Source organism: Salvia splendens, chromosome 2 (genome assembly GCF_004379255.2).
Source record: "Salvia splendens isolate huo1 chromosome 2, SspV2, whole genome shotgun sequence".
Classification (NCBI taxonomy): domain Eukaryota; kingdom Viridiplantae; phylum Streptophyta; class Magnoliopsida; order Lamiales; family Lamiaceae; genus Salvia; species Salvia splendens.
This window is the reverse complement of record NC_056033.1, coordinates 3112455-3183389: the sequence shown is the minus strand read 5'-3', so window position 1 is coordinate 3183389 and position 70935 is coordinate 3112455. Positions and strand designations below refer to the sequence as shown.

Here is a 70935-nt window from a genome sequence, read left to right as displayed (position 1 = left end):
TATCCTCGGGCAATTGTCCTTGATCCAGATACTGCAAGATTGGCGTCATCCAGTTCGGCGAGCTGGACACTGAATGTACCTCGGCTTCATCAATGCTTCGATGCATTAATTCTTCCGCCTTTGAGCTCGGATCTGAGGCCAACTTACTTAAGGTATCTGCTCGGCTATTTTCCGCTCTGGGAACGCGGATTATCCGAAAATAGGAGAAACTTCGGCTGATGCTTTGCGCTTTGTCCAAATACTTCTTCATTCTCTCGTCACGAGCTTCACTTGTACCCAACATGTGATTTACTATGACTTGTGAATCACAATGGACTTTGAGAGATTTGACGAGCAGACTTTGCGCTAACTGGAGTCCGGCCAGGAGGGCTTCGTACTCAGCTTCATTATTAGTAGTGGAGAATAGGAACCGAAGTGAGTAGGTTACCTCGTGTCCGTCGGGAGCGACGAGTAAAATACCAGCTCCACTTCCCATCTTGTTTGAAGCTCCATCTACGAATCCGCTCCAGCAGTCTGGCGGCTCTACTTCGGATTCCAAGGGCTGTGCTAGTTCGGCATTGGCAGACTTTTTCTGTTCGGCAATGACAGGGATTGCTTGATCGAACTTGGCTTCTGTAAGAAAATCTGCCAAGGCTTGTCCCTTGATGGCTTTCCGAGGTAGGTACTCGATTGAGTGTTCTCCCAGCTCTATGGCCCATTTGGCGATTCTGCCTGATGCTTCTGGCTTGGTCAAAACTTGCCGAAGAGGCAGATCGGTTAAGACGCATACCTTGTGAGCATAGAAGTATGGCCGCAGTCTCCTTGCTGCATTTACTAACGCCAGAGCAATTTTTTCTAGAGGTTGATACCTTGTTTCTGGACCTCTTAATGCTCGGCTTGTAAAGTAGATGGGAAATTGCTTTAGGCCTTCTTCTCGTACAAGCACCGCGCTGATGGTTTGATCTGATGCCGCTAAGTATAAGAATATTACTTCGGCTTCGGTTGGAGCAGAGAGAATAGGAAGCTCGGCTAGATAACTTTTGAGCTCGTCAAAGGCCTTTTTCTGCTCGGCTCCCCACTCGAACTTGGGTGCCTTTTTCAACACCTTGAAGAACGGCAGTTGCTTTTCGGCTGCTTGGGAAAGGAATCGATTCAGTGCGGCTAGACATCCAGTTAGCCTTTGCACGTCATGCATGGACTTCGGCATTGCCATGTTCTGAACGACTTGAACTTTTGAGGGGTTTGCCTTGAGTCCGTCCTTTGAAACCAAACAACCTAGAAACTTTCCCGAATCTACCAAAAAGGTACATTTTTGGGGGTTGAGTTTGAGGTTGGCTTTTCGGAGCACGTTGAGAGTGGATTTGAGGTTGTCTTCGTACTCCGAAGTGCTTTTGCTTTTGACAACTATGTCGTCGACATACACTTCAACCTGTTTTCCGATTAGGTGCCGAAAAAGCTTGTCTACCATCCTTTGATAAGTTGCTCCGGCATTCTTTAAACCGAATGGCATCTTTTTATAAGCGAAAATGCCGAAATCGGTAATGAAAGCTGTTTTCGGAGCGTCACTCTCATCCATCAATACTTGGTGATATCCTTTGTATAAATCAAGAAAACAGAAAATTTCGAAGCCGATCAAAGCTTCTACTTTTTTATCTATACTCGGAAGGGGATAGCAATCTTTAGGACAGTGCTTGTTTAGATCGGTGAAATCTATGCACATCCGCCATCCTCCTTCCTTTTTCATGATCATAACAGGATTGGCCACCCACGAAGGATACTTCACTTCGAATAACACATCCGCCTTTAATAATTGACGGACTTCGTCATGGATGACTTGACTTCGTTCTGCCGCAAAGAGTCTTTGCTTCTGTTTTATCGGCCGGACCGAAGGATCAATATTTAACCGATGAGTGATTACCTCGGGGGGCACTCCGGTCATGTCCAACGGAGACCATGCAAAGACGTCTTTATACTCCTTGAGGAGCTGGATGGTTTTTTCCCGAAGTAGGGGCGTTCCCGCGAAGCCGATCTTAACCGTTCTGGATGGATCGTCTTCGTACAGCTGAACTGTCATCGAGTTCGGCTCCGGTATGGCTTTGGTCATCGCCTCTGACTCCGGCTGCTGTGATTGCTATGCTTGATGGTGCCGATCTGACTGCTCGGCACTTCTAAGCTCAATTTGTAGACATTCCTTTGCTCTCTTTTGGTCACCTCGGATGACCGCTATCCCTCCTTTAGTAGGGATCTTGATGGTGAGGTGATAAGTAGAGCAAACGGCCCGAACTGTGTTGAGCCAGTCTCTCCCCAGGATGATGTTGTACGGGGACCGAGCTTTCACCACAAAGAACTCGATCATCGTATTGGAGCTTGTAGGCGCTTTTCCCACCGTGATCGGAAGGCTGATAATACCTTCAGGGCGGGTGTCCTCCTGGGCGAAACTTTTCAGAGGAAGTGGAGCCGGACTGAGCCGAGCTGGATCCACTTCCATTTTATCGAAACATTCTTTAAAAAGAATGCTGACTGACGCTCCTGTATCCACAAATACTCTGTGGATCAATTTGTTTGCCACTCCGGCTTGAATGACAATAGCGTCTTGGTGAGGAGAGATGGCTGGGACGGGATCGGCATCTGAAAATGTAATCACTTCGTCTTTCTTCAGCCTTTTATGTGTTGGCTCCTCTTGATTGGAAACTCTGCGTTCTGCTTTTAGGGACGACTTAGTCTTCCCGGCAGGGAGAGCATCAATAGTCAGGATTACTCCATCGTATTGCGGCTCGTCGTCGTCTTCGGGATCCTCATGCCTTTTCGGATCCTGAGGATTGCAGTTCGCACCTCTCTGCCTTTTGTTCTTTTTCGGCTGCTTGCTTTGGTATTTTTTTAACGTTCCTGTTTTCACAAGAACATCAATACCTGCAGCCAAATCTCGGCACTCCTCGGTATCGTGACCGTGGGTTTGATGGAAGGAGCAAAATTGATCCTGAGGTCGGCGCGCGGCCGATTTCGTCATCCGCCTTGGTTTTTCGAACATATCGGAATGTAGTTCGAAAATTTCCGCTCTTGACTTGTTTAAGGGTACGAACTGAGCGGGCGGCTTCTCAGGATTGAGACGTGGTCCCAATCTGCCTTGTACCGGTGCCCTTTGAATTCTTTCAAAAGGAGTTCGGCGAGGAAACCTCTGATCGCTATGATCGGGCTTCTTTTCGTCTCCTCGGGATGAGCTGTCTAAAGACCGTTTTCGACGGTCTGCCTCATCCGCACGGGAAAACTGGTCCGCAATGTCCCACATTTCTTGAGCTGTTTGCGGACCGCACTCCACGAGCTTTCTGTAGAGAGCTCCGGGCAGGATTCCATTTTGGAATGCCGAAATGACAAGTAGATCATTGAGATTATCTACTTGTAGGCATTCCTTATGGAATCTCGTCAGGAAATCGCTGATCTTTTCGTCGCGACCTTGACGTATAGAAAGCAGCTGAGCCGAAGTGATCCGGGCTTCTGCTTTCTGAAAGAACCTCCTGTGGAAAGCATCCATTAGATCCCGGTAGGATCTAATGCTGCCTTGAGGAAGGCTGTCGAACCACCTTCTGGCGTTCCCGATGAGCAGCTCGGGGAACAGCTTGCACATATGGACCTCATTGAGACCCTGGTTCGCCATATTATATTGATAGCGTCCCAAGAAGTCATGAGGATCCTCTAGCCCGTCATAAGTCATTGACGGTGTCCGGTAGTTCCGCGGCAAAGGAGTTCGGGTGATGTCGTCCGAGAACGGAGTCTTTAATGCTCCGTACATGGCGAACCCGACATCTCTTCGGTACGGAGGAGATGGAGTTCTCCTGTGGTTCCGGTACCGAGGAGGAACTGGAACATGTCGGGATTGAGGATTCTTTCTCCTGGAAGACACGTCACTACTGCGGTAGTGACTTTCATGTCTGGATGAGGAGGGAGAATCCGCCGTTGTCTTCTCCGGCTGTTGGCTCTTCTGCAGGAAGGTTAAGAACTCCTCCTGCTTCTCGGCCAAGAACAGCTTGACAGCTTCATTTAAATCGGGCTGCTGGGAAGACTCGGTGCGATGACTCCTGGAGTGGCTTGTTCCTCCTTCGTGAGAACCGGAGGTAGATGTCTCCCGAGGCCGTTTTTCAGACCTGCGAGCTGGACTAGCTTCCTCACGGTTATCGCGAACGGTATTACGGGTGGTATGTGATCTGGTATGCATTTTTTTTTTTTTTTTGGGGTGGAAAAAGGGTCAAAAATTCGCTTTATCACAAATTTGGTTCTCTGCTTCCCACAGACGGCGCCAGTGATGAATCGGCGAATTTTTGATGGTGATGAATGCACGTAAAAATAAAGGAAGATCAACCCACAGAGATTTACGTGGTTCGATTTACTGAGGTAAATCTACGTCCACGGGAAGAAAAGAGGGCAGAGTTGTATTGCTTGATCTGTTTTTTACAGCTAACAATACAGACTTGCTATTTGCTATTTTCTCTCTAGAGAGCTTAACAGAAGTTAACAGAAGCCCTTATCTATCTGACCTAGGTTCTATTTATACAGTGAACCAAGATCGTGGCATGCAGCATTTATTAGGTAGTGGATGTCGTGGAGATCGTGGCGACCTTGCATGGGTCCACTATCCTGCATGAGTTAATGACTGCTTGACACCACTAAATAGATCGTCGGTGTAGTGGAGGTGGAAATCTTGCATGAGTCCACTATCTCCTAGTTCGGTCGAATACTGAGACCGAACTGCTGAATTATTGCCGAGCAGCTTTTGCCGATCTGAGAGTAGAGCTTGATGCCGACCTGAGAGCAAAGCTGGATGAGTTGGCTTTCACCGAGCTGTAGGCTGGGGCCGAACTCTTTGGTTGTGCCGAACTGAACTCTTTAGTCACGCCGGACTGATACTCTGTCTTGGGCTTTACTGCTGTTGGGCTTGTTTAATACGTACTCCATCACATATTAATACATCCCTACACACGCATACTCAAACATTCAAGGATAAGATAATTCGACTTAACACTCATACTCAAACATTCAAGGATAAGATCATTCGACTTAATTCATATAATTCGACTTAATTCGTTTAACTTTCAATTATCCATCTTATAAGTTGAGTTTATCTAAAGAATTTTGTAAGAAAACAATCATACTATTACTACTATAAATCCTAAATTATTGCGATGGAGAAGATTGGCCAACTCTCTGGAGGTGTGTGGGACCCGCACCCATATCTATTTTCTATTGTTAACTAAATACATTAGTTAGGTAATTATATACACAACGGAACATGTCACTTTAATAAATCCGCTTGCCATTATTTATGATACTGTTTCAGCCACGTCGGATTTGTCGGGCCCACCCAGGTAATGGGCCCACCATTGCTTTTAATTTTGTCGCTTGTGAACTTTTTATCATCTCAAAATCACCCGCGATACGACACGTGTCCAACAGCATTGACGTCGTCTCCTCCAACGTGGCACCTCCTACAACCGCGTGTGGGTGCATGCATTTGCAAATAAAAATCAAAGTTAAACTTTTCCTTCAAACTACAACAAAATTGATTCATTTTTTTATTTAGCAATATATTGTACTCAATAGGAAATTTTCTTTTCTAAATTAGAACTTTGGAGGTGACGAATTTTTTTCTAGTATTGCTAATTTAGTACATTACATAACTCTTATAAGATGGTTCTATATAGATATATATGAAACATGTAAACAAATCGTATAAGCGAATCAAGATTTGAAACTTATATATATATATATATATAGGGATCTATTTATTTCCGTATCTTTTGTTCTTTGTTTTTTTAATCTTAGTCCCACTATTTTGTCATCCGACGGTTAGATTGGTGCCACGTGTCATTTAATAATGCAGATTTTTCAGTTGAATAATGCACACAGACTAATAATGCAACATTATAGTGTAATAATGCAGATTTTAAATTGAATAATGCGCACCGACTAATAATGCACCATTATAGTGTAATAATGTAAATCATCTGGACCGTTGATGAATGAGATCTAACGGCCCATATTAAGAAGAATAAAGGATCTAAGGGATGAATAGGAGAATAACGCTCCTCTATATATATATATTCCTCCGTCTTATGTTACTTGAGACGTTTCTTTTCGGCACGAGATTTAAGAAAGTTATGTTTAGTTAGTTAAATAAAGTAGATGAGAAAATAAAGTAAGAGAAAGAAGAGAGAGTAAAGTAGGTGAGATTAGATATTTTTTTTAGCCAAAAATAGAAATGACTCAACTAATTTAGGACAACTCAAAAAAGAATATGACTCACATGACTTCAGACGTAACTTGAAACGGATGAAGTAGTATTTATCAATAAAAAATTATTTGGAATAATGCAGACCCTTTACTTAAAAAGTGATGGTTAATTTACTTAATAAACTAATGCAATTTGTCTTGAGTATATCGAAGAGTATGTGGGGTTCTTTGGCAATCTTTTGCTTTAGCTATTTAAAGAATGTATCTTGAAATGATAAATTACTTTATTCATGAGAGGGAGTAATATAATATGATTAATACGATTTCCTTTTTAATTAGTGGAAGTGGAAATGATGCCCCCTTTTTACATGTAGCAGTATTAAACATGGCTGGCAAGCAAAGCTTACGTGGGAGTTGGACTTTATATTATTTTAATTCTACCATTTATTCACTCTCATAATCTTGATTAATATTTTAATAGGATGTTTGTTTGCATCAACACGCACAATAGGTCATCCTCGAATTAGTTACATTTTATTAGTAGTTTCATCATGGATGAATTTATTAGATAAAATAAAATCAAATTCAGAAAAAAATATGAGAAGGTTGACCTTTAACTATTTTTTGTTAATGGGTATGACCCATTAGAGATAAAAGAGGGCAATGCCAAATTGAGTATCATACATAATCCATCCAATCAATTTATACCTTTTCTAGAACTGGGTTTTCTATACAAGAGAATCAATCTTATTTAGTATGTTGACTTGTTAATCTTATTTATACTATTTCATAAGACATGTCAATGATTGAGGCTTACTATTTCATTATATTTTGATATATTAAGAAATTCCAATTTTCTCATATGAGACTATGAGAGTATTGATGATATAAATGGGTATGGGTTTAAATGGATCAGATTCTCAAGGATCACATTTAATTCTTCCAATAAGAGACCGTTAATAAGTGAATCAAATGCTAAGATTTATTTATCTCATAATGATAATAAAGCAATAGTATTTGGTTGTAGGTATAGTTACAATCTTATAGATTAAATAATCAAACATGTAGGGAATGTATTATTAGGCCCAAATACCTTCTTATTTTTTTGTTTGTGTTGACAATTTCGCATTCTCTATAACAATACTATTTGATTATTCACTGAGAAATAATTGATTTAATTGATTAACAATACTGTCGCTGAACTAATTTAACAATGCACAAAAAATAGAATTAAGTAGTAGTAATATAATTATAAATTAAATATATAAATAAAATGGACATGAAGTGCGACAAGCGTGGCATGCGATAACACCAAGCTTCACTATTTTAATCTAAATTAAGTTTAAATATTTCGGTATTTATCCAATGTATTAAAAATTGGGCACTAGCCTTAGACTGATCTAGGTCCCATCTCCACTTCCATCTGGGAATGCATAAATTGATTATTTATTTGATTAAAATATACGTATCATTTAAATATTATTGTACTATCTGCTTTTTATTTTATTTTATAGATTGTGTTGAAATCTGTGGCCATTTTGATCTTACTTATTTTAAACAGTAGCAGTTTAGAATATTATTACTCCACTTTGATAATGGAACCAGACAATCTGGCTATATTATTATAAAAAATTAGGCGGGATAAAGAGACATTAATTAATTAATTAATTATGTATATTTTAGTCATAAGATCCCAAACTTATAAGGTTGTAGACAAAATAACAATAAAATATTTATGGTTTCTTTTTTGATTAATCGGATGGATTAAAAAAATACTGTACTTTAATAAGTAGCTATTCTAGGTTTCTCCTAATAATGGGCTTTTTATTGGTAGACATCAGCCTATTCTTATTTTTACAGACGATTATTTTATGAAATTGAAAATTTGGAAAAAGAACATGGACTTAATTCTGTACATTTACTAAATGTGAATTTGTTTACGTCACTATAATTTGAGAATTATTAAATCACCTAATAAATATCACAGGATTTATGGGGAATTGATGTGAGGATGCATGTTTATTTGGAATCTCTATTTTCTGTTGATCCGATTATTAATTAATTTTACACCGGATAAATTACACCATATACGAATTTACATTACAACATTTTATGATTAGATATGAGTCTTTATTATTGATTTGGATGCACACCCACTAACCCACAAATATACATGCTCACACAATCACACATGTGAGCACCGCCGCTCACAAGCAACACTCTTGTTTAATACTCCCTCCGTCCCACGTAGATGCTTTTTTTCGGTACGAGATTTAAGAAATTATGTTAAAAGTAAGTTAAATGAAGAGAGAATAAAGTAGAAAAGTAAAAAATAGAGAGATGAAAAGAGAATAACATAAGATAAAAGAAAAGTAGGTGTTTTTTGCCAAAATAATAAATGACTCAGCTACAGTGAGACAACCAAAAAATGAATACGACTCAGCTACAGAGGGACAGAGAGAGTATTTGATTTAGCGTATATTTATTTTACATTATACATTTTGTTTGGTTATAATATACTACTCATTAAAATTTGTTACCAATAATAATTTAAGTCTGTAATTTTTGGAAAAATTAAAGTCCAATTTTTTTTATAGAAACTTTAAATAAATAAATAAAATGGCGCGTAACATTAAATATTTAAAACATCGATAATATTATAACAATAAATCGAGTTCAGTATGTATTATTACAATAAGTCTATATTATGGTAAGTGAAAAAAAAAATAGAAAAAGTTATACAGTACAATATAATATTAAGTATTTTAGAATTATCAACTGTCATTGAAAATGACAAATGACATTAAAGTTTTTAACTATCACAAATTCACAATATTAACATTGATTCGAATTCATTTGAAACAATGCGTATACGTCATCTCAACACTATTCCTAAATTTACCATTAATACTTAAATTTGACATCTTGCTTACATTTCGGCAAAATATTCCATTTTCGATTTACCAAAGGCCCAGTTAAATTACGACCTTAATAAAAGTAGCAAGGCCCAATAACTAAATATATTTTTTCGTTTTTTGTAAAGAACTTTCAATTATGCATCTATATTTTCTAAAAATATGACTCAGTTAAATGAATACTACTACTATCATTTAAAAATAAAGGTATATAGTTTTAAAAAAATAAAACACCCGAGGAAATACAAAACAATACGAATAAAAACAACCACTATTAGCTGAGCAGAGTAGTCAATATTTTTTTTCTAAATAAATAGTTATAGCTTAAAATGAAAAAGAGTTACAACTACAAATTGTAGAATGCTGTATCTTTGAATTTTCGTCTGAGGAAAAGTGCTAAAGGAAAGAGCGCATTAGCCGATGGATTATTCTTGACTAGTGTGCTTCCCAATTAAATATATTTACTTTATCTTATTTATTCTTTTCAAGAATTTTATTAGTCCACGTTTTATTAGTGTTGGCCTGTAGAATCATCAAATTACAACGTTCTTCCACTCTAAATATAAAATTAAATAAATAAAATAAAATCAATGTATGTTACTATGTGCCAGTACACATTATTGGTTATTGTTTTTATATTTATAAAGACTAAAGTAGTTAAATGTTCGCTGTGAATAGGGCCGGGGAAAAATATCGAAAAAATAATATATCGCTCGTATCGTATTGAAAAATATCAAAAAATTATCGAATTTTCGATATATTGTAATTTTCGATATATCGTAATTTTCGATACGATACGATATCATATCGTAAGTTTTCGATACAATAACGATATGAATTTCCTTATATCGCGATATATCGTTTTATATCGAATATACGATATATATCGATATTTTCGATATATCGTTTTATATCGAATATACGATATATATCGTATATATCGAAACATATTGAAATTCAATACATATTAAAATTTAAAATTATAAATATATATAAATCCATTTAATTGTACTTGGTTGTGTTGTATTTTGATTATGGAGATAAGAACAATATTAATTTTATTGTGTTGAAGTTTTATTAATTTTTGTGTGAATTTTAAGTTTTGAAATTATAATTTTCGATATACAGGCATTCGATACGATATCGATATTGATATTATCCATATCGAAAGTTCGATATATCGAAACTTTCGATACGATAACGATATAACGTTTTCGATACGATATCTCGTATATACGATAGCTCGTATCGACCCACCCCTAGCTGTGAACACAAATAACCTATATTATAAATGTTAATATAAAGATATTTGTATGTCAATTAAGTTTTGTTGGCATATAAATATTTTCTTGTTAATATCTACTAACATATGATGTTGACATAGTTAGCCGTTAATAATTTAAAAAACCTAGCAACCTCACAGGTCTCTACGAATATATTATATAATATCATAAATTTTGTATAATACAAATTTCTCAATCCAAGGGACTGGCCAAAAATATGTTGAGTTAGATTTTTGACCAAGCACTTAATATTCCAAACGTTGGCTTGTTTTGGACCCAACAATTAATATCCTACTCAATCGCACTTGGGCAGTATTGACTGCGAGTATTTTTCTGGAAAGTAGTAGTGTGTTTATATATATATAGGGAGATGATCAAAATAAAAATGCATTTAAATCCAGAAATACAATCCAAATTTTGGCCCTAGGATTAGATGATCTAATGATCAATAATTAACCAAAAACACGGAAGGTTATAATTAAGTAATTTTAGGTCATATTATAATATTTGAGTTTAATGTCATGCTAAGATCATTTTAGGCCATGCTTTGTTAGCATGACCTAAAAATTAACTAACTATGACCTAAAAGTGTCCTACGTATGATATTGTTCTGCATTTCTGTATTTAACAAACGCGCGCGCTTGTTATAACTAGCATACCCAAAAATTTAAAATTACAAAATTTTAGATTTAATGTCGCAGTTATCACTTTAAAAGTGTAAAAACAAAATTTAATTGAATATCACCAGTCAAGATCAATCATCATCGGAAATTAGTCATGTTCTTGAAGTTTTTGGGCATACGAGGGTGACGTGCACCAGATACAAATACTTAAGAAAATGGACCATTATTTTTATTGTTTATTATGTTATGATTCCAATTTGGGTTTGTATTTAATAGTAGTTTAATTCGGCCGATACAATTGGATTTCGAATTGCGTATACGAAAAATAATTAAACGAGATGGAAGAGATTAAACTGATAGCGATAAGATTTAACACGATTTATTGGAAATTGAAATAAAAATAAATACATATCTCATATAAGCATAAAGAGGTACCTAAAATCATTGGAGTATATTAGAATGAGTTACTGTTTATAGCCATATTTAACTGACCTAACAATATATTTTAACTGAAATTGGAAAATGACTTAACATCTACAAAACTAATTTCTTAGTATTTTCAACATCCTAAATGGGTTAAAACTCTTGGAAAATTCTCAAACTTTATGATATGTAGCTATATACGAAGTCCTCAAATAAGTGATTACGTATCCTTAATTCGAAATTTTCTTTTGCCTTATGATTTTTCACAATTTAGAAGCACCCATAAAATGTTGGATTGACCATTTGCATAAAAAATGTCAAATTTGAGTTCGATTGTAGTTTGTGCACTTCCCTCATTCACACTTAACACTGACCGATGCCAATCTATTCCAAAACTATTAGTTGGCTGAAAAAAGTGTTGGCTGAAAATAACTTCTTATTTATATTTGATTATGAGACATACTGTTAGATGTCTTTTTGTTTCATTTTCAATAATATTAGTCCAAATTCCAAAATGATCCAGTGTTTGTTTGTTTGTTTGAAGTTATAAAAATATCATAACTTCTAAGAAATAAAAGAGTTGTAAATAAAAAAAAAGGTAGTGAGAATATGAGATATGAAACCATCTTTTATATTCTCTATTAATTTTCATAGTTAAAGTTGAATCAAATGAAGAAAAAGCTATATATAATTATCAAATAGTGTTAATGTAAGTCTCAATTATTTAAGTGTTTACTGATATTCTCAGTTAGTCAACTGAAGTATTAAAATTTTACATCTCTTTTTGTGTAAATAAGTCAATGAAGTAGGAGTATTAAAATTTTACATCCATTTCTAAATGCTCATGTATATCCACTGATAAGAATATAGACTACTGTATTTCTTCTGGCAGTGTACAGCTTTCAAATTTAATTAATTGTGTGCTCAAAAGAATACTGTTTGTATATACAACTACTACCAAAAAAAAAAGAAAAGGAATTGACGTGCACATATATATTATCATATACAATATTCATATCTATGCTTATAAATATATCATGATTTCATGTTTGAATAACTGAATATTTGGTCACATGTCCACACATGTTGAAGATTCCACAGCTAATATCCTAACAAAATTACTAACACATGTCGCACCAACGTCTGCCTTCGTATCAATAAATCAAATTTTTGAATTTAAAATGGTGAAAACTTTGACTAATCGAATCATTTAATTTTAATTTAGTCTACCACTGGATTTATTTCTTGAATTCTTAATCTCCGCTGACGTGACAGTAACGACTTTAGGTGTATATATATTTGAACACTTAATATTATACTCCATGCATATCTACTGGTAAATTACTCGTATACGTACATAAATACATACAAACTATACAATAGTACTCATAAAAAGAACATTCCTAGTGATTTTATATGAAATTGGTAACATAAATAGATTAATATACCTTTTTACTCCCTTATTTATATGAGTATTTCAGAAACTGAGACTAATTATTTCATTTTATCTTTATTTAGTAAATTTGTACGCATTTATTATATATATTATATTCTCACTTAAGAAGTTGTGTGGACACTTATAGAAACGGTGGAAATATGTTATAAAGCGTAACTCCGCACAATTTATCACCAAAAAACGGTTAATTCTAGTCATATTAATTTGTGTTCATCCAATCTTTTAAATAAATAAAATTTGGTATCTAGACTAAGGCCATCTGCAATGGGCGGACGATGGCACTTCCGATGGCGCGCATCGTCCGCCCCCACTGTGGGTGTGTGGCATAGGCCGCGGACGATAGTCACGGCCTATGCTTCGGGCGCGACTTAAACCGCGGACGATGGCCATCGTCCGCCCATTGCAGACGATGGTCGCGGACGATGGTCGCGGACGATGACCATCGTCCGCGACATCGTCCGCCACATTGTGAAGGCCGCGGACGATAGCACGCGGTTTGGTTTTTTTATAAATGACGTTCATTTGTAACATTTCATTTCACACGATTTCATCTTCGAAACTTACATTTACATAATTACTACGAAATGGATTCAAGCCCCAATAGCCCTACGTTTAGCGGAGAGGCGCATTGGCCGGGTACAGAACCCGGTGATTATCGTTCGTTCGGCGACAACACCCATTACGATCCCGATTTCCATACGGAATCGTATGGGTTGTCTGATATAGAGCCGTTGCCGCACCGCCCAACCGCATCGGCCGATCCCGCCCCCGCAGCGACCGGTGCCGCCAAGGGGAAGGCGAAGCGGAACCGGCAGCGGGCGCAGAAGTTGCCGCCTCCCGGTGACTGCGATGAGTACGCCCCCGGCCGTACGAACTACACCGACGACGAAACTCTCACTTTGGCCCGGTGTTGGGTAGATATATCGGAAGATCCGATATTCGCCAACAACCAGAGACAGACCGCGTACTGGGAGCGCATCGCGGACCTCTACAATTCGGTCAAGCCGCCGACTGCGTACAAGCGCAAGAGTGAGTAACTCCGCAAGCACTGAGATCAAATCAAGAAGCAAGTGAACTTGTACTCGGCGGATTTCGAGAAGTGCGCGCGGTCACAGGGGAGCGGCGAGAGCGTGCACGACGTGCGCTCTAAAGCGATGTTGTCGTACCGGTCTATGTTCGGCGAGTTCAAGCACGAGGCCATCTGGGCGCTCTTGAGGGAGAAGCAGAAGTTCCAAGGTGGAATTCTGCACACTGGTGCGCCGAAGAGAACGAAGGTCACCGAAGCTGGTGACTACACGAGCAGCGGCAGCGGCAGCGGCACTAACCCGGTTGACCTCAACCGGACGTACGTGGATGAAGGGAGTTCCGGCACACCGGTGTCCTCCCGGCGTCCTCCCGGCATCAAGGCTGCGAAGGCCAAGGGAAAGGCGACCGCGACGTCATCGTCGACCGCTGCCGCCCCTGTTCCGGACCCGGATGAGCTCCCGACGCAGACGGCCACCGCGTTTGCGTCGTTAGCTACAACGTCGATGGCAAGGACGATGTTGCAGACGCACAAGGCCCTCAAGAAGTGCACCGACCCCGAACAAGCCGAGTATCTCCGTGCATTACTCGATGAGTTGCGTAGGAAGTTGGGAATTGACCCGACTTAGTTTTTTTCTTTTTTTAGTTGAATGGTGTAATTTTTTTTATTAAAACTTCGCCGCTTGTTATTTAGTCGTTTTTTTATTAGTTACGTGTTCTTTGAAAACAGTTAAATTAATTAAACAAAACAATAAAATGATGATGTGGCGCGTCATAGAGCGCGCCTTAGGGCGCCCCACTGCAGGTGGAGAAGGAGGAGGATAAAAATGCTGACGTGGCGCGCCATAGGGCGCGCCTTAGGGCGCCCCATTGCTGATGGTCTAAAGTAAGCAACCGCAATGGATAAGATTTACTGAGAATGCATAAAGATTACATAAAGAGAATTATGAGATATATGTCGACAATTTATTTTTTCGAAATTAATGCAAAACCATTACTAAAAGCTTACTAAAAGTCAAATGTATGGCGCAATTAAAGAAATAAAGTAAAAGTAAAAAATCTCACTAAAAGTCAAATGTTTGGCGCAATACCTTTGAGAAGCGGGCTAACTCTACACCTATGTTGCATGAGTGTGGGTGCGGGTATGGGGCGCCATGACACGGATATATTCTTTTAAAAAAATCAAGTAAAATAAAAATCTAATCTAATAAATTAAAATTGGAAATATCAGTTAAAATGAAAGATTCAATTAAAGTAATTAGATAACATGAGTAATTTAGGGTACAAAAGAATTCCTAAAAAATGAAAGAGTGCACTACAAAAATGGTACCTGGACTAGGGGTTTATCTCGCCCATAGTCCATGGACTTTAAAAATATCGCCAAACATCGCTGGACTAAGGGTTTATCTCGAAATTGATCATTTTGCCATTTTTTATACGAAAATACACTTTTGAGGGTTTGAGCAATATGGTCTTTTTACACTTTTAACATTTTAAATCTGATATTATTTCAATGATATACTAAATCTGATATTAATTCAAAATTATTTTTTTCCATTTTGTCATCCTTTCACTTTGTTTCTTTATTTCAATATAAGATTTAATTTTATAAATTAAATTTTAAATTTAGATTTTTAAATATCAACAATTTTTTTAATTATTAAATTTCTTAAATAACAAAAATTAATAGTTTTAATCAATATTTGATAGCGTCTAATATTTAATCAATAAGGTATGCCGACGCCAACTTAGTTTTAATCAATATTTAATAGTTTTAATCATAAATAAATCACATAACACGATTATTCTGAAATAAATATGCATATAATGTCAGACCAATATAGTTTTCGTTTATTTATTTGAAAACAATCAGAATTAACTTGAAAATTTAAACAAAAGTCTATATAAAATTTTTAGTAGTACCAAATTTTTAGTCAACTTCATAACATATAATCACAAGCAATTATAAAAACCGAACGAAGGCCAAGTAGAATAGCTCTTATTTTTCCATCATGATTAATATTATTTTTTTGTGCTTCTTCGATTCAACTGAATATTATATTAAATAACAAAAATTAATAGTTTTAATCAATATTTATAGTGTCCATGAATTAATAATTTTAATTGATAAAAAATTATTGATATTTAAAAATCTAAATTTAAAATTAAATTTTATAAAATTAAATTTAATATTGAAATAAAGAAACAAAGTGAAGGATGACAAAAGGGAAGAAGAATGATAATTTTGAAATAATATCAGATTTAATACATCATTGAAATAATATCAGATTTAAAATGTTAAAAGTGTAAAAATACCAAATTGCCCAAACCCTCAAAAGGGTATTTTCGTATCAAAAAATGGCAAAAGGACCAATTTCGAGATAAACCCTTAGTCCATGGATGTCTAACTATATTTTTAAAGTACAGGGACTATAAGCGATATAAACCCATAGTCCATGGACCATTTTTGTAGTTCACTCTAGAATGAAAATAACTCTAAATGCACCTTAAAAAAGAAAAGAAAAATTCTTAAATGCACCTTAAAGAAAGGGGGAAAAAATGAAATATGATTAAAAAGGAAAAAGAAAACTTAAATACACCATGCATACTCCGGGTTGGTGAGGTTGAAACACACAATATATTTAAATGGCGTATCTGTTCTTATATCTTATGAATTGCTCCCGCACTCTACACTTATCCAATACAGTACAATATTTTAAAGAGAATTCAAACATTATGATGATACACATATTAATGACGTAAAAGTCAAAAACCACACAATTGAACTTTTGGATAAACGGAAAATTTATGAATAAATATCACCTCCACTGGATATTGTTTCTTAAATGTATGTGAAGTTACACACAAACACTTACATAAATAACATTATTGCCATTTACCAATACTCCGATACAATTTGATTTTTCGACGACATAGCAATGTTTCAGCAATATTTTTTTAGCATACTGCAACTGAATTGATGATTTAATGGGCGATATTAATTAATAGGATAAAACATTATGAATCCATGATAAAAATGATATGTTCTCTAAAATGTATTAGTTGGTCTTCAACAACACCTTATATTCCATATTCTTATTCAAAAGCAATAAACGCACAAACCTAATACACACGTGTCATGACACCATTGGTTTTCCCCCCATCTTACCCCACACCCCATTCTCACTCCTCTATATATATTTCATTCATTGTGTTGCATTTGCACATTAGTAGTCCTATAGTTTTCATCAATCACAATTCACAACTCTTTCTTGTCTACTATCCTTCTTTTTCCTACCTCAAATTTGAGGATTTTCTCAAGAGTTATTATAATATAGATATATAAAGAGAATAGATCAAACTTCGGCTACGAAACATGGCCGGAGGCGGATTTGCAGCCTCGGGTGGAGGCACGGAGTTCGAGGCAAAGATCACACCTATAGTCATCATTTCTTGCATAATGGCCGCCACTGGCGGCCTGATGTTTGGCTACGATGTTGGTGTCTCAGGTTAGTTTTATTCATTCATTAAATCATTCATTCATTAAATCATTAAATCATTTCATTTAATTCTATGTGCATTAATTTAGATACTTAAAAAATGTCCTTTTTTAGTAATCTTCATTATCCATAGAAAATAATCCTATTATATACTTGGAAAATATTATTCTCTTCCAAAAAAGTTGAATCCCTTCTTTTTTTCAAAGTGTAAAAACGAAATAACTTAATATTCTTGGGAGGGGAGGCAGTATTTATTTGTAATGGAAACATTAATTAATTATATATCTATGATTGAACGAAATCATGTTCAAGATCTTGATAGCCTTTTGGCAAATATAAATTGTAACACTCGTGATCTTCTGCTTCATGACTATTCTAAATTGACAACTATTTGTTTTATTATTATAAAAATTGCATTGTTTCACGATCCATCCTAACCTTTACAGCTACTTTTTAAATTTTGTTAAGATTGAAAGTAATAATTTTATAATTAATGAACAGGTGGTGTGACGTCAATGACACCTTTCTTGGAAAAATTCTTTCCTGAGGTTGCTAAGAGAACAAAAGACCCAAAATTAAACAGTAATTACTGCAAATATGATAATCAAGGGCTGCAACTATTCACATCATCACTCTATTTGGCTGGTTTAACTGCAACCTTCTTTGCTTCTTACACAACAAGAAAGCTTGGGAGAAAATTGACCATGTTGATTGCTGGTGTTTTCTTTATTGTTGGAGTTGTTCTCAATGCTGCAGCCCAAGATCTTGCCATGCTCATCATTGGCAGGATCTTGCTCGGTTGCGGTGTTGGTTTCGCCAACCAGGTACGAGACATGTTTGTTTCATGTTGTGAGATACTCGAGACAAGGCGTTTATTTTGAATGATAGGATAAATCGAGAAAAAATATTCTCCTAGTAGTAGTTGTTATTGTTGGTAGTTTAGTAGTTTTGGACTTTAGAAGTGCTATCTACTAGTAGTGGTCATATTCTCTACTTAAGTTATTGAGTCTTTAAAAGTCATTTTTGGGGAATTTTGAATATGTTGTTTCAATACCTTACAAACTTGATTTTCTTTCACTTTTATGATTCTACTATATTTCATAAGGTCTCAACATAGGAAATAAGATTAATAGGGATTTGAGGAAGGGTACATGTTACAAGTTACAACTACAGAGATTTAATAATTTATGGGGTCTAATCCTTTGCGCGTGATATTATTTCACATGTACTAGTAGATAGTGCAATTAATTCAAGGGAGATTTTAAACTAAAGTTGCAAGATTTGTGCACATTTTGTTTTGTTATGGACGTCTTTCTTTACTTTTTGAGATAGTTGTTAAATTACATAATTTGTTTTGTTTCATCCTAGAAATGTTATTTTCATCAATTTTTCACAAGAAAAAGATACGTGTCGGCATCTAACTAGATTTTGATTCTACGTATAACTTACATACGTATGCAAGTGCACGAAAAAATAACGAATGACTTAAATTTTCACATTTAAAAATATTTGGACATCGACTAAATTGTACTATATAGATGGGGATTGTGACACTTTGTCACGCAGTTTGTAATGAAATAAAAGTATCTAACTTTTTAGCATGGTGGAGTACGGAAAAACCCATTTTTTCTAACTTTATTCATCAAATGTCTTACCCATCAATCATTTTTATTTTCCAACTTTCTTTTTGTGTGGAATTTTTTGTGTCCCTTTTTCAACAAGTCTATTATTTACAGCCACTTGAATATTCTTCACATTAAATCTTATCTTAAAGATTTTTTCCTTCAAAATTACAATTCAACCAATTTCCATGTGACACAATTCAATCATCCTGTCATGTGCATTATATTTTCCTTTAGTATTTTATTTATTTTAATATCTTGGGACTTTGTTATTGGAAATAACAGCAATAAAATTTTATGAATATTATTTCAGGCTGTCCCACTATTTCTATCAGAAATTGCACCTACCAGAATACGTGGAGGACTCAACATTTTGTTCCAACTTAATGTTACGATTGGAATTCTTTTTGCCAATCTCGTCAACTATGGAACTGCCAAGTAAGTTCCATTTCTTCAATAATAATTAATGTTTTTAGACTAATTATTCATGTTCCACTTGTTTATTAAGTTCTCGATGGAATAATCAGTTCAATTAATAAAATTATGTAATCTTATAGAAAGAAAAAGAAAAAGAAATCCCACAACGTGGATGGTGAACTATTGGTCAATAAAGACTATAATTCATGATCGAAGATGGAGTAACAATTTTCTAAGTTTGAAAATCTGATTTTCCCCTTTTTCAAAGGAACTGCTCAAATCATTGACTAGTTTCAATATTAAGAATATTAGATTTAAAAAGCTATGTTGTTAGGGTATCCACTATAAAGCGGACACGCCCAATAACCCCACCCCAGTTTTTGTCCATAGCCCCAATTTTGTTGTCCACAGCCTCAAAATTCTATTTCCGCCACTATAGTGGACACCTCCAATAGCCCCCAAATTCCAAATACAAAATTCTACATTTTCACAGCCGCGTCCTCGCCCCGAACGCGGCTATCCCGCGTCCGCCGCCCCAATAGCCCCCAAAAGTTGTCCGCCCACCTTCCCCACTATAGCAGCCCGCCCACCGCCCCCAGACGCGGCTATAGCCGCGTCCTACCCATAGTGGATGCTTAGACCATCTACCCTCTTGAAATTTTCTTGAAATTCTGTTGGCATTGAAATTATATAGTTTCTAAGATATATCATATAGGAGTATGTAGCTAACTTTTTTGTGGGTTGTAAACTTTATTTTCCCAATATGCCTTAGTTCTGATGACTGATACTACTAAAGAATGTAAGAAACTTGAGTGCACTTTGTAATAAGTAGGTATAACTTTAGTGTTGCAATTTCAAAATTTGGCAATTGTATATGTAACAGAATCAAAGGAGGATGGGGGTGGAGAGTGTCACTGGGGCTGGCGGGCGTCCCTGCGGCCCTCCTCACCATAGGCGCGTTGATGGTAGTCGACACTCCCAACAGTTTAATAGAACGCGATCGTTTAGATGAAGGTAAGGCCGTGCTCAAGAGGATCCGTGGCACTGATAATGTAGAGCCCGAGTTCTTGGAGCTCGTTGAGGCCAGCCGCGTAGCCAAGCTCGTTAAGCACCCTTTCCGGAACCTTCTCATGAGGAGGAACAGACCTCAGTTGGTCATAGCTGTTGCTTTGCAGGTTTGCTCAACACTGTTTCTTTGATTTGTTTAAAGAAATTTGTTGGATTTGTTTATGTTTTTGTTGTTGTGTTTGTTTGATTGGTTTAAGGAAATATGTTGGATTTTTGTGTGCAGGTTTTCCAGCAGTTCACAGGAATCAATGCAATAATGTTTTATGCGCCTGTCCTGTTTGACACTGTTGGATTTGGGAATGATGCAGCCCTGTACTCGGCCGTGATCACGGGCGCGGTCAACGTGCTGTCCACGGTCGTCTCAATCTACTCCGTGGACAGAGTGGGGCGGCGCGTGCTGCTGCTGCAGGCCGGGGTGCAGATGTTCCTATCGCAGGTGGTGATCGCCGTGTTGCTGGGGATAAAGGTGAAGGACCACTCCGAGGATCTGAGCCGTGGATATGCTATCTTCGTGGTGATCTTGATATGCACTTTCGTGTCCGCCTTCGCGTGGTCTTGGGGCCCGCTCGGGTGGCTCATCCCGAGTGAGACCTTCCCCTTGGAGACTAGGTCGGCCGGGCAGAGTGTGACCGTGTGCGTCAACCTCCTCTTCACGTTCGTGATAGCGCAAGCCTTCCTCTCGATGCTCTGCCACTTCAAGTTCGGGATCTTCTTCTTCTTCTCCGGATGGGTGCTCGTGATGTCGTTCTTCGTGCTGTTCTTGGTGCCAGAGACGAAGAACGTGCCCATCGAGGAGATGACGGAGAGGGTGTGGAAGCAGCATAGGGTGTGGAAGAGGTTCATGGATGATGATGATGATAATGAGAAAAATGGAATTGATAAAGGGTTTGATCCTCATTCTCAGTTGTGAAGATATTTTGTCTTTGTTCTCAAACTTTGAGGGGTTTTTTTACATGAATATTCTATAGATAGATGTTATGAAATATAAGAGTTGGTTTTTATTTCATTGTAATCAATCCATTGTGGAAATCTTCGGAGTATAGGGCTAAAATTGAATAGCATTGGAGTGTTGTTTATGTGTCCTATTTTGTTATATAATTTGCTTCCTATAACTTTAGTGCTTTGTTATAATTCTTCATTTTGTGGTTTTGATTTTCTTTTTCCGGCCTTTTGTGGTTATCAAATCCTTCTTCAAATTTGTGCCTAAATGAGATAGGCGGACATATTATTTATTGTTGTGTGTTTTGCTGTTTCGTAGCTAGATTTTGTACTATATTGTTGCTACAAGAAAACAAAATAAATGAATTAGTAGAGATTAATAAGAAAGGACGTCAACACAACTCAGTATCATGATTCAATCATTCTTTGCTTTCAAGTATTTCAAGACTTTGTTTTAGTGACTGACTACTCCTTCCACTCAGTTTTAGTTTCAATATTAATAAATCAGATTCATGTCATCACGGCCACATAAATAAATAAATAAATAAATAAATAAATAAATAAATAAAGAATAGTTGTGGTGTCATATCATATTCTATATGTGTGCACTTATAGCCAAGTTAAGAGTATCTCCAATGGCGGACGTCCGGTCGGACATCCACGACGGGCGACCGGGACGTCCGCCATTGTAACGAAGCAACTCGGATACGGACGTCCCGTAAGGACGTCGGATGTCCGCCATTGTGGCGTGGGTCGGACGTCCGCCATTGTGGCGTGGGTCGGACGTCCGCCATTGTGGCGTGGGTCGGACGTCCGGTATTAAATTTTTTTTTAAACTCTATATATACGGCTCGTTGAACTTCATTTCGTCCGTGTTGAAATTTTATTTCTATAAACGTAAATTGCTTTATTTGTGAATTTGTGATTTTTTTAATTGCGGGAAGTCCTAGTGGGAAGGGCGATGGAAAGGGCGGATTGTGCATGGGAAGTCCTAGTGACGTGGCAGTGGGATGTGAAGTCCTAGTGACGTGGCAGAAGGTGTTTTTGAGAAATCCTAGTGGATGTCCGAGTGGGACATCCGTGCATTGGAGATGCTCTAAAGACAGTATGATCAAAATTAATTAATAAAGAAAAGGGGCTAGTAAGCATTTTCTTGCAGTAAGTGTAAAATAAATTTATACAGTATGCTTTAGCTGATGCCTAATGCTTGCCTACCCTAGACATCTAAACAAATTCGAAGTTGAGTCTTTGGCAAAACTGATCATTGTAATAATATAAACTCAATTATGTAATACTCCTACTATATGTTAATTACGTTTTAAAATTGAGTGTACAAAAAGCTAACCAATTTCATGAGCTGACCAAATCAATTTCATTAATGAATGTTTTTGACCGAACTTGGACTCATCATGTTCAAACATAACTTCCATTTTCATTGAAGAGTGAAGATATCTGTTTTAGTGGCCATTAATTGTATGCATTTTTCATAATCAGGTGTATTCACCATTAGTCACAATGCCTAATAATTTTGATGATTGGTGGTCATACTAATTCAATAGGGTATTATTACTGTTGTAGATAAGTATTCTGAAATTCCTATTCTAACTTATCGCATAATTTTATTTTATAATAATACTTTATGTAGTATAAGATACTTTGACGGATACCCAAATAAAACTATTAATTTACTATTTTTAATTAAAATTTATAAAAACCGAGTCGTATATTTGTTTGTTTTATCAGTTATTCTAATTGCTAAATGGTCTCATTTATTTACCTGCTCAGTACCACCTACCTAGAAACCCAAATATTAAAGCCCAATTAGAGTTTGTGGAATTAATTGATTTCTAAGAAACCCATTCCCTCAATCAAATTACAATCCGATAATCTGAATTGGACTTATTTAATTTGTTCCAACTTCCACCAAAGAATTAATTGCTCAACTGCATATGTATTCAAGATTATTTATTACGGTAGAAGTGGAGTATACTAAAAGCTAGTAATTATTAAGATGGAGAGCTAACCAACAGCCACTTTTGCTCTAAATTAGTTTATAATAAAACTATACTTTTCCATTATCCGCCATTTCTATCACATAAAAAGTAAAGAATTTAATAGTAGTATATGACCCAAACACTGCTGTCATCAACAATATCATCACTCATCACCATCAAAAGACCCCATTTTGAAAGCTCCCAAAATTCCAAAATATCATATCCTACTTTGAAACAAAGTGTTAGAGAAAGAGAGAGAGGATGGCATTGAGAATGGCAGTGTGTTTGATAGCAGTATTAGGTTGGTTTGAAGTAAGAAAAGGAGCAGTTTATAAGGTGGGAGATTCAGCAGGCTGGACTACCATTGGCAATGTTGATTACAAGCTCTGGTCTTCCACTAAAACATTTCAACTTGGAGATGTTATTGGTAATTTTATATATGAATAAAGAATAAAATAGTTACTACCATTTTTTTATACTTATTCAATGTTTTCAGACCAAATTTGTTTCGTTCAGCACTAAACAATTTATTGTGATTTTAATGAATAGTCATGCTGCCGATTTTAAGATTGATGGGTTTTTATTTTATTTTATTTTGGTTCATCGTTAACCGGTTTACAAATACAGTAACATTTTGAAAATATTTTTTTTCTCCTTATTATTACAAGAAACGTAGGACGACGACGACATTATGATTAAAAATGGTATCATAGTCACCCCGCGTGCACATTAGAGTCCTCCAACATATCATTATTGATCACTTTCACACGTTCTTATTTGCAAGTCCCTAATTTTCAAGAAGATATGCACGACTGATCGTATCAAACTGAGTAAACAATTGATCGTATCAAACTGAGTAAACAATTTAAATGTTTATTTGTTTATATTCGTGATTACTTGGGCATTTATTTCATACGAGGTTGTTTAATTTCAGTATTCGAGTACAACCCTCAATTCCACAACGTGATGCAAGTGATCCACTTGGAGTACAAGGCGTGCAACGCATCATCCCCCATCTCCACCCACACCACGGGCAACGACTCCATCACCATCAACACTCACGGCCACCACTTCTTCGTCTGCGGTGTCCCCGGCCACTGCCAATCTGGCCAGAAAGTCGACATCAACGTGCTTCGTTCGCCTTCTGTTAAGGACCTAAATCCTTAACGTCGATTTCCACACAAAATCAAGAAACGAGATGTCGTCGTTGTCGAGCGCCTAACGTTGGGTCGTGACTTGGACGGCAAAAAAGGGGCGGTTGAGCGCGAGATCAGCCTCGTCGGCAACCTTAGGAGATGTTTCTTGTTTGCAACTCAATTGAGCCAAAAGAACGATAATTTCATATATTGATTGAATGAATAAAACGATAACAACGTAGCCCTATTTATAATACTAGAATACTAGCTTAGGGAACAAGAAAACAAGATACGAAAAGATACTATGAATCAAAAGATAACTAAACAAAAGATACGGAAGATAAAATATATCTAAACTAAAGGACTCGTATCAACTTCCCCACGGTTAAAATCCACCTTGTCCTCAAGGTGGGAACCACGAAGCAACAGAGAGAGTTGAAAGCAGAAGCTTTGGCGAGGCATCTCCTCCTGGATCAAACGCACACCGAACAGTTGAACGTCCCCCTTCATCACAGCCATAAAAAATCAACGAAGGTAGACTAATGTGGTCGTCCAAATTCAACGCTAAAATGGAAAGTTCTGCCACACAGTCATGAATGCTCAAACACGGCGTGTTATTTCGCAGAGGAATCAACCTTGGATCGGCGTCGAGCGATGTTGATCGTTGATTCAGACTTGTAACATCACCACCATTCAAATCCTTATAGACACAAGCACTTTCGTGGAAAACAGTGTAATCACCAATAGAACCATCCTCCTCTTTATCTTCTAGCAATGTCTCCTCCTTTTCACCAATCTTCTCATCATAGACCCCAACGAGCACTTGCAGTGACTTGTTGTCGTTCATGACAATCCCTTTGTTCTTGACGAACTCTCCAGGGGACTCGTTGTTTGGAACATCAAGAGGAGCGCCATCATTGTGAACATCGGTAATGTCATTGGGAACATCATCACTGAATCCTATCGTGGGAGTATTATTAGTTTTCTCTTCGGCTAAATTCTCATCTTGAACGTTCTCCTCAAACTCCTCCTCATCATCCGCATAACAGAGAATGCGTTGTTTACACACATGTCCCATCACCCATTTCTCGGGACAGTGCCAGCACAGACCCAACCTGGACCGTTCTAACTTCTCCGCCTGGGAGACCCGTATTAGCAGTAGGCGTGGCTGCTCCGGAGTTTGACTGGTCACACGTGCGGGCTGACTGTACAGGTCCCGCGTTGGCTTTTCGGTGAAGTAGCGGGGCTGGACTCGCGCTCTTACCTCCTCCCGAGGGCGAGGTCGGTCCTAGCACGTCTCCGAGCGTCGGGCCCGGTCAACGGTCGGGTAGCCGTGGTCCTGCTGTTGCGCTGGTGGGTCCCAGCACGTTGGGTGGTGCCGCTGAGTTGCGGTTGTCGGGTAGCGATCAAACCCTAATTGGGTCTGATGATCTTCGTGATCAGATAGGTGGCCACCCCCCCCGACGTAGCCACCGCGGTGTCGGGGCCAAGCGTCTTGCGCGCGATCGCGGCACCTGATGGCCTGGTATCTCGGTCGTGGGCGACGATCAGGTGGATCCAAGTGGTGCGAGACGTAGGGTGATTCTGGATCAGGCCACGACGGCGGGCGGAGTACTTCCACCCGGCTGCTCGGAGGGTCCCAACTGGTTACACGGCGAGGTTGGGCCGGCTGGTAGGGACGGAATGGCTGTGTGGCCTGAGGGAAGTCGTATTGACGACGGCGATAGCCGGCGTAGTCGTATGACATGTTGACGGACTGAATCGTGGTTGCGGTAGAAATGGTGGTGATTTATTTGGGGATATGGATGAACGCAGACGGAGGATGCTGAGCTCTGGATGAAAGCACCAGTTGTTAAGGACCTAAATCCTTAACGTCGATTTCCACACAAAATCAAGAAATGAGATGTCGTCGTTGTCGAGCGCCTAACGTTGGGTCGTGACTTGGACGGCAAAAAAGGGGCGGTTGAGCGCGAGATCAGCCTCGTCGGCAACCTTAGGAGATGTTTCTTGTTTGCAACTCAATTGAGCCAAAAGAACGATAATTTCATATATTGATTGAATGAATAAAACGATAACAACGTAGCCCTATTTATAATACTAGAATATTAGCTTAGGAAACAAGAAAACAAGATACGAAAAGATACTATGAATCAAAAGATAACTAAACAAAAGATACGGAAGATAAAATATATCTAAACTAAAGGACTCGTATCACCTTCCCTCTCCGCGCCTCTCCCCCCACCCGCCGCCCCTTCACCATCACCCAGCGCCGCACCTCCTTCTCTCCAACTCCGATGCCTTCTTCCCAATCTTCTTTTGCTTTACTTGTTCATTACCCTTTTTGCATAATGCCAAATTTGCACTTGTAGTACTATATATATTAGGAGTACCAGTTTTTACTTCGTTCTCAAACTAGTGATGCTCATGCACATGTTGTTATCAATTGCATTTAATTGTAACTGCATTTTGTGGTTCATTATTTGTGTTATTATTAATTTAGGAAATTAATAAGGGAGACTTTGCCTTGGAGTTTATGTATATACTACTACTACATGATAGATAAAAAAATGGCAAAACACGTTATACTAATACATTTTATTCATTAGGTCTTCGTACAATTTTTTGTTTCATTAGATATATACCTGCAAATTTGGGTACCTGCAAGTATCAAAACCCGAAATCTCTAAAATATTTTACCTAATACAAATCCATAAGTGAATTCAGGTACCCTAATTAATCGGGTACACTTAAATTCAAAATTATTATATTTCAAATTTATTAAAATTTAAATAAATTATATTGTGATGAGTATAGGAGTTACTAAAAATAACATAATTGTTATTTATTGACAATTGTTAAAAGTTCAAACTTCAATTTAGTGCTTTAGTTTTGTTATCATTATGATTCCACAACTATACATGTATTTAATAAACATTAGACACTACTTAATCTAAAATAAAGCAATTTTTCGGCATAAGTCTGAACTCAAACAAATTATGATAAACTTTTTAAAATTTATTAATAAAAATGTAAATAAAATGGAAAAGGCATAATTGTATATTGAAGACATGACAAATTAACAAGAAAAAACATAAATAATGTTGTATTCTAGATATAAATGTTTATCATAAATCCATAAACGAGTATTAATTGATACTAATTGGGTACCCGAATACGGGTTTTGGGTACACAAATCCAGAAAGAGTCTTACATTGTCATCAACTACCCAAACCCATACCTAAACCCATTATTTCGGATTTCAGTCACCCAAAACCCGCCGGGTAAACCCGAGAACTAAATTTGCACCCCAAATAGTTATACTAATGCATTTTATTTCATTAGATCCTTTTACATTTTTTTGTTTATTGGACCCTTACCCTAAAATAAAACAAAACAAAATGTATTAATACAAGGACCTGTAGATGTGTTTTGTCGATAATAAATAAGTACCTTAAAGTATAACATTTGAAGAATAGAAAGAAACTAAAATTGAAGAATATTCATTGGAACTTGTTTGATACACAATCTTAATCCGTGAAATATTAAACCATGCGTTTATCCAATCATTTCCTTTCCAATAAAATTAAGTAAGAACTAAAATTGAAGAATAGAAGCCTAATTAGGTCAACTCAGCCCCCTTTCCATCATCCCTTGGCATGAACCTCTTCCATACCGGGTGCACCTTCCACACCTTCTCCTCCATCTCATCGATGGCGACGCCCTTCGTCTCCGGTATCAGAAACCACACAAACAGCCCCATCACCACCACCCAGCCCGCGAAGAAGAAGAAGATCCCCGCCCTCATATGGCACATCATCGACAAAAACGCCTGCGCGATCAAAAACGTCAAGAACATATTCGTACTGACCGCGAAGGCAAACCCGGCCGTCCTCGTCTCCATGGGGAAGACCTCGCTGGGGATCAGCCACCCCATCGGCCCCCACGACCACGCAAACGACATCACAAAAAGACACACCAGCACCACCACGATCGTGGCCAGCTTGTTGTCGAGCGTCCCCACGCTCTTGAGGTGGAGCTCGAGGATAACCCCGGACCCCACCAAGCAGATGAGCATCTGCACGCAGGCCTGGAGGAGGAGCTTCCTCCTCCCGAGCCTGTCCACGGCCACGATGGACACGAAGGTGCTGACCACGTTGACCACGCCTGTTATCACGGCGGAGAGGAGCGCGCCGTCGTTCTTGAACCCCATGGTCTGGAAGAGGACGGGGGCGTAGAACATGATGGCGTTGATGCCCGTGAATTGCTGGAAGATCTGGACGCAGATGGAGATGGTCAGAGGAGGGATGCTCTGCCGGTTCATCAGCTTCTTGAAGGGCTGCTTCACCTTTTTAGCTTGCTCGGATGCGTGCTTGATCTGCTCCAGCTCGTGCTCCACGTCTTCCACGCCGCGGACCTTCTGGAGGGACTGCTTGCCTTCGGCTTCTAAGCCGCGCTCGATCAGGCTCGAGGGGGTTTCCATGATCACGAACGACCCGATGAAGAGGGCTAGCCCTGGGACTCCGGCCAGTCCCAGAGCGAGCCTCCATCCGTAGGGGTGGATGTTGGCCACCGCGAAGTTGACTAGGTTCGCGATGAGGATCCCGATGGTTACGAAGAGCTGGAACAGGATGTTCACAGCTCCCCTACGGTGCGGCGGCGCCACCTCTGATAAGAAGAGGGGGACAGACTGCCAATGCAATAATTAATTTATTAATTCGTTAATAAATTACAGAAAAAAAAACATGAAGTTTGGTAAATTTTTTAAAATTAGTTATAAACACAAATTTTAAATTGACAAAAAATAAATTATAATGTATTTTAAAAATCACTGAAGAAAGTCTGAAAATGTATAAAGTTTGGTTAGACATCATAAAATTGGATGTGTATGATTTTGGTCAAACAAGCATGAAGTTTGGACTTATTAACAACTAGGGAAAAAAATCATAAATCAATGACACAACCATGAAGTTTGGTCAATTTTAAAAATTAGTCATGAATAGTAAACTGACAAGGCAATTACTTTCCTAATTAAGTAAATCATAAATTGACATTAAGTATAGTCAAATTTTAAAAATCAGCCAAAAAGATTTGGTAAAAATTATACTAACTTTTATGAATGCAAATTCGATGCTAAATTGATAAATAACCCTAATAAAAATTGGGTGTACCTCATTGCCGAATCCGACGCCAACTCCGAAGAGGATTCTGCCGACGATGAGGACGGCCTTGTTGGGGGCCAATCCACTGAGAAGAGCGGCGACGACGAAGAAGACGGAGGCGAGCCGGATAGTAGGCCACCGGCCGAGAGTGGAGCAGGCCTTGGAGGCCCCGAAGCTGGATACGAGAGCGGCGAGATACAGCGAAGATGTGAAGAGCTGAAGCATCTGATCGTCGTATTTGCAGTAGTTATCTTCGTGCGCGATCAATTTCCTAGCGTACACGTTGGGGAAGAACTTGAGGAGGAAATCGTCCATGGCCGAAACTCCGCCGGAGATGCCGATGTCGTAGCCGAACATGAGGCCGCCCATGGCCGCGAAGATCCAGCAGATCACCACATATGGAGTCGTTTTCGATTTGATTTTGAGTTCGTGGATTGAGGAAGACGATGAAGCCTCTGCCATCTTTGACTTTGTTGCAATGGGTGATGGAATGGGGGTTTTATACTAATTGGCAAACCCTAGAAACACAGAATCCATGGAGATATGGATTATGAGTAATAGCCTACCATATCCTTAATTATAAATTTGGATAAGGTAATGGGGAAAGATACGGCAAGTTTTCACTAATTAAAGGGATTAAGGATACTGTGAGGGATTTCTTACCAATTATTAACAAATTTAGAATAACGGCATTAATTTATATAACACAAATCAAATAAATCACAAAACTTTATTCGGTAAATTTGTCTCGAATTTTTATTAATAAAAACTAAAACATGAGTGATACCCTAACTTTATTAATTGATTCATCAATTAACAATATTTTCCAATATACTGAAAACTCTTATCCTCCAATAAAAATTCGAATCGTTGTATTGGTACTCAACCCAACCGCATCTTTATTTTTTAAAATCTAATAAATAGAAATGTTGAGGATTATGCTATGATAATACAATACCTAATAAGTCGCGCTACGATATTCATTAATTTTCATAAAATTTCAAGTGTTTGAATTTTGAGAAGAGAAATAATCGGAGTCACACTCTCACTTGTTTCTTCTCATCCATCAATTTCCCCTACTTTTGTCCGACTTCAAAGTGCCTAAGATTAGTTTCGAGTTAGACTATAAAACCAAAAATAAGATTAAAAATTGAGCATTTAATCTTTCACATCATCATCAACAGCAATTGAAATCTTTTGAGAGCAATGGAAAAAGATTCTGATCAATATGATTTAATGATTTAGGCTTCTCTACTATCATGAGCTAGACAACACTACAAAATCTTCTTGTTAGTAGGAATAATTTTATTTTTTGAAAAAAAAAACATTATTTTGGCATACATAAATCAAGAAAATGGCCAGCCGCGAGCCTCATTACAAGTCTAAGATCACACCCTATGTGTTCGCTTGCTGGATTCTGGCTGCCTTCGGCGGCCTCATGTTCGGCTATGACATTGGAATTTCGGGTACGAAAATTCTTAATTTTTTTTAAAAAAAATCGTTTACATGTATGATGAAATTATTGAATAAAAATACATATACATTGCTTGGTGTGGACTAGGTGGAGTGACGGCCATGGATGATTTCTTGGTGAAGTTTTTCCCTCATGTTCACGAGAGAAAGCTGCACGCGCAAGAGGATAATTACTGTCGATACGACGACGAGTTGCTCCAGCTTTTCACCTCTTCTTTGTACTTGGCAGCCCTCATTGCGAGTTTCTTCGCCTCCAAGGCTTGCACCAAGTTGGGGCGCAAGCCCACCATCACCATGGCTTCCACCTTCTTCATCGCGGGCGCCATCATCTGTGCATCCGCAGAGAAGAAGCGGATGATTATCGCGGGGAGGATCCTTTTTGGGGTTGGCGTCGGGTTCGCAAATGAAGTAGGTAACAATGAGTAACTATGCTAATTTTAGGTCATGTTCAAATTTCCTATGTTCCATAAAACACTATTTTGAAACTGACATCTACGTCATAATTAGACTGTCTGTTTCAAAATAGTGTTTCATATACGGAGGATTTTGTCTACACTCATTAGTTAAGACTGATGGTTGCAAAACTACTGAATGCAGGCAGTTCCTCTATTTTTAACGGAGATCGCCCCCCAGCAACATAGGGGGGCTGTAAACATCCTGTTTCAACTATTTGTGACGATAGGGATCTTCATCGCCAACCTGATAAACTACGCCACGGTGATGATCCACCCGAACGGGTGGCGCGTGTCGCTAGGCCTAGCGGCGGTGCCAGGCCTAGTCCTTTTGGCAGGTTCCCTATTCATCATGGAGACTCCGCCGAGTCTAGTGGAGATGGGGAGGAAGGAAGAAGGGAGAGAAGCCCTGCGGATTATCCGTGGGGTTGACGACGTGGACGCGGAGTTTGAGCAGATATTGGCGGCGGCAGAGCAAGCGAAACAGGGGAAGCACCACTTCAGGAGATTGTTCAAGCGTTCGAACTTCCCACCGTTGTTCGTGGGCACCATAATACAAGTGTTCCAGCAGTTCACAGGAATCAACGCTATCATGTTCTACGCCCCTGTTCTCTTCCGGACGCTCGGCTTTAACTCCCACGCCTCCTTGCTTTCCTCTGTCATCACCGGCCTTGTGAACGTCGGAGCCACCTTTGTCTCCATATACGCCGTGGACAAGATTGGTAGGCGGAAGCTGCTTTTGCAAGCGTCGTGCCAGATGTTCGTGTCCCAAATGGCTATCGGAGTGATTTTGTCCACGCACCTCCAGGTATGTATTACTAAGATGCACAACATTTAGTAGATTTAGTTGTTAGCATGTTTGGTTGATAGGGTGGGTGGATAGGGATTCCACCCTACCAAACATGGTAACTTAACTTGAGTTTGGATAAGTCTTCTGGCTGTGACTTATCTACTCTACCAAACTGAGAATAAGAATTGCAGGCGACGGGGACGATGAGCAAAGGGCTGGCGGCGGTGGTGGTGATACTGGTGTGCACTTTTGTGATGTCGTTTGCGTGGTCATGGGGGCCGATGGGGTGGCTGATCCCGAGTGAGATATTCCCGATAGAGACGAGGGCGGCGGGGTTTGCCTTTGCGGTGAGCACGAACATGATATTCACGTTCGTGATCGCCCAGGCATTCCTGTCGATGTTGTGCCACATGAGGTCTCAAATATTCTTCTTCTTCTCGGCATGGATTGTGGCGATGGGGCTGTTCGTGCTCTTCTTGCTGCCGGAGACAAAAGGGATTCCGATCGATCAGGTGGAGGAGAGGCTATGGAAGAAGCATCCTGTGTGGAGCAGCTTCTACAAAGAGGAAGGGAGTGAATATGGGATGGCTTGAATATACTCTTTATTACTAGTGCTTTGGCACATGCTGTTTCTTCATTTTCATTTCTCTTTTCTTTTGAATCTTTGTATGTGCCATACAAGTAAGCTTGTTTCAATTTTCAATTGGGATTTCATCAAAACGAAAAATATTCGATTTCTCAATTTCGCCATTTGAATTAGGTCTCATCATTAGCCTGTTACATCTTATATACCAACCTCAACTTATAACTTCAATCAAACTAACAGGAGTACGTAAAAATTGACGAAAGAATGTAAAAATAACAATAATTGAACACAATTTGTAAGTTTTTTTAGCATATTAATTATGTAATTGGACTAGTTTGTTTAAGAAAATTAATGGATTTTAGTAGATAATGTATTACGTAGATAGTAATGCACGAGTGCAATCTCAAATTCTCTTTAAAAAAAAGACTACATTTAGATTTTACTGTATTTCTTTAATAGTCAATAAAATGTTCTATTTACTAAACCCATTCATATTTTTGGGGGGGCAAACAAAACAAATCTAAAACAAAAAAAACATAGCAATACAAAAAGCCAAGCAACCTAAAGCTGAATAAAAAAAAAATACATTAGGTGATACGTATACACATAAGAATACACTCCAACAAGTTACATTATCTTTAATGCAGAAAAACTTCAACATAAAGTCAAAAGTATTAAGATTCAATCTTTGGCGCATACAATGATACAAGGGGAGTTGCGCAAAATATTTACCTACTATTAGTGTGGCATATGGAAGCATTCTGTTGACACTAACAAATGCTTACTTCTATAAAATCGCGATGAACTTGAGTAGTGTGGGAATGTATGGTAATGTAAGTTGGGATCTTATGCAGTTCATCCTGGATCTTCTACAATAGCTCCATCAGCTGATGGGCAACATCTGCAACATAGAGTTGCAAGCAAGTTATAACGATAGACGAGCTAAGATATCTGAATGCATAAAAAGTTGACAAGTATGCAATAACACTCTCATCACCATCCCAAACAGCCGTTCTGATTTTCTGGTAATTTATTACACTTAAATCTTCCACATGGAGCTTTTTAATAAATTTTCATAATCAGATACTAGAATTCTCAACAAGGATATGCTTTTTCCGCAGCAATATACTGAATAAACTTTGAATGGTCATTAGGTAATGACTCAATATACTGAATAAACTTTGAATAGTCATTAGGTAATGACTCGCTGCGAAACAACGCCATTCAACACCTATGGTGTAAATCCCTGATTAAACTCCCAACAAGAACAATTTTAGGCATTCCAGTTAGTTTAATGCCATTAGGGTCTGTCTTTTTTTTTTATTTTATTCAAGTTAAAATCAGACAAAAATATCAAGAAACAGAGTATTGTTACTGTGATACCTTTGAGTACAGATGGTGGTGTGTGGAACTCATTCCAGATGCTATCACATGAAGCAAGATTCATATTTAGGAATTTGGCAGCAAGGTAGGCAGCACCAGCAGCTATCTGGTGAGGTTTAAACTGAAGCCATAGCGAACTTCTGAGTCTGCAAAAAAGAAACTTCATTTCAGAATAAGTGCCGTTATCAAAATATGATGATAGACTAATAGATACTGTGAAACAGATTATAAAACCAAACCATTTGAAGCAAAAGCAACACCAACAATTCAACTTGCATGATCTTATTCTCATTGATGTATTCGCCACAATTAAAAAATCTTATGTTCGGAGAGCAGTTGCCACGACCAGAAACAGTTAATAGTTAATCAAATTGACACATCAAATAAACAAAAAGCCAATAATTGAATCCCTTACCAACTAATAAGGCAGCATCCAAGTCAGATATACCCAGATTCTTCTGGGAAATGCTGATTGATATCCCAGTATAAAACATGTCAAACAATCTATAGAACAATTAACTCCAACTCCAGTCTCTGCTGCCAGTCTACCAACAAGAATGCTGATGTGGATGCACATAAAAGAGAAGAACAAGCTCGGGTCACCTTGTAAGACATAAGGCTAGCAGCATGAAATGCTACGATGTTCATAGACTCACTGTGACTTCATAAATTAGTTTTAGCAGATTATCACTCCACGACCAATTAAGAGTATACTTTGCTTTTGTCGAGTCTTCAGAAAATTTAGACTATCTTCAAGCATTAGGGGTGCTGGATCAGACATTAAATTCTTGGCTAAGTTACAAATTCAGACATAATATCCACATAACTTTATTAATTACACTCTTTCTGCGACAACACTTCGCATGCACCATGTATGGTGTGTGGTGACATGACACCCACTAGATGAAGCCCCAATATTCTTTTTCGAACTCAATGGAACACATGACAACTGTTACACCCCACCAACATCCCAACCCAAATTTGAGCAGAAAATATAGAAGTTGAACAATGATGATCATTGTGAATGGATACTCAAACAGGTCAATAATACTAAAATTAAAGTAGGGACTTCCCCATCTCTCCTGGGCATGCTTCCACTACTGTGGTAACTGGCAAGTATCCCTACCTTTTCTGTTCTTATTTGGCTGGACAAAGGACTGAGGTTTGAGCCCTTGAATAAAAGTTTCTCAGAACATGACATACAAAACTCTTACATATCAAAGCTCAGTAGTATACGAAGACCTTCAAAATTTATTGAAGCTGGAAGATGTGCTCACCAAAGAATAGATGAAAAAGGAAATGGGAAGCAAAAGAAAACAGATGAGAGGTAAAAAAACACGGAGTATTTTGGTGGGTAATATATGGATGGGTGAAATCTGAAATGTAAAGGATTCAGTCACCTGATCGCAAACGGTTTCAGGATTCAAAGTGTTTAAAAGGAATTGGTCACCACATATGGCAGATGAGCCACTAGTTCCAATCATGCCCAAACAAAACTCAGAGGTATTCTTCAGATTTATTATAAGCAACCTATGTTGAAACTGAGTAAGACATAGTAATGTCTAAATGGAGAATAAAATAATTAATCCACAAACTATCTTCTACAGCAAATGCCCATGCTAATAAGATGTTGGAATTGGAAAGGAATCCATAAGACATAGCAAGTTCAACTTCAGATGAAAAACACATTCGATGATCAGCAGATCAACCTCCGGCTATTAATATCATAATGGGTGCATGCTAATCTTCTATAAACCCTGCAATTATATAGCATTCCAGAAATATCAATATCGAATTCTAGATTGAATCAAAGTAAATATAGAGATGACTGTCACTCACAAAAGAAAGATTCAATCTGAGGACCAAAAGGTAAAAGTAAATCGTGTATATCCTCCTCCCGAATGATAACATTGGCCTCATTGGTTATCCAAATAATAGAGTAGCCACCAATCAGAGTGTCAATTATAGTTCAGGTACCGGTCACTTTTTCACTCCATTTATATTCAGTCTCGATATCAAAAGGGTCTACTTACATGTACAGGATGTATAGCAGGTATCATTTCAAATTAACAACTGAGAATAGCAATACTTGAAATAATATAACTTACCCTTCTCTGACAAAGTCTAGCGCCATATTCACCAAGACAGACTGTGCAAAGCCTAGTTTTTGAAGCGTAGAAGTCAGAGATTCAAATGGATGCTGCACATTAAGCTCGAAATTTAAAGTTGTTAAGACCAATTGCTCAGCATCAGTCATCCGCTCACGATATTTTTCAAACCAATCCTGTTCAAGGAAATTAGTCACAGAGCAAAACAACAAAATTAGTACACGTCTTACTTAACAGAAACAACAGACTAAATACAAATAACAGTTCACCAAGGTTAAATCAGAAAAGGGAACTTTCCTTGACCACAATTTAATAAGGTCAAACCATAACAAAGAATTCCTAGTATATGAAACCTGGAATTCTTCAAGAAGGAATAAATACTGATTATATCTTCAAGAATCAATTTGAGAACCATACACTTGAAATCAAATTTGAGAATTGAATCATTTTACAGTTTGAATCAATCAATTTACACCATCTCATAAAAGGAAGTAAGCCAAGGTCAAACTATGAAGAGCGAGAGGATTAAAGAGGATACTAACAATGGGTAACATATATAAAAGAAGTGAGAAATCCTGTTTGTGGAGAACTTCGCATGATGCTTTTAGGACATCATTCAGAGCACATGGTGTCTCCTCAGACTTGGAAGCCAGGAAAAGAACTGCAGTAGCTATCAGCTGCAAGCCAATGATAAAAGTACCACTTAATTACCTCCAAAGGCCAATTTCGGCAAACCAGAAGATAATCTAGAAAGCATTAACTACATTGCAAAAGACAAAGTGACACATTCATGAAAGGAAACTCACAAATCTGTCGTGAGAGGCATGAGATCGGCGCACAAAGAAACGATGGCAGAGCACCATGGCAGTCCCAATGGTTGTTTGAGGTCTGAAATTAAACAGTATTGCATCTGAATCTTTGGATAATTAACATAAAACATAGCAAAACAAAAGAATAGTCGAACCAACATAGTTATCGAAGGATGATGGACTTTTAAATTATGTCTCCTTTAGCATGTGGAATGTAGTTTTGAAGGTAAGATACTTACAAATGAAGCCTAGCCCCAACATTTTGAAGGAAGGAACAATATGAGTATCGCAGATATGTTTCATGCAGCTGATCAATGCCATCTTTTCTGGAAGGAGAGGATTTCTCTATATCATCCCTAGACATGAAAACCACTTCCTCATCCTCAAACTTTAACCGGTCACACTTTGATGTAGAAGAAGCATTCAGATTGGCACCACCAGACCTGGTTTCAGCAACAGCAGAAGAACTTTTGCAGACTAATTGGGCATCGGCACAAGCATTATAGTATCTGGAAGGTTTGAATGAGTCAGCATGATTTGCAAGATCATATTGGTATGTCTGTTGCTGCTGATTAATGAACCCAGTGCTTTCAGCAGAGAAAGTTGAAGTCTTTCTCCTTTTGGGAGATGGTCCAAAATCAGGCCCACGGCAGTCATACATGAGTCCATCCAACCTATACGTATGAGTGAAGTCATTGTAGTTGTTGAAGTCATGTGTGCCAAAGTTCCCGTAGTAATTAGGAGCTGCACCAGTGGCTCTCACAGCCATATTGCTATTTCTAGCACAAGACGATCTATTATCTCTGTGAAATTTGCCACCTCGTGGCTGCTGAGGCCGCACAAAAGACATAATTCCTGCTCGTTTAATCAAAGTCAGAGAACATACAAAAAAGACATTCCCTTAGTGATATGATATGCACTTAGGAAGACCAACAACCAATTCAATCAACCATGACATGATAATGGAAATACATCTTAACAACAAAAGTTATTTCTAGACTGCTCAAATTAATATGCCTCTCTTTCATAATAGATCACCATCAACCCATCAATTCTAAACCTACTGAAACAACATTACACACCGTTGTTCATGAACTTATAACAATCAAATGTATAATAGTTTCAGCACTGAAAAATCTCGGAAGGACAAAATCGTTCACAATTCAGTTAGCTATATAGGTCTAAAAGAAACATAGATTTTGAAAATGTATCAAACCTAGTATTTGAGAGTTCAATTTCCAAAATCCTATCAAATTTTACATAAACAAACGCAAGATAAAGCACAGAATCGACATCCAACGCAATAATATTCTACAGAAGGATTTAAAAATTAACTCTTTAAACCAGTCAAAAATAATTCAAAAGGTAATTGACGTATAGTAATAATACCTGATAGGCAACACGGGGTGTAAGATCTGGAAAGACTGATCGCTACTTTCGATCTGGAAATACGCTATTCCCTATTGAGACTAGGGTTTGTGTCTTTGTGAATTGTGAATTGTGAATTGTAGAGAGAGAGAGAGAGAGAGAGAGAATTCACCTACAGAAAGAGAAAATAAATAAGATTTGAAAAGAATTCACCAATTTACCTAATTTACATGTAAATTTATTAACCTAATTTACACTGTTGTGAATTTATTTGTGAATAAAAAATCAATCAATTCAATTGTGAACTTATTGTGAATAAATTTTAAGAATTCAAATCTCACACACATTACATATATTTTTTAATTTTATAAAATATAGTAATATACATAAATAGTACTCCAATAAATTTAAAATAGTACATATTACATTTTTAACAATAATATCATAATACATATTTTTAGATGCATACACAACAAATTTAGTACTAATAATAAATAATTATTATTATAATAATAGATGCATCTACAACATATTTACTACTACTAATATAATGTAGATGCAAAACTCATGCAATCTTTTTTATTTTGTTACTATTATCTGGGTATATACTACATAAAACACTATATTAATAGTATTATATGCAGTTTTTTCAATGTTTTGATTAATAAATAAATTAATTTTTAGTCTAATAAAAAACTAATATTATAGTCTGTTAGTATAACTTTAAAGAAAATCTTCTATGTTATATAAAAATTATGTATGTAAGTAATATATAAATATATGTAGTGGTATACTTTAAAAAAATGTAATATATATTTTTTATTTATTATTTATTTATTCGCACATTGTATTTTTTATATAAATTAAAATTAAAAAATAATATATTGTCATATTTAAATTTCTAAAATATCAAAAAAATTAGATAAAGTATACACTAAAGGAGTTCAAGGGTAGATAATAAAAAATAAGTGGAGAAATAGCTGAAAATGATTTTTTCAAAGACTTTGTGGTGTAATTGTTTTGAGTTAAAAGAGACTTAAAACGTGCAAATCTCATTTACCCGGGACCAATTTTAAAGTTCACTCCAATATTTAAGACTTACTATGTTTTAGTACAATATTTTTTTGTTTATGTTTGCTAAATGCCTAAATTACAGTAATATTGTTTTAATAAAATATAATTAATTATATAGACGTATAATATTATGGTTTTGGTTTAATTAGTCAGCCCAATCGAATTCTTTCGGTTTGCATCTTACAATATTACATTTCACATAGTTGAATGCTTTAATTGAAAATTATTAAAAAATTTCGAATAAGAGCATCTACAGTGGTGCGGATGTCCCGGCGGACATCCCAAAAACACTCTGTCACGTCATAAGGACTTTCCACTACACTGCCACGTCATAAGGACATCCTACTGCACAGTGGCGGACATCTACAAGGATATCCTGACGGACTTCCCACAAATAATAAAATAATCGGGACGTCCGGGCGGACGTCCGTGGAGTCAGCGCAATGGCGGACGTCGCGACGGACGTCCCGGGAACGCCGCAGAACTCCGGTGTCCGCAGTGGACGTCCGTATCCGCGTCACCGTTGCACAATGGCGGACGTCCCGCGCGGAACTCCGGCAGGCCGACCGGACGTCCGCCGGGACGGGCGCCATTGTGGATGCTCTAAGCATGGGGTGACATAAATATCAAAATATAACTATATAAATGATGGTATTAATAATTAATCTTATTAAAAGTCGGGGCCTTTACACAAGTCAGAAGCCATAAATGGGCCTTAAATTGGCAAAAGAGAAGCCCATGGTTTGAGCCTTCGAGGTAATGAGGCAGACATAGTAAGATCCGACCCGTTTAAAGGAATAGTGCATTCTTTTTTTTAAGAATGATTTGAGTTTTTTCTTTGATCATTTGCAAAACATAATATTGAGAGAAACATGGGCCATTAATTCGGAGGCTACAATGATCACATGATTTTTATTCACATAAAATAACAAATGAACTTTTATGTATATTTTGTGCAATAGTATGATGTAATGCGAGTCAATTTCAACTGTTTGAATTTTTCTATTCCAACTGAAGTATTAAAAGAACAATAAAGATAATCATAAATTATACAATTAAGTCTAATATTTATAATTGCGATAAAAAAGTCGTCGTGAGACCAAAACTTGGTTTATAATTTAAAATTTGGAGACCATTGTATCTGACTACCATTTTTTCTGATTAAGTTCAAATATATTTTTTAATATAACGAGCTAGTGTTGAAAATAATTTTATATAATATCATTAGTGAGGAATAGAAAATGCTAAATTAAATTCCAGTCAAATATGATATCAATATGTTAACTCCATTTTTACGCGACATTATTACATCAACGGTGAGTGCGTTAACTCAATAAGATTTCAAATTTTATAGTAATAAGTCAAATTTGAAAGATGGCATGTATTGGCCCACCCCAACTCAATACTGGCCAATCTAAATTAATTTACATTAATTTTAGTTGAGTCTAGAATCTCTGTTACATTAATTGAGCTTCAAATTGATTTTCAGAAGCTTGTATCATTTCTATCACAATTTTTTAAATTTATCGATTGTATACTCATCTTTCCAATTTAAATCGATTTTATGAATTTCTTTTTATATAATTATTTATGAAAGATAAAAACTTGAATATCATTACCCTCGTATTCAATTTTCTCGGAGAAAAACAATAGGTCGTCATCGGACATATTCTATCACGACTCAAGCATTTGACCAAAATTCAGATAGTAATATTGATACCAAGGTGAAAAAACATTGATATATATTTGATAAATGAAAGTTAGTGATATAAAACTGGTAGTACAATATTACTTCCATATCAGCTCGATTTAGGATTATGGTTTAAAATTTCTAAGCCGAACATTCCAGTCCAATCAGCTCACATCCGATTAACCCACAATTCGAATATGATTGGCCCAAAACTTGCTTGTCTGATTGACATCTCGGCTTTTTTAGCATTAATATTGTATTGTAGACTATGAAGGATAATTTTTTGCAATAAATATGCTGGTTGATTTTAGTTGGGAAATACACTATTCACATGGCATTCAACTAACCATGTGATCACATGCCTCAAGGATCAAGTTCTCTCTCTCTTTAATCCATGACCAGTCATACACCTGCCGGCTAAGAAAGATACTAGTTACCCATATAAATGAAGTGCTTTTTTATCATTATATATATGTATGCTTATTCCAGCAATGGTTTTTATGGTTGTTATGTCATTGGTGGATGTTTCTTTAAAGAAGGTAATTACACCTGTCATGTAATGCAATTATATATGTATATATATATTTTTAAGAGAAAATTGACAGAGAGATTTAGTTGTTTTAACATAGATGATATAACCAGGCTAGATGATCTTATTTCTTTTTTCATGGATCACATTTCCTTTTTTTTATTCACTAAATGTTAATCTTAATGCCCCGTAATTCTACACCAAGCATGTTCGTTGCCATGTTCAAGCTAGCTAGCATAAATATAGTAAAAATAAAGGTTCAAATAATACTCATATCCCTGATTATCAAATAACCAATTCCCTAGTAGGCTAGTAATTTATTAACTTTGAAATAAATATTAAATGGTAAAAAAATAATTTAGAATAATTCCAAATTATTAATCTAAATAAAAACACAAAAAATTAAAATTAAAACTAAAAATAAAATACTCCTATTCAAATTGAAACACGGCAAAGCACTACAACATACTAGGATTATATAGGAAGCAAGTTGAAAGAAGCTCTTATTCGATCAAACGGGAAGCTAGCTAACATCTATAGATAAATAAAAATAAAAAATAAAAAATAAAAAATAAATAAGCATCAGATATTACAATAGAGATGATCAAAGATACATGCATATAGATAGCATATGCATATGCTTTCAATATTTATTAATATAGGCTATAGCTAGCTAGGTCAAAAACGAATTCAATATTCGATTCCAATTTTGGGGTTTTGAATATTAACTTTTTAATGGGGTAGATTTTTGTTCAAATATTATCGAATTTGTGTTATACTTGTCAGGTAATCACAAAAAACAAATTTAGATTTTGGATTACTTAATAAAAGGTTAATTCAACAATTTATGTCCCACACTATATAAACTCAAGCACAGCCATTTTTTCTACTACATGACTCTCAATCTGTCACAATCTCCACAATTCTTACATCCTCCAATTTTTCAGATGCTCCCCGAAGAGGCTCTCCGCTCCCTCTCCGACTCCGATGAGACGGGATCCAGCTCCCGGATATCCTTCTCATCGGAGTTTCTGGACGAGAGCAACTTCATCACCATATGCCCCAGCCCTCGGGCGGAGAGGGAGGAGCGGTGGCCCGGGGTTGACTTCGAGTTCCTCTCCGGAAACCTAACCAGCATGATCGCCGCCGACGAGCTCTTCAGCGATGGAAAGTTTCTCCCCTTTCGGCCAATCCACCACGCCGGCAATGGGATCCGCCTGAAACCCGACTGCTTAGACGAGGCGCTGGTGAGAGCCGAACACGGTGAAAAGGATCGGGAGGCCAGGATGGCGTGGTTACTAGACGACGATCCGTCTCCTCGGCCTCCCAAATGCACTGTTTTGTGGAAGGAGTTGCTCAGGCTGAAGAAGCAACGCCCTTCCACGCTTTCTCCGTCAAATTCTTCTTCTTCTTCCTCTTCCTCCTCCTCTTCCCGAACTTCAGTGGCTAAAGTTCGAGGAGAGGCGGTTGGGAATAGTGAGAAAAGTAGCAACAAATTAAAGAAAGGATCGTTTAGTATAAGAATTAGGCCGGTTTTGAATGTGCCTATCTGCATTCAGGCGAAGAACGCCGCGCTGCCGCCATTGTTTTCCTCCAGAAAAGGTAGATCATAGATATGAGAGGGAGAGAGAGTTTGGTTTAATGGTTTTGGTTGCATTGATTTCATGTTATTTTGTTAGGGTTTGTTATCGTAACTGAATTTAGTTTACAACTGAATCTGGTTGTATTTGGTTGATGTGTAACAGTTGCGATCTCTAATTAAATCTTGATCTTCTTATGTTATTATTGTGGATTGATTAAGTTTAATGTGGAGAAACATGATCCAGATAACCTGGAAACCCTTTAGTTTTATGGGGCCAAATATTGCAATTATTGCATATTTCCAGGTTTGATTGTTGTATTTTTTTAATTGTTCACTATTGTAATTTTTGGTGTAATAATTAGTTAAGTACTAGTTACCCCTTGACTGCTTTTGATATAATATATAATGTATGATTGCTTTTTATATTTATTATCACCTTTAATAGATAAAATATTAATATTTAAATGATAAATTCAAAGTAGGGTGTATATATTTTTTACTAAATTTCAAGTTTTAATTAAATTTTAATTGTGATGTATATTAATAAAAGCAAAATATTTATATCACAAATATAATAAAAAAATAATTATTGGTGGAGTACGGTAAATAAAATATCATGGGATGCTAAATCTCAACTAAAAAGAACGTGTATGTACTAATATGTGATTCCGAAAAATGATCAAACTGTAAGGCACAAATATAGGAGTAGTACATTTTTCAGCAAGAATTAATTAATGGATTTCATTTAATTTTTAGGTCAATCTAATAGCTGAAATTACGTTCTCATTTTTTACAACTAGAAATGTTACTATTCGAATTTCTTGTCCTATTTGTATAATTTATTTCTTTATTTTTAAATCTAAGAATAGCTTGAATGCATATATATTAATGAAAAAAATATCGCTAGAAGGAGGGGTTGAACCTCCGACCTTGTGGTTAACAGCCACACGCTCTAACCAACTGAGCTATTCCAGCTGTTGATTGTGTAATTGTAATTATACATATTTTAAAGTTCCAATACTTCAAATGTCTAAACCCTTTTATACTAATATATGTAAAATCTTGAAAGAAACATTTTTGAAGCAAAGCAAATTCTATAATCAACATGTGGTTGGCTTCATATTGATTAGAACAACCTATACATCGACGATCACTACCCTTTTGACAAAGAAGATTCATTTCAACTTCCCACAAAAACCAAAACCCTAAGTGTTATCTTTATGGTAAATGAGAAGAACTTAACAACAAAAGTTGAGATGCTTAATATTATTCATTGAATGCAAAGTCAAAATCTTCAATTGTTATAAATGATAAACAATCTAGTAAGAGCTAGTCGATCAACTCACAATCTTCATTCCTTTTAACAAACAGCAACTTCACAAATAATTATTATTCTATTCACAATTTATTAACAATTTCTAGTACTTTCACTTTAATAAAAGTGTGATAAGTATTTTGTTTGGACAAAAATGTTATGTTATAATTTAATAGACTAAACAAAATAAATATAAATTTAATCTTACTTTTTGTCTCTAATTTTATCACAATATAATCACCATTTCATCATGGTCTCAACTAAATTGAGTTATACTATTCCTTTTAGAATGTGCTACATAAGTTGGGTAATTTCTTTAACAAAAAATAAAATATAATCACTTTTACTTTACTCTCTCATTTACCTACTTTATTATCTTTTTATTTTATTTAACTTATTTGAGATCATTTATTTTAAAAAAATTTGTAACTAGTTGAAATAAAAAACAAAAATAAAAAAGCGGAAGACGAAGCAAAATTCAAAACTCAAAAATTCCCAAATTGAAAAACCCTCATTCGAGAATCGCGCCACCGTCGCTTTTCGTAACAAAACATTCATTTCACTTCGCTTTCTCTCACTTCCCCCTTATATCTGTGCTGTAGCTACAGAATTCACAGCGCGCGACTCCAGAAACCGCGACAAAGAGGTAATTCCACTCCACATTCTATCCGTATTTCTGTTTTGCTTCGTCCTACGCACAATATTTCATGCCCTATTTCGTTTTAGGGTTTTAGGGTTTCTGTTTCATGCTCTACTTTCTGACAGTAAAACCCACATATCCATACATATTCCAACAGATGTATACGTGAGGTTTGTTTTTTTATGTGGAGCAGTTGACATTTTATTTCTTTATATTTTGTGGAATTTGATGCTTGGAACTTCCTTTTAGAGGTTTGATTTTTTTCGTGGATCTTTTATGTCACGATGCTAACGTTTCTGCTGGATCTAGGAATGATAATGGAATTTGAATTTTTTTTTCTGATTTTGTTCTTATTGGATCAGAAATGAACATCTTTGATATCTGCAGGAAAATACAAAATCTATTCTAAAACCCAAAGATAATACCCACCTAATTAGGTAATGACCTGCTGGAAGAAAAATATTTCAAATGATGTGTAACACTACTGTAGGATGTTCCTAACCATGACTAACAATATGATTAATCTTTGTTCAATCTATTTATATATGGTTGATGTCCCTAACCAGGACTAACAACTTGTGCAAAAACTTCAAATGATACGTAACACACATAAGACTATAAGAGTATTTTGCATGTTAGTATCTTACTCACCGTCGTAGGTCTATCAACCCAACAAACCATTTTAATGTGTTTGGATAGATGAACTTGTTCCCCTTTCTGACTCCTATATCTATATCTCTTGAGTGTTTCGGTACTTCATCTCCAAGGACATAAGTCGCGTACCAGATATTCAAATTTTACTCAGAATTAGCATTAGCTTTCCATCTCATGAGAGGCATAAGTTGCTACTTGCTCTATTTATGATGTTTTGGACAATGCATCTCAAAATCACTTTCGATATTTGTGGCATACTACTTCCAAAATGACCTTGTTATCTTATGTACAAATATCTTAGTGTTAATATTTTTGGATTTAGCTCGAGTTCCAAACCAATTTTTCCTAGAAGATTTACTATAAGCAGTCAATTGTCAATATATATGTTAAATTTTACTCTGTTCCTGCTTGGTTCTGGTTATGATAATGTCTCACGATTTCAACTTGTAACTGACACACTATTACTGGTTCTGGATATTTTGTTTTTAGTTGAGATGGAGAACGCCGCTAAACTACCAAATGGAGAACGCCGCCAAACCACCATCAAGCTCTGGCCCCCTAGTGAAAACACTCGGGTGATGCTAGTTGAGCGGATGACGAATAATCTCTCCACACCAACAATTTTCACCAGGAAGTATGGCAGTCTCGGTCAACCGGAGGCTTCAAAATATGCTAAACAAATTGAGGAATCAGCATTTTCTTCAGCAAATCAGCACTATGAACAAGAGCCTGATGGTGATGGAAGTGCTGCTGTGCAGTTGTATGCCAAAGAATGCAGTAAGCTGATACTAGAAGTTCTTAAGGGGGGTGCCAAACCAGAGGAAAAAGAAGCATTAAACTCCGAGGTTGAATCTGCTCCTCGTGAGACCTTTTTTGATATTTCCAAAGGCCAACGAGCATTTATTGAAGCAGATGAGGCCCAAGTACTGTTGAATCCGTTAAAAGAGCCTGGAAATCATTACACTAAAATATGCTTTAGCAATCGAAGCTTTGGTCTAGGTGCTGCTAATGTTGCTGGACCAAACCTGGCTTCCATTAAGAACCAACTCAAGGAAGTAGATCTATCAGATTTTGTCGCCGGAAGACCAGAGGCTGAAGCTCTTGATGTTATGAATATCTTCTCTGAAGCTCTGGAGGGTTCTCAATTAAAATATCTGAATATCTCTGACAATGCCTTGGGTGAGAAGGGAGTAAGGGCATTTGGAAAGTTATTACGATCTCAAACTAGCTTGGAAGAACTTTACCTGATGAATGATGGAATTTCAAAGGAAGCTGCACAAGCTGTTTGTGAGTTGGTACCTTCGACAGATGTGCTTAAAGTACTTCATTTTCATAATAACATGACAGGAGATGAGGGGGCTATTTCTATTTCCGAAATTCTAAAGCGTTGCCCTTTATTGGAGGATTTTAGATGCTCATCCACCCGAGTTGGTTCCGAGGGGGGGATTGCCTTGACTGAACTACTTGCACAATGTAGGAATCTGAAGAAACTGGATCTTCGGGACAACATGTTTGGTGTAGAGGCTGGTGTCAAGCTGAGTGAGGCTCTCAAGAAACATGAGAATCTCACCGAGATTTACTTGAGCTACTTGAATCTGGAAGATGATGGAGCAGTAGCAATAGCTAATACTCTCAAGGAGTCAGCACCTTCACTTGCGGTGTTGGAGATGGCTGGAAATGATATAACTGCTGAAGCTGCTACAAGCTTAGCTGCTTGCATTGCTAGTAAGAAGTCTCTGGTGAAGTTGAACCTGTCAGAGAATGATCTTAAGGACGACGGTGCAATTCAGATAAGCAAAGCATTCGGAGAAGGCCATGATCAGCTCAAGGAAGTTGATATGAGCCAGAATTCTTTAACAACCACAGCTAGGAAGTTGGCTCAGGTGTTGGTGCATTTGCCTGAATTTAAGCTCCTAAACGTAAATGGGAACTTCATTTCTGAGGAAGATATTAATGAGTTGAGGAGTATCTTTAAAGAATGCCAGGAAAAACTTGGACCCTTGGATGAGAACGACCCTGAGGGTAATGATTATGATGATAAGGTGGGTGATGATCAAGATGAAGGCAGCCAGGATGAATTGGAAGAGAAACTCAAAAGGCTTGATGTCAATCAAGAAAACTAGAAGAAGGTATTCTTGCAGTCCTCATGCAGAGTACCAATCATTAGTTGTAGTTTATTATCTTTTGCGGGCGTGCTAGATTTGAACAGGAGATGGGGCTGATTCTTGATGAAGCCATGCCTGCTCACCATTAAGAGTTTGTGTTTAGTGGGACCTTTTTTCCCCTTAATCTGCTTTAGATTATTTAGCATTATGTATCAGCTGAAGGTACTTTTGGTAATCTTATTTTTCGACTTGGCCTGTAGACTTGTAACTTTTGGTACCCCATGCTAGGATCATTTTATGCTTTTTCAATAATATTTACTTTCTTTTGAACCTTTTGCCTTCGCTTGTGTTTGATGTTGAATTCTTCATGACGTCAACAAATCAGCATGAAAATGCTGTTAAGTTCTTATTATGCACACCTGCTTGATTTCCCCCTTCAATTTGCAGTTGAGCCTGCACAGTTCTAATTGGGAATGATTGTTGATTTGTGCCCATAATTTAGACTTTTAGCCAAATTTGAAAACAATTTCTAATATAATCCGCACTAGTCCAGAAAAGTTAATTTAAGAATGGATTGGCACCCAACTAGAAATTTGTGATGAAAAACTATATCGATGTTCATCTGCCATTGCTTTTAAACATTAAATAAATTAAGGACAGCTAGTAGTACTAGGTTCAATTGGCAGAGCTGCTGAAGAAAGTAGATTTACAGCTTCATACACTTGACAAATCTGCAAGAAAATATAATAATCAATGATAACGATTGCAATTTTATCAAAGTAACTTATCTAATTCCTAAAGATTCTAATGCTTCAAAGAAACAGTTCTACCCATAGTCTACACCAAGCTCGACCTCTTCCTTTTATGTGCCTTCCATGTCAAACCATTCAACCCAGTTTCCGAAGCTTCCAACCCACTTCTTCTAGAACTTTCGGCTTCGGATTTGGGCCTCTGGGAGGTCCAGCCAGAGGTTTCTTCACTCTTGGCCTCACTTGCCATGGATGCCGTCGTCTCACTCTTGAGCTCCACCACCTCTTCCACAGCAACATTATTTATGGGTAGTTCAATGGGAGGATGCTCTCTTCTCCTTTTGGCAGCATGTTTAGACCCGTCGTTTCCATTCTCCACAGCCTTCATCCACTGTGAATCGCTTATGGCATCCTCACGAATCACCTCCTTCCTGTGCCTCTTCCCAGTAACAGACAAATCTTGGTCTAGAGATCCTTTACCCTTGCCGTTTATCTCTGGCTCTGCAAAGACCCAATCTGGCACCTCGTGTTCTTCAATGAGACGGGACCTGTAGTTCTCTCGCTGCCTTCTCTCCTCATCCATCTTTTCAAATAACCAGAACTCCTCTTCTGTCCGGGCTGCCAGGCGATTGATCTCTCTTTCACTTGGCACATCTGCTCCAAGCGCACTTGTGCCTTTGCGCATGATTTCCTCCAACATCTCCCTCCTGTCTTGAGCTGTAAATCAAAATGAAAAATAACATCAGTATTGCCTTCAACCAACCACAAAAGCACACCACATTCAAGCATATAAGTCTGAAAAATCAATAAATTTATGGTCTTTAGATCCTACTCTAATAGACCAGAAAGGGTCGAGGTAATCAATTCTATTGCAATTGGCAAACCTGTGGAAGTTGTATTAAACAGTCCTGCTTGGATGACCTTGGCATCGATACCCATCTTCTGCTTAGCTCTTTCCAAGATAACTTCTTCGACAGATCCAACACTGACGAGCACAAAGACTCTGACCTCCTTCTTCTGGCCAATACGATGGGCACGATCTTCCGCCTGCTGGTCCATCTGAGGGTTCCAGTCACTGTCAAAAATGATGACTGTGTCTGCGGTCTGTAAATTGAGACCAAGTCCTCCAGCACGAGTGCTTAGGAGAAATATGAAGTAAGGTGAGTCAGGTGCATTGAACTTTTTCAGTAGTTCGCCCCTGTCACCAGTGTTGGTAGTGCCATCAAGTCTAAGGAACTGATAGCCTTTCAGCATCAGATAATCTCCGAGTATGCTCATGAGCTTAGTCATTTGGGAGAAAAGGAGGACTCTGTGCCCTGCTCTATGAAGTTTGGGGAGTAGGCGATCAAGAAGCTCGAATTTTCCTGATGCTCTAACAATGTTCTCACTCTGCTGCATATAGTAATCCGTAACAAACAGGTATGGATGGTTACAACATTTCCGGAGCTGCATTGTCAGATTCTGAAGGCTTTTGGAGCGACCACTACCTGTGTTTTCATATTATAAGAAACATTTGTCGTTAGTGATGTTTGTTATGCTGGGAAAGAAAAGAAAGCAAGCACCAAGAGAAAACCAATAAGAACATCACATAGGTTGGGGGTGGCAGGAGTTATATGTGGCTCCGCCCCAGAACAAGAGCAGCCAGATCTTTAGGTAAGAGACCCTTACCATGAGAAAGACCAACTCTTCCCTGTTCGGTCACTTGCTTGTAATAGGCCTTCTGCCATGCGGACAAGTCACACTTAAGTATGACCTGAGTTTTACTAGGTAGGTACTTTTCGACCTCATCCTTCCTCCTCCTCAAAATGAATGGCCTAATGACCTGCAGAAATTCAAGAGGGATATAAGAACTAATAAAAGAAGGTGAGTAATGAGTATATTAGGAGAGGCATATACATGGTGCAAACGTCGGATGACTAGCAGCTGTTCTTCATCTGTTAAGCTGACATCACATTTGTCGGCGAAGGGAGCATTAAACCACTCCTCGAAGTTATCGACTGAATTGAAGATATTAGGAAGGAGAAAGTTAAGTAGGGACCACAGTTCCTGCAAGCTATTCTGGATAGGAGTTCCAGTCAAAAGAAGTCTCCGTCGAATTCGGTATCTGCCAATTCAATTACCCAGTACAGGATCATTAAGGGTTTAGTAATCTCAAAGTACTATCGACAAACCTTGCTATACAATCAAATGAGGATTATCTGATACTCATATAAGATAGAACTTCAATGCATAAGTAATTTGCAAAACAATTCATGCGCAGAACTAAACAGCTGAAACGGGAGATGAAAAAATGATTCCAAGACAACATGACGTATATAAATAAAAAAAAACAGCATGGACATTTGTGGAAGTTACTACACACATAGCTATAAGTTGTTAGAGACCATACCCTGAAACCAGAGTCCGTGCAAGAACACAATCATAATTTTTAAGTCGATGTCCTTCATCAACAACCAGGTAGAGCCAGTGAATTTTCCTCAAAAATGCTTTATCTCTAATGATGAGATCATAATGGGTGATCAAAACATTGAACTTCCCCTCTCCTGAATACTCTTCTCTCAAGGCCTTTCTTTCATCTAAACGTCCATCATAAAGAACTGCAGAAATGCTGATACACAGAAGATGTCCATCAGAACGAAAGCATTTCGTTAACAAACTACTTGTTTAACAGGAAATTCAATCTGTACCTAGGAGCCCAAGTAGTGAATTCATTAACCCAATTTGGCAGAACGGCTTTTGGGGCAACAATCAAGTGTGGCCCATTCACACCTTTGTTTTCCATGAGATAAGCAATCAGGGAGATAGTCTGAATTGTTTTTCCCAAGCCCATTTCATCAGCTAAAATTCCATTTAGATTGTTATTGAATAGAGACAACATCCACTGAAGCCCCTCAATCTGGTATGTTCTTAACTCTCCACCTTGAAGCATGGAAGGTTGCTCCATCACCTAAAAGAATTATTGTCTGGTTAGATCAACATATAAAAATATCGAGGGGATATGAACTGCAAAATTTAACATCGAAGAGTGTGTTGGCAACTTTGCATAGAGAAGGAGTAGCACCACAACCCCAATTTAAATATCCTATACATAAGGTGTGTTGGCACAGAAAAGGAGTAGAGGGAAGGTGAATAATATCATCAATAACCTAATGCGTGTGATACTCATTTAATCTAAGAATATGATTAAAGAGAACATGAAAAAACCCACTTCCTTCCATACCCCTTTTACAAAACAACTTGCATAATAGACACAGAGTCAGACTAATATCGTTGCAAAGTTTCCTACACAAGTACAGGATTTATGGAGAGCAATCGCAGAAAAAGGGCAAGATATTTGCTTTCTTGCCTTTCCTTTCCTGTTTAAGTCTAATGACGTCCTTTTTCCTTACATCCTTATTATCCCAAATATTAAGCATATAGACCTCATTTGTCGACAAGACATATGAGATGCCTATGAGTGTATGAGAACTTTAATATTAGGTTTCAGCAGCTGAATCCCAGTGAAACTCTGACAATCACACATGCCCAGGAGGAAACACACGAAAGACCTTCCAGATGGACTTGATGCGTAATAAAAAGTCTCCAGTCTAAAATATTATCGGGAAATAAAGATTACCTTTTCCTGGATAGAGTGTACAGCAAAATTATACTTCCGCTGCCCTTCTAATAAATCACCAGTCTTTGCTTTATCATCAGACTCGTCATCAATCTCTTCATCTTCCTCAGGAATTGATTGTGCTGGTGTATCAGTCCTTGAAGCAGATAACTCAGGCAAATCAGCATCTGAACCTTCCAAGGGTTCGATGCTATCATAGGTAGCATTTTTTTCACGTTGAACAGCAGCACCCAAACGAACTAAAAGATCATTAGTTTTTCCAAGGAGCATCGTCAATCTCTCATTCTTGCTCTCCTCAACCATTTTCATATAAGCTTCTTGATCATCAGCTTTCAAAGCTTGGAACCTCAACTTTTCAGCTCGTGTAGCTCGTTGCCTCAGCCTTCCATGCCAAGCCTGAGAGTTGTAGAGAACTTTCATTGTCAATTAGGCATCAAAATGGAATTGTTAACAAAGATTAAATTCTTAACAACATATAGCATGGCATAATTAAAATGCAAGTGATATATTGCAGTTTCCCGATACAAAATAATCAGAATGAGGCGGATTTGAAGTCTAACATTGTTCCCAAAAGTTCAAAACTCAAACCTTATAACTTAGCCTTTCTGTTCAAAACTAAAAAGCAATATATAGTCATCAAAACAGGGAAGATAACCGAATAAAGTATGACATTAGCGTATTAGCTTCAAATGTTTTCAGTCATTTCGAGATATGAGCACCCATATACATAGTTATATACTTAATTGCTCCATGCCATAGCTGCTTTAGAAAAGTCATATATAACAAATTTGTACCTGAACACCGTCGTTTCTCTGTTTTCGCCGTTTCTGGGCAGCCTGTACTTGCAATTGCAATTCACGTGCAGCATTAAGTAAATCAGCAAAGAATTTTCTTTTCCTAGTCTCTATCCGATTCTTCTCTTCCTCCTCAAATCTTGAAAACCTCTGCAGCGGGACAACCAATAAAATAGCATAATCCATCCGAATTCCTTTTCTATATTCAATGTATATGAGCTTTAAAGGCATGGACCATATTCAGTACCCAAAAACTGTGGAAAATCAAAAGGCACAACCCTCACCTCAGCCTCTCGTTTCTTCTTCAATGGGTCATCTGTTTCCATAGAAAAAGCATCCCCGATGCCAAATAAAGGACGGCGCAATCTCATCATTCCCGAATCGAAAAGCTGCTTGTCAGGATTTGCACAATGCAGTCGAAGCCAATATTCAGAACTCACTTCAGAACGGACTTTGCTCTGGAGCTCAGCTAACTGATGGCAGCAAGAAATTTATCACCGTGCAATTATTAGACCATAATATTCTGACATTAGGCACAGAGAACCAAAAATAGTGCTACAAATGTGGAAGGGGTATTTTGATATACTTGGGTATGGAAGTAAAATTTGATAAATCTAATCCCATACCCTCCTTTTAGTTACATCCGTAAAGGAAATTCAACAGGAATACAACCATAGAGATGTTTCGAGTTTATAGTCACTTTTGAGAACTAAACACAGTCAATAGGAAGAGTTTATTGCTAGCACCAGAAGATACTTTCGCAGAGAAAAATGAACTTTACTTTGGTCCATACATGTGAGGACAATGATTAATACCACCTTCACACTTGTCAAAACATCAAAGCTTTTCTTACCTAGATTCACAAAATACCTCAATTGTCAAATAAGTGAATTGTACCTTAAGTCCATAGAGTTCAAGCAAGCATCTGGACTGCAGGTCCTCACCCCTACTAGTAGGTAATTCTGTTTTTTATAGGAGAAATAAGCATATTACATGACATTTGCAAGAAATTAAAACATGATGAATAAAGAATAAGCAGCCTTTTAGCACTTCGCATATATATGTGAAGTTGTGAACCAACCATGTAAATAAGATATCTGCAGAAAGCAAGAAAAAAAAAGAAACAAAGAAGCAGCTAAAGATAGCCAAACTAAGATCCACCATGGCAGTGTTTTTACAAGGTAAGCATCCAGGAATCATCTACAATTCCCATGGCAATAAGACGATAGAAGATGAATGCAAGCAATCACATGACTATAAACAATTCGGAAAAGCAAGTGACATGTGAATGGAATATTATTTTTTCTTGAAGATAGTTACCTTCAAGTTCGGCTAACCGATGCTTTACTTGGCTCTGAAACCTGGTCTCCTTTAAGTCTGACAATTTGGAACTAGGCAAACAAGCTGATCTCTGGTTTGACACCGCATCCTCAAAATCCAACATTAACTCATTGTAAGTTGAAAGGCCCAATTTTTCCTGCAACATTATAACAAGATTGACCACATAACTAATCAAATAAATATATAAGCTAAAAGTTTAAAAACTAAGCTTGTAAGAAGGATATCCCAGCAAGGTATAGCCAGCTTAACAAAAGTATAAACTAATCACAACAAAGTTATACCCCATCGGTATAGAATCCCATCAATGGACATTAATTTACCCAGAGAAGAGGTTGATGTATAAATTTTTTTGTCTTATAGCCTTATGCCAAACTTTGTGGGTCTAATTTGACTTGTCATAGAGCTTTTCTTGAGTTAGTGTGGCCTTATACTTAAAAGTCGGTATTCGACATTGGATATATGTGTGTGTACACGTGCAATACCCAGAAAGGAAATAAAAACAGCTGACTTTGAGCCAGAGAAAAAGGAGGAATGATTTGCTGCATCAGCTTGATATAGGAGTGAGTACATAGAGGTCAAAACATGCCCTAAGAAAGCTAAAGGAACAAACTTTTACCAATAAATGCAGGCAGTAAAGGAAAAGAGGCAACGCTAACTAAAATACAATACTATCTTAGAAGGTTCCAGAAAGTAAATATAATTATCACAGTAATGACAGATAATATAATGAAAAGATCCTTACTTAGAAAAGATGTCAAGAACACTGTTCTCTAATGAACAAACTAGGAACAAGTCCGAAACAAATGCGTACAACTTCGCACTACACATGCATATGTAGAAAGGGTGAACTAAGATAGATAGGTAACGATACCAAGTTGAACAAAAGATCAGTTTACAGGAAAATGGCTGCAGATAAAGTAAATCAATTTCGATGCAAATATGCTTAATTATGAAGGAATCCTTGCAACAGTAGCCCAGGTCCAGGTGTTATGAAATTCTTCGAGTTTACGTTTGGGAGGGGAAAGGAGGGACTCAATAACCTAAAACCTTAATCTTGTTAAGTTGTAAACTTTTTCATAAAACACGAAGTTCCAAATTCTTGAACAATACAATGCCATAATCAATGAAGTTCAAAATTCTTAAGTGTGTAGCCCAATTACGCCTCATCAACAAATCACAAGATACCAAATTTCGGAAAAGTCAAAAAAGACAAAACACAAGAAGAGCCGATATCAAACTAAAACATCGAATTGTCTGTTAAAAAGCAAAACCAACATTGCAGTAAAATTCAACAAGAAATACAATACCCAACAGCTCAATTATCACCGACAACACCAAAATTAACCCAATTCAGGCACCAGAAACTAACCTTTGGCAGCGGCGAAGTCGACCCGTTGCTGGTATCAGCGCCAACGTCACGATCAGCTCCATCAGCAGGCGATTGAGGAGCAGCTTCGGCTTCGCAGATGGAGGAAACGGCGTCGTATACGTGCTGGGGCAGGGGCAGATTGCGGGAGATGAAATTGAGGGCGCAGATTAGCGTTTTAGCGCTGGCGAGCGGCGGTTCGGGCGGCGGGTCGACGTCGGCCTGAAATTGCTGGGGCGCAGATGGCTGGGGCTCCGCCACCTGTGCGACCATGGCGGGAAGGGGAGGGGGAAGCAGTATACGGCGTCGTTTCAAAATTTGGACGGAGAGCTGTGATTTCTAACGGGTTGTTTTGGCGGATCTAGAATCCGAAATCGATCGATTCGGATATCAATTTATTTTTCATTTAATTCATTTTTGGTTTTATTTTTTGGATTTGCTTTTCTACGGTAGAGTTAAATGGCTACAGTTAGAATGCGCCAATGTAAATTAATTTTTGACGATTTTTTGGACATTTTACGAAAATGCCCTCCGTCTATTATAGGCAAATATCTTCTGTCAGGTTCTCAGAGCATCTCCAATGGCGGCGGCGTCACCGGCACGCCGATTTTTCGCGGACGCCGGTGCTGACGCCGAACCATTGCGAGCGGCGTCGGCGAAATCGGCGTGCCCACGCCGATTCTTGGGCTGACGCCGATTCTCACGGTGCCATTGTAGGCCCCAGATCGGCGTCAGACCGGCGTCAGATTTTTAATTATTTTTAAATTTTTTAATTTTCCGGGCAGGTGTCGACGTTGGCCGGCCGAAGAAGCAGAAACTGAACTACACCGGTGATTATAGCGGCAGCAGCGGTGGTTCCCACGACCTCCCCGAGACGGCCCAGGAGGTCCCGACCCCTCGTTCGTTCGGTCGCCGACCTCGCCCGGTTGGCCAAAGGCGGGCGCAACGGGATGCGAGGGGGGCACCCCGAGTTCCCAGGAGGTCCAGTCGGCATCCCCCCTCGGCAGGTCCACCAAGGAGCTCAAATTCTTCGCGCGTCAACAAACGCGCGCTCAAATGGTGAAGACGTTAGCGCTCTTCATTTTTTTTATTGTACTTTTTAATTTTTGTACTTTTTTTAAAATTAATGTACTTTTTTTAAAAATTATTGTATTTTTTTAAATTTTAATAGTATTATTCAATTTTCCTGTATTTGTCTCGTAAATTAAATTTCGTATGTTGCTACGATTGTAAATTAAATTATATAATTGTTATTAGTGATGTGGATAGGCTATGGGAGAGCTATTGCATGTCCAGTTGCTTGTCCAGTTGCATGTCCAGATGATGTGGCAGAAGGATTTTAGTGCTGATGATGTGGCAGTGGCAAGGCTATGGGAGGGCTATTGCATGTCCAGAACCACTGGAGATGCTCTTAGAAATAGTGAGAATTGGGGTTATTTCTAGCCAATAAAGGTCATCTACAATAGGAATAGCCCAGCCATAGCCTAGCCACATCATCAGCACTAAAAATCCTCCTGCCACATCATCAAAACAAGCAAATAGCCCAGCAATAGCCCAGCCATAGCCTAGCCACATAATATCCACATCACTATTAACAAATATATACAAAATGAAATAATTAACAATCACACAATATACGAAATTTAATTTACGAGACATATACAGGAAACATTAATAATACTATTAAAATTTTAAAAAGTACAATAATTTAAAAAAAGTACAATAATTAAAAAAATTACAATAATTTTTAAAAAAGTACAATAATTTTTTAAAAAGTACAATAATTTTTAAAAAATTACAATAATTTTTTAAAAAAATTACAATAATTAGATAGAGAGAGTACTCGTTAATACAAGTGGTGCGAATGAAAATGACAGGCAAGTCGCGTATATATAGTGTTTCGGAAACAAAAAAAAAAACTAAAAATTCGCGCTAGGCGGTGCGCTAGGCGATCCGGACGCTTCAATAGCGCCTAGCGGATCGCCTAGCGCCGCGGAACCGCCGAGCGCTAGGCGGTTTTTTTTCGCGAAATCCGCTAGGCGGCTGCAATAGATCGCCTAGCGCACCGCCTAGCGCCGGCACTCGGCTAAGCGGTGCGCTAGGCGCTGTTGGGTTACAAACCCATCCCACATCGGATGAGTGAGGGAAGTTGGAAGGTGTATATAATTCCTGTCCAACCCAATTAGTTTGAGGCATTTTGGGAGTGACCCAAAAACAAATCCGTGCGGGCTTGACCCAAAAGCGGACAATATCAAACTAATGTTGCAGTCGACGATCCTAACAAGTGGTATCAGAGCCCAGGTGGCTATGAGTTGTGCCTGGATGAGCCCCGGTTAGGGTCGGGCCCTGAATGACTCAAAGTTAGAGTCGGGCCCAGGATGACCCAGGGGCCAGGGCTGGAACAACCCATGTTCGTGTCAACTGCGTTCCCGATGTGGTCTCGGTTTGAGGGGAGGTTTGTTGGGTTACAAACCCATCTCACATCGGATGAGTGAGAGAAGTTGGAAGGTGTATATAATTCCTGTCCAACCCAATTAGTTTGACTCCTTTTGGGAGTGACCCAAAAACAAATCCGTGCGGGCTTGACCCAAAGCGGACAATATCAAACTAATGTTGCAGTCGACGATCCTAACACTATTGTAGATGCTCTAAATGACGTCAGGTTCTTTGGTAGAATTTTCACAAGCCCGAGTATATAATGAAGGCTCGCACTGTAGCAACCTGAAATGGGCGAAATTCAATTCTCCCACATGAGGTAGTTTATGAAACAACATTGACTATCGTGTCAAAAAATGGAGTCAAGAATACTATACTACCCCTCCGAAAAGTGAATTCCTCTCCCCCTCAAATTCTGCGCTACCTTTCCACTGGAGGGTGTTTTTGACAACCTACCAAAACTCCACTGTCATTTAATAAAATAATAAATGCAAATATTGCCAATCTCGATTTATTTCTTTTACCTTTGAACTACAGATTTGGGAAAGAAATATGTGGGGCCATAGGCTTATATCTGATAGTAATTCATTTCTTTGGTTCCCGTATCAACAAACTTGAACATGTACATAGAATCAATATTTATCCAAATAAATGCATTGTGGGCTCAAGATCAAGGTTAGGCCGAAATTACTAGGCCCATTTACATGTATAAGCCCAATCTAGTTATAGTTAATTGGGCTTATTTCACCTACCGAAATGGGCTAAATACTGATAATTTAGTTTTAGTAGATGGAAATAGATGTTAATATATGTGAACACATAGAAAAAGGATTATATTTTGAAACATTTTATTTATATTTTGGGTGTTCAGTTGGATAGATAAGATAGGGGTTAGTCGAACAAGTGTTGCTTGCTTGACTGGATTCAGTCCACTGTTTAATTTTGGGACAATGTCACATAGACATGGTCTTAGTTTATGAGTCTTGGCTTTCTTCTCGTGACAATGTCAATTTCAAATAATCTTATGTCAATTTAATTTTAACTTAATTTAAAGTAGCTGAACCCGATAAGCCTTATCTTGTCTACATAGGATGAAAATTTGAATACGCTGAGAAAGGTAAAATAATGGTTCGTGCGTATCAACTTACTATTATTAAACTATGGGTTATGATGAAAAGTAATGAGAAAATAAAATTTGTTTGGATTTGTGATTGCACCTCATTTTTCGTAATTCTGGATCGGCCACGTACTTCAAAAGAAAGCCCATTACAACATCCACATCCATGTTCTTGCCAACGAGTACGGATGTGGGCCCAAACCCACTTTTTATGCCTGCTCTTAGGCAAGAGCACTAACACCCACATCCGTGCTCTTCCGCAAGGACGAGCACAAGGGTCCCACCATTCTATTATTCAATTTAAATGAAAACATTCCCACAATATTAAAATTCATTAAAAATACCCAAAATACTATTACTAATTACTAAAAAATTAAAAATTACATAATTAAAATCCTAAAATTTAAAAATTTCATAATTAAAGTCTTAAAAATAAAAAAATTCATAATTAAAGTCTTAAAAATTAAAAATTACATAATTAAAGTCTTAAAAATTAAAAATTATATAATTAAATTCATAAGTGGCCGAATTTCGTCCAAATGGATGATGAATGTGTGTATTTATAGATGATTTTGAGATTAATTTTTTTTAAAAAAAAATCAAAAAATTTCAAAAAAATGGTAATAAAACGGCTATATTTTTAGAATCCGAAAATATATATTTTTAAAATTTTTGGTATTATTTTTTATTTAAAAAAAGGAAAAAAATGTCAACGGCCAATAGAAACGCGTCACGTCGCCTTGCTCACTGGCACGGACGTACTCTTAGCTAAGAGCACGTCAGTGTCAGCGGCAAGAGCGCAGCGGCGGACAGGCGTGTCCTTGCCAGCGGCAAGGACGGACGGACAGCGTAATACAACAGTAGCGGATGCTCTTAATCACCATTTTGGCAAGGACAACGTAATACAACCGCTGCGGAGGCTCTTAATCACCATTTTGAAGACCTAACGTAGTTTCATTTTTTTTTCTTCCTTTTTTTATCTTCTAAATAAAAGAAGTTTCATTCCATCACACCAAGATGAGATTTTTGTTGTACATTTTTAAATATTCAAGTAGGGAGTAATTTAAAAGTCTATATTATGATGTGTATTTATTATCGATATTTATATGTTTATTTAATATTGTACTGTATATCACTATTTTTAAAATGTAATATTTAAAAATAGGGATATTAGCGCCTAATATCATGAAATTTTTAAAAAATTAGTTTTTTCCATGAACTTTGAACTTGATATATAATCTCACGAACTAAATAGTTGTTGAATTTTTTCCAATTACAAAATCTGGATATATTTCATTTTATTGCATCACATAAGATATGGTTACTATAAAAAATTTATAGTGATTGATTACAAAATCGCTAAAAGCCAGATATAACTATCCATCTTATTATAAACATACTATTAGATTTTACTTCAAATATAAAAATGCTCGACTTTGTAGAATAAGTAGAATTGCCGACGAGATTTTGATAGTAGTCTTGGTTTAAAAATAAAATTGGGCATAAGAAATTATAGCAAATCTTAGTATAAACAAAAGTAAAATAGCACGTGTTATTAGAATAGTTTAAGACAGTATAAGAATGTATTACACCAAAATTGATGAGAAATGAAAAGAATATCATAAGGCAATGCATTCCCTTTTATATAACGTAAATCGAAATAGTAATAGAAGGATAATTATTGTCCTAATATATTTCTATACTAGTCGAGTCAAAGGCGTTGGAATAATTAGGCCATCCAATGCGCTGTCTCTATACCGTCCCTTAAACTGTCCCTTAAATACTATTTGACCACTATTTGAGGGTCTCACTGTCCTTTTTTACTCCATCCCTTAACTAAGGGACGGAACCTGCAACGCTCCGTCCCTTAACCGTCCCTTATTCCGTCCCTTAATTACTATTCATTCAATTTCATTTTTTTATTTTTTTTTCAACAAATTCAATTAAAAAAACAAACTTCATTAAAAATAAAATAACATTACAACATAAAAAAACAACTTAAATTCCTAAAAAAATAAAAATGACATAATTTAAAATACAATTTTATAGAGACAACCAAAAATGAGTTTGTCTCACATCGAAAGTGGAACATAAACATTCAAGGATGTCTCTATAAAAGAGAGACAACCAAGAATGAGTTTGTCCCACATCGAAAGTGGAACAAAAAACATTCAAGGATGTCTCTATAAAAGAGAGACAACCAAGAATGAGTTTGTCCCACATCGAAAGTGGAACATAAAACATTCAAGGATCTCTCTATAATAGAGAGACAACCAAGAATGAGTTTGTCTCACATCGAAAGTGGAACATAAAACATTCAAGGATATCTCTATAATAGAGAGACAACCAAGAATGAGTTTGTCCCACATCGAAAGTGGAACATAAAACATTCAAGGATCTCTCTGTAATAGAGAGACAACCAAGAATGAGTTTGTCCCACATCGAAAGTGAAACATAAAACATTCAAGGATCTCTCTATAAAAGAGAGACAACCAAGAATGAGTTTCATAAATTCACAAGCCCATCAAATATATATGGGCTATTACGAATTTCTTGTATTTATTTATTTGTAAAAATTGTTTTTAAATATAAAAACAATTTTTATAAATAAAAAGTATTTTTTTTAAAAAAAATCAATTTTTTTAAAAAAAATTGAATTATTGCGTCAGCGTGACGACGCCCACTCGCTGGCCCGCGAGTGGGCGTCACGCATGCATCGGGCGTGCGACACGTCGCCCAGGCGCGTGGCGGGACGGCGCGTCCCGTGCCTCGCGTGTACGGGCTACGGGACGGGCTGGCGCGTGGCTCGGGACGGGACGATCGTCGCAACGCGTCCCGCGGAGGACCCGTCCCTCCGGGACGAAACGCGAGCCCGGCGCGGGACGCGTAGTGGATGGTCTTATCGCCTACATACTACTATTAAATATTAATTTACATTTAGTGGCACATAAATTTTTTAAAAAAGAAGTCCAATATTTTAGTATATTCAATGGTCAATGTTTGAAAACGTGGGAATCAGTGTGGAAGAGATTAATCACAATTAAAATTAATATTTAATCAGCAATTACAAGTTAATAATCATATACGCATCACATTGTTTTAATGTGGACCAATTAAAAATTTAGTAAAATACCTCGAAGTTGGTTCTCAAATTTTGCCTTTTCTCATGATGGATAGAGGTGCATCCATAAATGTAGTGTGATAAATAATTACTACAATGGTTAGTATAATTCTATACACTTTAATGTTACCAATTTGATAGCTTCCACTATTTCATACTGTATGCAGGTTCTTTAATTTACATATATACTCTGAAAATAGAGAATTTACTTTAGCTTTTGCAATGCATATTATTTTTATCGAACAATCATTTTTTAGTTTACTAAGCAAGATTTTAATTGTTTCAGAAAACAGAAAAAAATAAATGCATCATATTTTCTGTATAATCATACATCTAATAACCATACATGCATTAGTGTAAAAAACAGTAAATAATTAATATGCTTGAAAAATTTAGATAAATAATACTTTATTCGTTCCACTTAATGTGATATGTTTCTTTTCGTATTATGCCTCAATCATAATAACACATTTTTAAAAAGTGAACGACAAAATCTTGGCTCTACCACTTCCCACTACATGTTCCTATGATTTTTCTATTTTGGGCCTTCGAAGTTTAGGTACCATTGTGCTTGTTTTAGCCTCTAATTTATCTGATTAAACTAACACAATTTAATTTCTTTCTTTATGCTTTTTATCTCGAGATTCTGTTTGTCTGATTGCTTTGCGGTAGATTTCGATTTCATACATATACTACTACTTAACTAAGGATCAAAAACTAATTACTATATTATTATATCTTGTTGAGGCCAACATTAAACTGCCAAAATTTATTTAAGTGGTATGAAAATGACAGAGTTAATTAGTCATATGATAATGATGATGATGAATTAATATTCTCTGTTTAGAGATGCGATTCAAAGTACGTCTAGATGAACTGTCTTTGGAAAAGCCACAACCTAGTACCTCAATCGCAACTTATATTAATATAGTATTATTCATTAATATATAAATAATGGAGTAGTTTACTATTTTTTGATTTAATTGTTTTCCTGGGCTCGAGAATTAGTGCCCCTAAAATTTCCATTAACAGTCACAAATAGTTGGTTCTTCAATCTCGACACTTTTCCTGTACCATAAAAATCATTCTCATATGCAATAATATTAGAGGCTAATGTTTATGCATTACATTATAGTTGAAATCAAAGTAAAATGTTCAAAAATCACCACTCTTAGCCCTAGGTTCATTGTTCTTGCCCTCAGTGTTGGTATTATTTTTTAATCACTTCAATAGAACTTGTGTATATGTGAATTACTTAAAAAACAATAGTAATTAAAAATCATATTGTTATTCAAAATATAGATAACAATTATATGTATCAAGTCATATAATCTCATATCGTTTCTATAAGGGCAATCACATGCGTGTGCTTAGTAGTTGCGTTTAGCACACATTGATATTTGATTTTCTGTAATTTTTTTTCTTCTTATTTCATCTATATAACACACATACATACTCCCTACAATCCTAAAAATTCTCACACTCTACATCGGGAATTCCACTTTATAATTATATGCTTTTTAATTTCTTAATAAATTATGTACTATTTCCGTAGGAGTATAATATATTGGAGAAAAAAAAGAAAAATACTAGTAATAAATATGAATAGTGTAAATAGTTAGATTTCAGTATTTTTGCATGCACATGTAGCTACATGTAATGGAAATATGTACATGAATAGTGTAAATGTTTATGATTAAAATGCTTTTGCTGGGACGTCATTGTCCTAATTAATGATTCTATACAGATGCCATTTCATATTCTATTGTTTTATTTATTCTGATTAATGTTATATATATGTTCAAACAATGTATATTTGCATTGATTACCGTGTACTATAAATTATAGGAGTAATACAGATTTTATAATTTTACTTCAAAATTTTTAAATAACTGACATCGTCCAAACTCCCACGGCCAATTCTGAACCCCATCCAAACTTCTAGGCGATACAAGCATAATGTTTTATTTATCCAGTTATTTCATTGGATTTTCTAACTTGATGACATTTACCTTTTACCATTATAGCAAGTTAGTTAATCATTGATGTTTCTATGTATCTTCGTAGTTAATAGATGCAAAATAATGACCTACAGTACTAATTAGTGATAATATAATAGATATGCTATAATAAGGTACCTAAATAGTTACGGAAGAGTATATAATGTCAAAATATACTAAGTAAATTTGACAAAAAAACACTATAAAATCCTTCGTCTAATATATATATATATATATAAACACTATGAAATTCTATTTTTGGCAATACATTATCACTGCCCTATCTAAAGATACAGATTTTTCAATATTGGTATATGCTGCCGGATCATTTAAATTGAATAGTACTAATTAATACTACACAATAATTTCGAATTTTGTTTTGCACTATATATATGTAGAGTTTGTGATCTCGAAATATATCATTTTTTGTATCTTTTGTTCTATTGTTCTTAATCTCAGCCCCATGATTTTATCATCCGACGGTTAGATTGATGTCACGTGTCATTTAATAATGCAGATTTTTAGTTAAATAATGCACACCGACTAATAATGCACCATTATAGTGTAATAATGCGGATTTTTAGTTGAATAATGCACACCGACTAATAATGCACTATTATAGTGTAATAATGCAGATCATCACAACCATTCAATTCAAGGATCCAATGGCTGTGATTAAAAAGAAGCTTGGACTCAAAAGCTGTGAAGAACCTTAATACACCCCTATAAATATATAAAATGTGAAAATAGGTTACCAATAATAGAAAGAGAAAAACGGCTGTAACATGGTAGTCAACAAATGAACTGGATTCTGTTGTTTCTGCACTACAAATTAATCCAACATACAAAAATATCTCAATTTGCCAACTTTCTAAGCCCAATCACATTACATCCCCAGATGACGTATTCTAATTTTAATATTCCTCCATGTGATATACCTTTAGTGCTAAACTAATTAAAATTGTACTACAAAATAAAATAATACATATTACCTAACGTAACATGCCCATGCCCATCCATATCCATATTGAGTTTGTTACATGTCATCAAATTATAGGATATACATTTACTTACTTCTTGATGGAAATTTGAGAAATCGCTACATTAGTAATTTCACTTTTAATCGTTGTAAAGTATTTGAAATTATGGTTTTCCGGGATTTTCTTGAGTTTTTTTGGAGGGGGGGTGCAATGTGCGGCATGAAGGCGAAGCTTGGACAACCGAGACAGACGAGCGAAGCCGTGTATTCGGATTTCGCTGCGTATTTGGATGATTATTCTAATTTTATAAATCAAAACAATATTGTTTTAATTTGTATACATCCGTGTCACATCATCTAAATTGATAGTACAAACAAAGCCATTTTTATTAAAATTAGTACATGTAAACAATGAAAAATCATGTTCATATTTTATAGTACTTGAAATTGAGACCGCGGCTCGTTTTAAGGATTTATCTATAGCGTAAAACGATCTCAGACAAGACTTTAATAGAATATTTGATTTGTAAGCAAAAACTTATCTTAGGGGAGGAGGCTTCCCTCTTGATTGCTCGGCCTAAATTCAAATGTGATGTGATCACAATTTATGTAATTATATACAGAAAAGATACATAAAAACATGACGCAAACACCTTTAACCGTTCTTTTGTACTAAAAATATGATAATTAATCAAAGACAGATGGTATTTGATGCTCTTAATAAATTGTCCTTTAGCTCTAATTAAGTGGGGTGACCTAAGTTATGCTTAAGCTTGCTAATGAAGAAGCTTTTGTATTTGGACTTTGCTTAATTAATTAAGGAACTAAAAAAGCATGCTCGTTTAGAGTCGCCAAGGGTTAAATCAGGTTTAATTAAATTTATTTATTTCAGTATGTTAATGGAATGTGGATAGGACCACATTTCTATTATTATAGCTTTTGAAATCAAAAATTTCAGTGATGGTCCTTCTCATCAATATATACTTTTCACATGCTTTTTTATGAGCAACCACCACTGCACAAATTTAATTATTTATTATTTTGAATTTTGTTTGAACCTCAAAAGTTATAGTTGGACTTATTTGATTATCCACTGATTTTAGTAATGTATGAAGTTTTATGACATATTCTGTCTTTTCTATTTATGTTTAATATATGCGAATTCCACATTGAGTTTTAGTTATTTAGATAACTATTATAGAATGTGTTTAATGATTTAATCCATTAAGCTTGTTTTTGCGATTTTCATTATAGTTGAATCTTGATGAGTTAATGGATACATCTTGATAATTATTGGGTAATTTAATGTGATTAAAAAAAATAAATTTATAAATTAAATCTTGTAGAAAAATTAATTTTCATAAATTCTAATATAAAGTCATGACTTACATGTATAAGATAAAAATGCAACTAATCACAAGTAATGGTGAGATGAGGATCACTTAAGAGTAAAAATTAAATCACTCAACAACATACAAAATACAAGCCATCAATACCAACAATTTACACACAAACAAGAGCAAACCAAGCAACAACAACAAATCATACTCTATCAGTTAATGTGACCTACTCGTTGTATCCTTGAATCCGACCACTCTCTAACATCGTTCAAGTTTTTCAATAATTTGTCCTAGTAGAAAAGGAAACACTAGCAACCAACTATGCACCTAGGTTTGACACCTTGAATCGTCATTATATTTCATATATCCCAAATTGACCACAAGATATCATAGAATAATGTTGGCAATTGAAACATAAAAATAAATATAATAATATCCCACATCGGTGTACACAAAAAGCTTAATCCACTATATAAGTCTCATGGGCCTCTGCTCTTATCACCAATTGGTTTTAAGATGGAACCCATGAATTTCTATCATGGTATCAGAGCGGGTCGCCGACTGTGGGTCATATTTAACTGACCCAGCAGTATATCTCGGCTGAAACCAAAAAAAAATGACTGACCCAGCAGTATAACTGGGCTGAAAATTTGGGCCAATGGTCCAACCGATCGAAAAAAAATTGGGCCGATTGTCCAATCGATCATAAAAAAGTCCAACCCTTCACCTTGAAAGGTTTGAGAGAGGGTGTTGGCAATTGAAACATAAAAATAAATATAATAATATCTCACATCGGTGTACACAAAGAGCTTAATCCACTATATAAGTCTCATGGGCCTCTCCTCTTATCACCAATTGGTTTTAAGATGGAACTCATGGATTTCTATCAAATACGAATAAGGGAATAAGTGAATAACCAAATTTTCATATCAAACCTTCCGAAAGGAGCTCAGACCAAGAAATAAGACATACCTCTAGTTTGTTTGTTTAACATATGAATAGAATTCATCGGTTACAACAATAGTACCAAAGACTTGGTGAGATCTCATGGCTAAAGAAAATGTGGTTTATGGGGTCTAATTCCTTCTTACGAAAAGTACACCGTTCACATTGAATATCACTAACTCCTACTCTAAAGAATATCTTTTTAATATTGAGTCATTCATGAAGAACAAATTATAAATCAAACAGACCAGATTTCTATCTCTTTAGTTCACCCTTTATGATATTAAGATGTATAGTAACATCAAATTTATGCTTTTAGCAAAACACTTACGTGATATGTCACAAAGTGCAATGGATAATTGTAGATGACGATGTCGAGATATAATATGGGCGTGTATTTGATATTGACTAATACTATATAGAAAATGGTAGTAATTTATTTGGTGTCCGCATACGTATAACTCGTTGCGCACTTTAAATTTCTTTTTCTTGACTAAAGAAACATTGGCATTTATGGCAACTATTTTCATTCACTAAAATCTCAATGTCAATTTTATATTTATACTATATGAATAATATCATACAGAATATGCTAATTTTATATTTTCTTTAAATATATGGAAATCCGAAGCTGCCTATATCCAATATAAACTTAATTTTGGTATTTGGATCGATAATATTTATTCGATACACGGATAGATATAATAATCTATTTTTATTATTTACAACAAAATATCCCCTATATATAGAGGGTAACTTTTTTTTTTACTTTCCATCCATCATCTTTCAACCTTCAACTAACCAAAATTTCCCTACGAGGGGACTTCGCCAGGGAGATCCGTTATCGCCGTCGCTGTTCGTGCTTGCTGCAGATTATCTTTCGAGGAGCTTGAACAGACTTGTAGACACACATCCCGATATGGAGTATAGATGTGCTAGGCGAGCGCCGGCCATATCCCATTTGTCTTATGGCGATGACGTTATCATCTTTGTCAGGGCGCACAGACAGTCCGTGGAGAGGCTGGTACATTGTCTCGAGCACTATTCTGCCGTGTCGGGTCAGATGGTGAACAGGGGAAAGAGTCATTTCTACCTCTTTGAGAAGTTCGACGCTTGGGCGGCTGAGGTGGCAGAGGCGAGTGGATTCCAGCAGGGATTCCTCCCTTTCACTTACCTCGGTGTCCCTATCTATAAAGGGGGGCTGAAGGCCGGCTACCTTTTAAATATCCGACAGAAGATGGTGGACCGGATTCACAGCTGGTCTCACAGACATCTTTCTCTTGGAGGGCGCCTCGCTCTGATCAAGAGCACCCTTGTAACCATCCCTCTTCACATCTTCCAGGTCCTGAAGCCGTATCAGTATTGGATGAGGGAGTTGGAGCAGATCTTGGCCCGGTTCTTTTGGGGCACGGTTGGGGAGCAGAGGAAGATTCACTGGGTTAGCTGGAAGAAGAAGATTTGCCTGCCGTTGGATGAGGGAGGGCCTCGGCATCCGTCGTTTCCGCGAGGTCGTCAAAGCTTTCAGCATCAAGCTCTGGTGGAGATTTCTCGCGCAGGATTCACTTTGGGCGCAGTTCACCATGCGCAAGTACTGTTTCCATGCTGGGCGTGCTTTCATTTCTCCTTACTCTGTGCATGATAGTCCTATCTGGCATCGTCTCACGGACATTAAGGGTCAGGTTCATGGTCTCATTAGGTGGTCCCTAGGCGAAGGGCGGATTAGTTTCTGGGACAACGTGTGGGTCGGGGATCTTCCCCTTAGGACCTATTGTCTGCCCGGGACTGATCTTCCTGCCGCTGAGGTCTCTAGGTTTTGGCGTGATCATACTTGGCATGTTGAAAAACTGCATGATTATCTGGCTTTGTATGGTGTGCCTTTGCATGTTTTGGATCTTATCAGGGCTGTTCCGATTGAGGTGGGCAGACGGGATGTGATGCGATGGAGCCTCACTGGCGATGGCGAGTTCTCGACGGCCTCAGCCTGGGAGCTCATCCGGACACGGTCCCCTAGACATTTCGGACTTCGCATGGTTTGGAATGTTGGGCTGACCCCTACCATCTCTGTCTTCATCTGGCGCCTCCTCCTCCAGAGGCTCCCTGTTGAGTGTTATGTTCAGGCCCGGGGTATCTCTCTTGCATCCAAGTGTCTCTGTTGTGTCTCTTCTTTCTCAGTCGAGTCGTTTCAGCATTTGTTTATGTCGAGTCCTCTGGTGAGATCGGTTTGGGATTACTTTGATGGCTGGTTCCCTTACATCAGCACACACATTCACACGTGCACTGACATTGCACATAGATTAGGTATTTGGTGGAGGTCCTCTCACAGGGCCACCGCCTTGCACATCAGCTTCATCATTCCCTGTTTGGTATACTGGTTTATCTGGACGGAGAGGAATAGCTGCAAGCATCGCGGCATTTCTTTTCGTTCTTCACATGTTATTTGGCAGGTTGTTCGGTACCTGTGGATCTTGGTGGCGGCAGGCGTGCTTGTCCCCACTCATTGGCGTGGTTGCTCTCCGGCTGTTGACTTCATGCCTTCGATTCCTCCTCGCCGGCGAGTTCTGAGGTCCCTGCAAGTGCTTTGGCATCCACCCGACGATCCTTGGGTGAAGCTGAACACCGACGGTGCCTTTACTAGCTCGACGGGACAGGCAGGCGGTGGGGGAGTGGTTCGTGGCTTAGACGGTTCTCTCTTGGGGGCCTTTTGTACGCCTCTCGTAGCTGGGTCGGCCTTCGAGGCGGAGCTTTTAGCTCTTCTTTACTGGCTGCCACTGGCTATGCAGTTCTCCTCGCATGTCTGGGTCGAGATGGATGCGG

The 70935-nt window shown here is 37.3% G+C and overlaps 8 protein-coding genes and 1 non-coding gene across 14 annotated transcripts; 5 read left to right on the top strand and 4 right to left on the bottom strand.

Moving 5' to 3' along the window:
* The first annotated feature begins 17166 nt into the window (after positions 1–17166).
* Positions 17167–21643, top strand: LOC121783737 (sugar transport protein 13-like). The gene is made up of 5 exons (XM_042181904.1): positions 17167–17433; positions 17926–18248; positions 19360–19484; positions 20347–20638; positions 20755–21643. Exons 1-5 carry the CDS (start codon positions 17301–17303, stop codon positions 21439–21441), a joined length of 1560 nt encoding a protein of 519 aa, XP_042037838.1. The 5' UTR covers positions 17167–17300; the 3' UTR covers positions 21442–21643.
* Positions 21644–23622: 1979 nt separating this feature from the next.
* On the top strand, positions 23623–24733 carry LOC121769893 (mavicyanin-like). Its single transcript, XM_042166673.1, has 2 exons — positions 23623–23891; positions 24399–24733. Exons 1-2 carry the CDS (start codon positions 23726–23728, stop codon positions 24629–24631), a joined length of 399 nt encoding a protein of 132 aa, XP_042022607.1. The 5' UTR covers positions 23623–23725; the 3' UTR covers positions 24632–24733.
* Positions 24734–28142: 3409 nt separating this feature from the next.
* LOC121768427 (sugar transport protein 8-like) lies at positions 28143–30336 on the bottom strand. Its single transcript, XM_042164939.1, has 2 exons — positions 29769–30336; positions 28143–29287 (listed from the first exon to the last, which is right to left on the bottom strand). Exons 1-2 carry the CDS (start codon positions 30219–30221, stop codon positions 28220–28222), a joined length of 1521 nt encoding a protein of 506 aa, XP_042020873.1. The 5' UTR covers positions 30222–30336; the 3' UTR covers positions 28143–28219.
* A 777-nt stretch (positions 30337–31113) lies between these two features.
* Positions 31114–33201, top strand: LOC121769016 (sugar transport protein 8-like). Its single transcript, XM_042165659.1, has 4 exons — positions 31114–31225; positions 31321–31640; positions 31830–32492; positions 32666–33201. Exons 1-4 carry the CDS (start codon positions 31114–31116, stop codon positions 33065–33067), a joined length of 1497 nt encoding a protein of 498 aa, XP_042021593.1. The 3' UTR covers positions 33068–33201.
* Positions 33202–33628: 427 nt separating this feature from the next.
* On the bottom strand, positions 33629–38914 carry LOC121783718 (cyclin-T1-4-like). 5 transcript variants are annotated; one of them, XM_042181873.1, is made up of 7 exons: positions 38750–38914; positions 37600–38215; positions 37358–37439; positions 37094–37228; positions 36552–36727; positions 34444–34589; positions 33629–33961 (listed from the first exon to the last, which is right to left on the bottom strand). In XM_042181873.1, the coding sequence occupies exons 2-7, from the start codon at positions 38208–38210 to the stop codon at positions 33930–33932; spliced, it is 1182 nt and encodes a 393-aa protein (XP_042037807.1). In that variant the 5' UTR covers positions 38211–38215; positions 38750–38914; the 3' UTR covers positions 33629–33929. The 5 variants fall into 5 exon arrangements, 4 of the variants coding, with proteins under 4 accessions (XP_042037807.1, XP_042037831.1, XP_042037823.1 ...); XR_006046626.1 differs by lacking the exons at positions 33629–33961; positions 34444–34589 and adding exons at positions 35058–36200; positions 36283–36436; XM_042181897.1 differs by lacking the exons at positions 33629–33961; positions 34444–34589 and adding an exon at positions 35058–36468.
* Positions 38915–42822: 3908 nt separating this feature from the next.
* LOC121770822 lies at positions 42823–43872 on the top strand. Its single transcript, XM_042167600.1, has one exon. It carries the CDS (start codon positions 42915–42917, stop codon positions 43632–43634), a length of 720 nt encoding a protein of 239 aa, XP_042023534.1. The 5' UTR covers positions 42823–42914; the 3' UTR covers positions 43635–43872.
* A 632-nt stretch (positions 43873–44504) lies between these two features.
* TRNAN-GUU lies at positions 44505–44578 on the bottom strand. The gene has a single exon. It is a non-coding gene; the product is annotated as a tRNA-Asn (tRNA).
* An 825-nt stretch (positions 44579–45403) lies between these two features.
* LOC121783709 (RAN GTPase-activating protein 2-like) lies at positions 45404–48647 on the top strand. Its single transcript, XM_042181865.1, has 2 exons — positions 45404–45564; positions 46702–48647. The coding sequence occupies exon 2, from the start codon at positions 46707–46709 to the stop codon at positions 48333–48335; it is 1629 nt and encodes a 542-aa protein (XP_042037799.1). The 5' UTR covers positions 45404–45564; positions 46702–46706; the 3' UTR covers positions 48336–48647.
* Positions 48648–48928: 281 nt separating this feature from the next.
* LOC121783686 (probable ATP-dependent DNA helicase CHR12) lies at positions 48929–56646 on the bottom strand. 2 transcript variants are annotated; one of them, XM_042181843.1, is made up of 13 exons: positions 56187–56646; positions 54797–54953; positions 54374–54438; positions 53761–53949; positions 53477–53626; positions 52683–53078; positions 51754–52013; positions 51456–51674; positions 50963–51170; positions 50735–50888; positions 49951–50553; positions 49148–49783; positions 48929–49048 (listed from the first exon to the last, which is right to left on the bottom strand). In XM_042181843.1, the coding sequence occupies exons 1-12, from the start codon at positions 56454–56456 to the stop codon at positions 49155–49157; spliced, it is 3300 nt and encodes a 1099-aa protein (XP_042037777.1). In that variant the 5' UTR covers positions 56457–56646; the 3' UTR covers positions 48929–49048; positions 49148–49154. The 2 variants fall into 2 exon arrangements, with proteins under 2 accessions (XP_042037777.1, XP_042037771.1); XM_042181837.1 differs by having other exon boundaries at positions 48929–49783.
* Between the last annotated feature and the right edge of the window lie 14289 nt (positions 56647–70935).

Bases quoted from the DNA above. Each gene is read 5' to 3' on its own strand.
- LOC121770822 (XM_042167600.1), top strand. From the start codon at position 42,915: ATGACTCTCAATCTGTCACAATCTCCACAATTCTTACATCCTCCAATT.
- LOC121769016 (XM_042165659.1), top strand. From the start codon at position 31,114: ATGGCCAGCCGCGAGCCTCATTACAAGTCTAAGATCACACCCTATGTG. The intron at 31,226-31,320 runs GTACGAAAATTC...GGTGTGGACTAG, and splicing joins CTATGACATTGGAATTTCGG to GTGGAGTGACGGCCATGGAT. The intron at 31,641-31,829 runs GTAGGTAACAAT...TACTGAATGCAG, and splicing joins GCGTCGGGTTCGCAAATGAA to GCAGTTCCTCTATTTTTAAC.
- LOC121783737 (XM_042181904.1), top strand. From the start codon at position 17,301: ATGGCCGGAGGCGGATTTGCAGCCTCGGGTGGAGGCACGGAGTTCGAG. The intron at 17,434-17,925 runs GTTAGTTTTATT...ATTAATGAACAG, and splicing joins CTACGATGTTGGTGTCTCAG to GTGGTGTGACGTCAATGACA. The intron at 18,249-19,359 runs GTACGAGACATG...ATATTATTTCAG, and splicing joins GTGTTGGTTTCGCCAACCAG to GCTGTCCCACTATTTCTATC.
- LOC121768427 (XM_042164939.1), bottom strand. From the start codon at position 30,221: ATGGCAGAGGCTTCATCGTCTTCCTCAATCCACGAACTCAAAATCAAA. The intron at 29,288-29,768 runs GTACACCCAATT...TTGCATTGGCAG, and splicing joins GCGTCGGATTCGGCAATGAG to TCTGTCCCCCTCTTCTTATC.
- LOC121783709 (XM_042181865.1), top strand. From the start codon at position 46,707: ATGGAGAACGCCGCTAAACTACCAAATGGAGAACGCCGCCAAACCACC.
- LOC121783686 (XM_042181837.1), bottom strand. From the start codon at position 56,456: ATGGTCGCACAGGTGGCGGAGCCCCAGCCATCTGCGCCCCAGCAATTT. The intron at 53,627-53,760 runs GTGAGGGTTGTG...GTCCCGCTGCAG, and splicing joins AGAAGAAACGAGAGGCTGAG to AGGTTTTCAAGATTTGAGGA. The intron at 51,675-51,753 runs GTACAGATTGAA...TCTGTGTATCAG, and splicing joins TTCACTACTTGGGCTCCTAG to CATTTCTGCAGTTCTTTATG.
- LOC121783718 (XM_042181873.1), bottom strand. From the start codon at position 38,210: ATGTCTTTTGTGCGGCCTCAGCAGCCACGAGGTGGCAAATTTCACAGA. The intron at 37,229-37,357 runs GTGAGTTTCCTT...ATTGGCTTGCAG, and splicing joins ATGCCTCTCACGACAGATTT to CTGATAGCTACTGCAGTTCT. The intron at 36,728-37,093 runs GTTAGTATCCTC...TTCCTTGAACAG, and splicing joins TTTTATATATGTTACCCATT to GATTGGTTTGAAAAATATCG.
- LOC121769893 (XM_042166673.1), top strand. From the start codon at position 23,726: ATGGCATTGAGAATGGCAGTGTGTTTGATAGCAGTATTAGGTTGGTTT. The intron at 23,892-24,398 runs GTAATTTTATAT...GTTTAATTTCAG, and splicing joins TCAACTTGGAGATGTTATTG to TATTCGAGTACAACCCTCAA.